Here is a 72,089-nt window from a genome sequence, read left to right as displayed (position 1 = left end):
ATCTCATGGTCTCCATTACTGGTTTGTAAGTGATGCAAACAAGCTTGCGCGTTGGCTCTGAGTGCCTTCCTCCATAACGGATGAGCTTGTTTGTGGATCACTAGAACAGACTTCCATTTTTGGATGACTATAGGAAGTTAATTAAGAGCGTGTGATCTTCCCCAACGGAAGGGGCATAATCTTATTAATGGACATAGTGTCAAGTAATGGTATACACTTAGACACATTTAATAATATCCTCCCCAACGGAGTCACTACTATCACTTGTGTGACCAAAGGGAAACCAACTATTGATTTGTCATAAAACTAGATTGGCAATATAATAAAATTAATAAACCCCTCTTACAAATGTTTGAATTTGTATACGTCCACACTAACGTGGCATACAAGATTCATGGTGTTTGAGATAATTTTATTTGTCAAAAAGTTATATTGACAAGATAGTCAATGGGTAAAACCCTCCTCTTACAAATGATGAATTTGTATGCGTCCACACTAACGTGGCATGCAAAATTCACGGTGTTTGAGGTGTTGGTGAATTTAAATAATATTGTTTGAGGAATCAATGTTATTTTAAATTCAAAGAGTTTTGACCAAATATTTGATCAAAGACAGATCAACTATTAATTTTATTTGTCATAAAGTAAAGTTGACGAGATAATAAAATTAATGAATAAAATCTCCTCTTCGATTTTGTATACGCAAAATTTATGGAGATTTTAAGGAGTTGATCTTGACCAAATATTTTTGTGATTCTTAGGATGTTTGTCAATCCCTAGTAGTCATACTATAGAAAAATACTTAGTAGTCTCAATTGTAATGATTGGAAATAGGACTTGGACATTAAGGTAGACTGTCTTCTTAGAACTAAGAATAATTTAGGTGTATTTAATTCATTAGTTGAAACATGTCTAGTGGTGTTATCTACCAGAACCTGGAGTGTAGATACAAGATGCCATTAATCATGTCTGCAATTCATTGCAGGGTTCCAGGAAACCCGACAACTAAATGAAAGGTAAATCACCGTCCACATGGGCACTACTGTAAAAGTGGTAGCTGTTGCAGTGGGAGATGTTTATCCTTTGATAAGAATAAAATATGGATTTTAAGTAATTGTCTTTACGTACCAAGTTTAGAAAGAACCTGATTTCAGTTTCTAAACTATTATAGATATTGTGTCTATTTTGATAACAAAGTTGTTATCAAGAAAAATAGGGAAGTTATCTATTCTGGTATGATGGTTGACAATTTATAATCCAATAACTCCCACGATGCAACAAATGGAAATTAGTAACACATCTTCTAATTTTAAGAAAAAGCAACCTTCGGAAATGAACCAATTATATCTTTGGCATCTAAAAGCTAGGTTATACTTGAGTAGGATTCATTGGTAGCTAATGAACTTTTGGGTTCATTGGTAGTGGAAATATTTCCAACCTGCGAGTCTTACTTGGAAGGAAAATAACCAAGAAGCTTTTAAGTCCAAGGGGTATGGAGTCAAAGATATGTTAAAATCAGTTCATTCTGATTTGTGTGATCCTATGACTATCCAGACAAGAGGTAGTATTGAATATTTTGTCTATTTTATAGGCAACTATTCAAGATACAAATAAATTTACTTAATGTACCGCAAGACTAAGTACTTTGATTAGTTCAAAGAGTACAAGGTTGATGCGGAGAAATGTTAAAGTAAAAAGTCACTATGGAAGATCGTAGTGGCAAGTACCTCTTGAGAGATTTTAGGAGTCACTTATCAGTAGTTGGATTTCAACCCCAACTAACGGCACCTGGTACACCCCAACAGAATGGTGTAGTAGAAAGAAGGTAAAGGACTCTTATGAAATAATTAGATAGATGATGAGTTATTCAGAAAATTACCAAATTTGTTTTAAGGATAAACTCTGATAACGAAAGTGAACATAGTACCTTCCAAGTTAGAACTCTCTACTCATATAGAATTGTTGAATAGGTGAAAACCTATTTTGAAGCATATTCGGATTCGGGTACAGCACATATGTTAAAGAGAGACAATGATAAGTTGGATAGGAGTTCACTTGTTTGTAAGTTATCCTAGATAAACAAAAGTAGGTTTATAGTCTTAAAAATCAGAAGGTCATTGTTAGCATCAATGACTGATTTTTAGAAAAGGACTATATAATGAACCACGTGCTCATAAGTAAATTTGTTCTTAAGGAAATAATAAACGACATGTCTAACCTAGTACCAACTGTACAAGATGAGATACCACAAGAAAACTGCAACACGTATCACAAATTGATACACAATTACAGAAATTGTCTTGTTGTAGTGGGAGGGTTGTTATGCAACCTAAATAGGTTCATGTTTTGGGAGAGTTTTTGGACTCGATCCCTGGAGGACATGAACCTGATCTCCGGTCATATGATGAAGCACTCCAAGATAAAGATGCAGCATCTTGGCAAAGAGTAATGAATAAAAGAATTAGAATATATGTATTCTAATAAAATCTGGAAGCTTGTAGAATCACCAAATGGTGTAAAAGCCGTTGGGTGTAAAAAGGTCTATAATAGGAAAAGAGCGATAGACAGGAAGGTAGTAACTTTCAAAGCAAGGCTTGATGAAAAAGGAAACTTTTTCACTGGTAGTCATGCTTAAGTCTATCTGGATTCTTTTATCTATTTGGCAAGAGGATGTCAAGACAGCATTCTTTAATGGAAGTCTTGAAGAAAGCATCCATATAAAGCAACCAGAAGGGTTCATTGCAAAGGGCTAAGAGCATCTTGTGTAAGCTCAATCATTCTATGGACTGAGGCAAAGCTTCAAGGTCTTGGAACATCCGGTTTATCAAAGTAATCCAGACCTATGGATTTATTTAGTAACTGGATAAGTCTTGTGTATACAAAAGATGTGATGGAAGCGTGGTGGTATTTCTTGTACTATACGTAGATAACATTTTTGGTAGTTGGAAACAATATCAAAATGTTGTCAGAAGTAAGGGTATGGTTGTCCAAATAATTCGATATAAAGGACTTGGGAGAATCTATATATTTTTGAGATCAAAATAATAAGGGATCGAAAGAAAAAATATATTTTACTTATCCCAAGCTTGATACATCGGAAAATCCTTGCTCGTTTTAAGCATGCAAAACTCCTCGAAAGGTTTCTTACTTTTTAAGCATGGAGTGTCTTTATCTAAAGAGATGTCTCCGTTGACATCAAAAGAGATTGAGGACATGTAGGCAGTTCTTTATGCTTCGGCAGTTAGACAACCTAATGTATGCTATACACGAGATCAGAAATCTGTTTTGCCAAGGGCATAGTTAGCAGATATCAAAGTAACCCTAGACAAGGACATTGGACTGCAGTAAAGCATATATTAAAGTACCTTAGAGGCGCTAGAGATTATATGCTAGCTTACATGGCAATTAATTTGGTCCCTGTGGGTTACACGGATTTTGACTTCCAATCGGATAGGGACAATAATAAGTCAACCTCGGGGGTTTTGTGTTTACTTTAGGAGGTAAAGTCATAACTATGGAAGATTGATAAGCATAGGTGTTTTCTGGACTCCACCATAGAAGCTTAGTATATGGCAAGCCTCTGAGGAAGCCATAAAAGTTGAATGACTTAATTACCTCAAGATAGACTTAGATATGATTTCTAGTTTGTCCAAAGATTATTACAATTTATTGTAATAATAATGGTGTAGTAACAAACTCGAAGAAACCATGAGTCTATAAGGCAAGTAAACACAATAGAGCGCAAGTACCACCCAATACGAGAAATCGTATAAACGAGGAGAAGTTGTTGCTGCCTAGATTGCATCAGATGATGACCTATAGATCTTTTCACTAAGGCCCTTAAGGCAAGAGCTTTTGATAGGCATGTTGAAGGGTTGGGAATCAGATGTATGGCAGCAGATATGACAGCTTAGTCTTTTAGTATCAGTGGGAGATTATTAGAGTGTATACTAAAAGCCTAGTTTTTGATATAAACATTTATCTAGAAATAAGAATCACATTGGTCAAATGTCTACATTTATGATAAATGTAGTTGTTCAATTAATTTATATTGTAGATAACATGGTGTGTGGTGTCACACACAGAGGATCATGTTATCAGTACCTTATAAATTATAAACAGTAACTCACGACCATAATGGAAAGGAACAAACCATTGGAATGTCGTAGTGTAATTAGGTATTAGTTTATCTTAACTATATAATTACACTAGTACACTTAGAGTGTATTGAGTAGGACCATTAGAGGTCGTTTCTTTTATACTGACTTTATAAAGAAACAAAGACCTCAGTTATTATGGAAGTGTGTGCTCTTAATCCTAATATAATAACAAGTACATATATTTGATATTTATTTCTTTAATTTATCAATGGGTGAGATTTAGTTCGATGAATCAATAAACCCGATAAGTTGGGAAATGATATCACTTATAGTGTGTATTGTTGATTATAGAAGGAAACAGTGTCCTAGTGATCTAGGTTGAGAATGTCCTCAAGAGGAGCTCATAAGGATTGTCATGTTAAACCATGCAGGTGGACTTAGTCCGACATGACGATAAGGTTGAGTGGTACTACTCTTGGACTAAGATATTAATTAAATGAGTTGTCAGTAACTCGCTTAATTAATGGACATTTGACATCTTAAACACAGGGAGACTAACACACTCATAATAAGAAGGAGCCCAAAATGTAATTTGGGATTGGTGCGGTAGTTCAATAATAGTTCTTTAGTGGAATGAATTATTATTGATGGAATTAAGTTGTGTGTTCGGGGCGAACACGGGAAGCTTAATTTCATCGGGAGACCAAAACCAATTCCTCCTCTCGGTCCCTATCGTAGCCTCTTGTATATAGAGATTTATACCCACCACATACCCACCTTCTTACCCAACCAATAGGGGCCAGCCAAGCTAAGCTTGAAGCTCAAGCTTAGGGCCGACCAAGCCTAAAGGTTGGCCTTAAGGTGGTCGACCAATAACTTGGAGCCCAAGCTTAGGTGGCCGGCCACATCATATTAAAAAGGATTTTTTTTTAAAATTATTTCTTATGTGGATATCATAGTTTTAAAAGAGAGTTTAAAAATTAAATCTTTCCTTTTAAAGCTTTCTACAAAAGATTAAGAAAAGATTTGAAATCTTTCCTTATTTGTAGATTGAAAGGATATTTTATTTTTAAGAAAAACTTTCCTTTTTAACCATGATAATAATTTAAAAGAGAAGTTTAAAAATTAAATATTCTCTTTTATTAGTTTCTACAAAAGATTAAGAAAAGATTTGATATCTTTCCTTATTTGTAGATTGAAAAGAGATTTTAATTTTTAGAGATAACTTTCCTTTTGGAAATTATCCACATGTTTAAAAGAAGAATTTTAATTTAAAAAATTTCCTTTTTATTAACCAATCATGAAGGGATAAAAATTATTGGAGAAATTTTTATAAATTTCTAGAAACAAATTAGGAAGTTTTAATTCTTGTGTGAATTAAATTTTCCTTGTTTTGGGGAATTAGAAGTGGTCGGCCATTATTATTAAAAGAAGAAAATTGTTTTTTAATTAAAATAATTTTTCTTTTTTATGACAAAAGAATTAAGGAATTTTTTATTAAAATTTCCTTATTTGTCAAGACCAAGGATTATAAAAGAGGGGGTAGAGGTGCCTTCACGGGTGATCAACTCTATTATTCTTCTCCTCTCTTTTCCTCCTTGGTGGCCGGCCCTAGCCTCTTCCTCTTCTCTTCTTCTTATGGCCGGCGGCAACCTCTCTTGGAGCTCTTGATGGTGGCCGGTTCTAGCTAGGAGAAGAAGGAGAGAAAGGTGGTTTTGTTTCTTGCATCCCTTGGAGCTTAGTGGTGGTGGTCGGACCTCTACTTCTCTTGGAGAATTGTGGTGGACGAAACTTGCAAGGAAGAAGAAGGTGCTTGGTGGTTCTCATCTCGGAAGATCGTTGCTCACACAACGTCCGAGGTTAGAAGAGGAATACGGTAGAAGATCAAGAGGTCTTTTTAGAAGGTATAACTAGTAATTTTTCCTTTCCGCATCATGCTAGTTATTTATGGAAATAATACCAAATACAAGAGGCTTACGATTCTAGTATTTCGAATATGTTTTTCGAAGTTGTGTTCTTTTATTTTTCTTTTCCTTGTGATTTGATTGTTCTTTTTCGTTGACCTAAAGTTATTTTAGAAAATTAAATATTAGCTTTCCATAAAAGGTTTTGTCTAGTCGGTGGTGGTTGTTCCCATATCCAAGAAGGCCATGTGCCTCGCCACGTCAGTACTGGGAACCAATTATGAAAATTAATATTTAATGGAATTAATAACTTAGGTGATTTGGATCAAACGTGTTAAGTTCCGCAGGAGATCCAAGTCTAAACCTTAAAGAACAAATAGATTAAGTTTTGGATCAAACGTGTTAAGTTCCGCAGGCGATCCAAAATTTAATTTAAAAGAACACATGGTAGCTAGGAAAAGGTTTAGACCTTTGTACAAAATTTTTGTACAGTGGAACCTCTAGGTTTTCCGAGTAGCAACCAACACCCCCAAGAGGCCGCCCTTGTTACGGGTGTTTACCCAGGACAAGACTCCTTCCCGGGCAAGCACTCCAGCCTCCTCGGACGTCGCAGCTTCTTCTCCTGTCCCTGCTCAAGTCATGGAACATACACCCTCCCGACCGGGAGGCCAACCCGCAACTTCCACACCTTCTCTGTCGCCAGCATCCTTGGCTTAGCCATCTTCTGCGGCTCCTGCGCCTTCCTCCTGCTCTAAGGACCGCTCCAAGGGGTGGTATGTATTCACTTCCTCCTTCTAACTACCATTCCTCCAAGTGTTGGGCCATGCCCCTTCTTCCAACACTTCCCCCAACTATGGCCAGATACAGCTACATGGCGGTCTAGCCAACTCATGGAAGAACACGACTAACCAGATTTTGGAATGCCCTCAGTTGGATTTGTCCAACACATTTTCCTAACAGATGGTATTGGTAAGTTCTAGCTGCTCCCTCTCCATATCCTCAAAACACTGTTGATCCGGTGCTCTTTGCATACCTATGTCATGGAGTTTATCATCTCTCAATTTGTAGTTGGTCTTCGCCGAGAAAATAAGTCCTTAAGGGCTCATATTCAAGAACTAGCGTCTCCTACGACCGCGAGTCAAATTTTTTATCTGACGACCTCGACGAGTTTACTACAATCCTACCTACAAACAGCGGAGGACCAAACTCGGATTGCCCGGGACCTGACCCGTGTTGAGTCTGACAAGGTGAAGTCACTAAAGTCCACCTTAAAAACCAATGCGGCTAAACTTAAGTCCAAGGGTATGAGGCGCGTCCAAATCCTGGCCTATTTGGAGGAGAAAGAAACAGAGGTTACCAACCTCTCCTCCCAACTACAGGACCTACAAGAGGCCCATGCCTCCCTACGGACAGACCTGACCACTAAAACGACTGAACTATTTGCAGTGCCGATTAGGAGACAACCCTTTAGAAACAAGTGGATGTAGCTCAGGCTACCATCAAGTCGATGCGGGCGGAGCTTTTAGCGGCCCAGACGAAAGCAACGCCCACACGCCAGGAGCTGACCGAGGCACAATCTAACCTGAACAAGGTCCAAGAAGAGCTGAAGGAGTATCGGGTGGGGGAGGACTCTCGTCTTGCAGCTCACAAAACCTCCTTCTTAGCTTCCAAGGACTTTGGGGCTAAGGTAAGTTACCTCATCGATCAGATGTTATGTTATAGCGGCGAAGGGGCTCTGGTGCAGCTACAAGAGAAGGGTCTGCTACGATCAACTTCTCCTAAAGATTTTTTAGATCAAACCGCATACTCAATGAGCTCCCCGAAGAATCTTTCCCCATTTTTGAATAGCCTAGTGTGTCCTGTAACTATCTTCCTTTGCTTAACAATGATGTGATGTCCTAAATTTTCTCTTGAATCTTAGCACTGTAGTTATTGTGTTGGGTAAGTGGATATGTTGTTAGCGAGTTGTGTTGCTTGAATATCCGCGCCAGGCCCACCTGGGACCCTTGGTCATTTCCCTTTTTCGTCTAAGTGATAGGTCTAGTGCTTAACCACTTGGTGGATGCCCGGTCAGCCCCTCCAGCTGGGTTGGTATCCTTGCAGGAGAGGATCACCTCACTTGGTTATGCCTTATTGTGAACACTAATTACTCTATTTTCCTGGGCGAGCCCTATGTCACTATCAGCCGCTTGCTTGGTCGTGAGCTACCGCGATTCTAAAGTCACCCACTTGCCTGAGAGAGAGTTACTGTAGTCTTGTCTATTCCCAATGTCATAAAGGCTTCCACTCCCTTTTCACCACGTGGTCCTTTGATTCACCCTTTTCAGACAAGACAAACTCTAACGCGATTTTCTATGACAATCCAACGGCTGGCGTAACCTCCTTACCCTTGACTGACACTATCCACTTCTACTATGATCCGTGCGATTGTGATGATACCAAGGTAATGTGCCTTGCACCCCCTCTGCTTACTATAAATAGTCTCCTTTAACTTCTATATGAACTTTCTCGTTGCTAATCAGAGGCGTCTCTCCTTCTCTTCCTTTTTCCTTCTGTAAATTCTCTATGGATCCTTCAGAGTCGGGGTACGCTCATGGAGTTACGACCTTTAGTGACGTAGATCTAGACGATCTTCATTTTATGTAAGAAATGTCCACCTCTATACACATTATCATACCCTCCGAGATACATCGCCTTCACCAGCCCCCTCCAAGTTATGTGACTTTCTTTAAGGAGCAGATTATAGCAGGTCTTCGTTTTCCCATCCACCCTTTTTTCTCCGACGTGAGTCGTTATTTCCACATTTCCCTTTGTCACCTTACCCTTAACTCCATCCATATTCTGTGTGGGTTCGTCCTCATTTGAAACTTGTGTGACATCTGCTGGACTCCCTCCTCTTTCACTGCTTTTCACCACTTGTCACCATAGTGAGGGTCTCTTTTGTTTTTAAGCTCTCACCCAGACCACCTTTTTTACTCCTCTACCCTCTTCAGAGCCAAAGTGAAAAGAGAAGTATTTCTTCCTCAGCTTTCCTTCTGTCGTAGCATGGCCTACCGGGCGCCAATCAGTTCTTCCTTCTGTGCTTTTTCTGGGAGACTATCACTCGGACCCAACATTTATGGAGGCGTTGGTGTAACTAGCGGGCTGGTGCTTTGATTTGCGCATGCTACTGATGAGGACATTCTGTATCTATTTGGGCTAAGTTTCGTTCTTTCAGAGCTACCACACTCTTTCGATAAGTACTACCTCTGCCCTAGCTTGCTTTTGTCTTCCTATTCTAACCCTTACTTCATTGTAGTGGACATTATTGCTCGGGCGTCTATGATTAGGCCTCTTCCACTGAGTGCTTTGGCAATAAATCATCAAGGACGAATAATTCTGAGTGATCGAGGCATCTTGCCCTCCATTCTAATTGCTCCCCGGATGGCCACGGGTGTTTTTACCTCTCATCCTTCCGCCCCTCAAGAGACGCGACCAGTCTCTTCTGTTCCTAATCCTACTCAGCAAACTCCACCTGCTCCCCGTGCTTGTCACCCCCAGACTTCAAAAGAGGAGTCAGATTCAGACGAGCAACCGCTTTTGAGTCAGCCAAGGCGTAGGCCTGTTGGAGCCTCCCCAACAACCCAGATACCCAGGTCGGCTCCAACCTCCGCTCCAAAGTCGAGACTTTCAAGCGACTCTAATATTCCTCTAAAAGATAGAACAAGGCATGACTGAGGGAAAGCCCCGATCAATCAGGAAGAGAGTGCCCCAGAGAGGCAATCTCCACCAGCTGCTCTTGCCGGACTTTCCTCTCCTCGACCTTCCACTTTCACCCGTCCTACTACCAGCAAGATTGCTCCTAGATCCTCCAGGTCGCGGTTGTTCCGCTTTCATGTCACTGCACCTTCCCAGCGGGGGTTGCATCATGAGCCACCTCTTCATGCTGGCAAAGTTTTGCTGTGGGAAAAAGTAGCAAATGCTTGGATGGATTATATGGAGCAGATAGATGTCATCATACTTCCAGCCTAAGTAGATGTATTTTCTGAAGATGCTGCTACGGTAAGCCTTCACCCTCCTTTATTGCTCTTCCCTTTATTTTCTGAAGATGTCGATTTTCTTGAGCCAGATGCCCCTGGACATGTATTAGCATAATAAAGTCTTGAAAGATCGCATTGAGGACTTGGAATCCCATCCTTCTGACTCCTCTCCGGCAGTGTGTCAACTTAAGGCGAAGGTGGAGTCTTTAAAGAAGCTAAATGCAACTCAGGAACAAACTCTCAGTGAGGCATTACTGGCGGCCAATCTTTTGCCGAACGATAAGAAAAAACTTGAAGCCCTCCATCAAACAGTCGATGCCAAGTATCACGAGGAGTTAGCCCTTAAGGAGAAGGCATTGTCGGAGTTGGCTCGGCAAACCGAGGCCTTGGATAACTTCAATCTTATGCACAAGCAGGAGATGAACCACTAGACTAATGAACTTAACTCTAAAGACTTGCTCCTTATGGACTATCGAAAAGATTTAGAATCTCAGACCATTGAACTGGGTTACTTACAGATGGAGCTATCTCAAGCCCGATCTGCCCTGTTTAACTCAACCATTGTCCTGGAAGCTTATAAGGCGGAGGAGAGCAATCACCTTCGGACCAATCGAGAAGAGTACCTGCGCTCTCCAGAATTTGGTTCTCAAGTGGGAGACCATTTTGTCCGGTCACTCGCCTATGGGGGAATAAGAGCAGTCCAGTAACTTAAGAAAGGAGGATATCTGTCGTTTGACCCTCCGGAGGATTTCCTGAACCATCATTGGATTATTAAAGAAATGTCCAATGATATTTTTTCAGAGTTTAAATAATTCCTTATCTATCACCTTTATTGTTCTATAAAATTTTGCTTCTATCTCTTTAATCCTTGATCTTCGTTCATTCCTCACGACTTTTCCCTAGGCTAGATCCCATATGGGGGTGTTTTCAGGTCCTTGCCTGCATGAGCAAGGCGGCAGTCGTTATGCTAAGAGCCGCAGGGGTTGATTGTGAATGAGATCTTTAAACCCTTACCTGACCCAGCTTGAGCAGTCAGTTGGGGTTTAGAAGAGCTCTATTTGGGGTTTGCACAAGGAGAGGGTACTAGGACCCAACCAGGTCCTGTGCATTGAAGACTTCAAGAGTACCTCAGTCTTTGTGACTCTCCAAAAGACTTAAGCATAATCCTGGTCGGGTTCTCCCAACCTAACACTTTGTGCATATGTCAGTAGTGCTTACTTCCCGACCTGGGATGTTTCTCTCAAACAAATGTTAGTACAAAGAATAACAAACTCAGGTACGGTAAGGTTAAAGGTAATTAGCACTCCATGGGCGGTCCAACTTTCTACCCTGAGCATCTTGCAGGTAATAGGCACCTGACGCTAACTTTTTAATGACTTTATACGGACCGTCCCACTGAGGTGCTACCTTAGTTACCTCTCCTACCGATTTGGTCCTTTTTCATACTAAGTTCCCCTTTCCGAAGAAATGGAGGATCACCTTCTTATCGTAGTTTTGTCGCATCCGTTGTCGGTACTGTTGGAGTGTATACTGAAAGCCTAAGCTTTGTAAACATTCATTATGAATAAAGAATCATATTTGGTCAAATTGTCTACATTTGTTTGTAGTTGTTCAAATAATTTATATTGTAGATAACATAGCATGTGGTGTCATATGCAGAAGATAATGTTATCAGTACCTTATAAATTATAAACAGTAGCTCACGACCAAAATGGAAAGGAACAAACCATTAGAAGGTCGTAGTGTAATTAGGTATCAGTTTATCTTGACTGTATAATTACACTAGTACACTTAGAGTGTATTGAGTAGGACCATTTGAGGTCGTTTCTTTTATACTGATTTTATAAAGAAACAAAGACCTCGGTTATTATGGAAGTGTGTGCTCTTAATCCTAATATAATAACAAGCACATATATTTGATATTTATTTCTTTAATTTATCAATGGGTGAGATTTAGTTCGATGAATCAATAAGCCCGATAAGTTGGGAAATGGTATCACTTATAGTGTGTGTTGTTGATTATAGAAGGAAACTGTGTCCTAGAGATACTAGATTGAGAATGTCCCCAAGAGGAGCTCATAAGGATTGTCATGTTAAACCCTGCAGGTGGACTTAGTCCGACATGACGATAAGGTTGAGTGGTACTACTCTTGGACTAAGATATTAATTAAATGAGTTGTCAGTGACTTACTTAATTAGTGGACATTCGATATCTTAAACACAGGGAGACTAACACACTCATAATAAGAAGGAGCCCAAAAATGTAATTTGGGATTGGTGCGGTAGTTCAATGATAGTTCTCTAGTGGAATGAATTATCATTGATAAAATTAAGTTGTGTGTTCGGGGCGAACACGGGATGCTTAATTTTATCGGGAGACCAAAACCAATTCCTCCTCTCGGTCCCTATCGTAGCCTCTTATTTGTAGAGTTCTATACCCAACTATACCCACTTTCTATTCCCACCCAATAGGGGCCGGCCAAGCTAGTTTGGAAACAAGCTAGGGCCGGCCTAGGTATGAATTTGGGTGGCCGGCCCTAGCTTGAACCCAAGCTAGTGGGGGCCGGCCAAATTAAATTAAAAAGGAATTTTAATTTTAATTTTTATTATGTGGAAGAAATAATTTATTAAAGAGAATTTAAATTAAAATATCTCTCTTATAAAAGATCTACAAAAGATTAAAGAAAGAGATTAGATCTCTTTCCTTATTTGTAGATTGGTGAGATATTTTATTTTCTCTTTAAAATTATTCACATGATAATAAAATTAAAATTATAGAAATTTCCTTTTATTAACCATGAAGAGATTTTTAAAGAGAAATTTTATTTTTTAAAATTTCCGGAAACAAATTAGGAAGTTTTAATTTGTTGATTGAAACTCTCCTAATTTGCTCTTTTGATTGTGGTCGGCCATCACAAGTTGATTGGGAAATTTTATTTTATTTTTCTCAATTAATTCATGTCAAGGAAAATTAAGGAAATTTTATTGTAATTAAATTTCCTAATTTGCCTAGGCCAAGGAATATAAAAGAAGGGGTGAGGGTGCCTTCATGAGTGAGAACATCTATTATTCCTCTCCCTCTTTTGTTCCTTGGTGTGGCCGGCCATCCTCTCCCTCTCTTCCTCTTGTGGTGGCCGAACCCTTCTCTTCCATTGGAGCTCTTGTGGTGGCCGGATACTACTCGGAGAAGAAGAAGAAGAAGGAGAGAAAGCTAGCATCTCTTGGAGCTTGGTTAGTATTTTGGTTTTCCTCCTTGGTGAAGTTTTTCCTTTGTGGCTGAACCTTGCTTGGAGGAGAAGAAGGTGGTTGGTGGTTTCTCATCTCGGTAGATCGTTGCCCACACAACGTTCGAGGTTAGAAGAGGAATACGGTAGAAGATCAAGAGGTTTTTCTACGAGGTATAACTAGTAATTTTTATTTCCGCATCATGCTAGTTATTTATGGAAATAATACCAAATACAAGAGGCTTACGTTCTAGAATTTCGAATATGTTTTTCGATATTGTGTTCTTTTGTTTTTTCTTTTCCTTGTGATTTGATTGTTTTCTTTGGTTAACCTAAAGTTATTTTAGGAAATTAAATATTAGCTTTCTATAAAAGGTTTTGTCTAGTCGGTGGTGGTTGCTCCCATATCCAAGAAGGCCATGTGCCTCGCCACGTCAGTACTGGGAACCAATTATGGAAATTAATATTTAATGGAATTAATAACTTAAGGAGACTTGGGTCGAACGTGTTAAGTTTCGCAGGAGATCCAAGTCAAAACCTAAAAGAACAAATAGATTAAGTTTTGGATCAAACGTGTTAAGTTCCGCAGGCGATCCAAAAATTTAATTTAAAAGAACACATGGTAGCTAGGAAAAGGTTCAGACCTTTGTACAAAATTTTTGTACAGTGGAACCTATAGGTTTTCCGAGTAGCAACCAACAGGTACGCAGTTAACCGAGCAGTAATTCTCTCTCGAGTTTCACTGATAAGATCCAGCTCTAAAAGCTATCGCTTGGTATTCTCCGTGTTGTACAATAATCGCCTGACGGATATAACCCCAACCTCGACCAACACGACTGCTTCTCTACCGTAGATGAGGTGAAACATAGTGAGCCCCGTGCTTTCTCTTGGAGTCGTTCGGTATGACCAAAGGATGTCGGGGAGCTCTTCAGCCTAATTGCCGCCTATGTGGTCCAACTTGATCTTGAGCCCTCGACTATCTCTCTATTGATGACCTCAGTCTATACATTGCTTTGAGGATACGCTACGGAAGTGAAGGCCTGGGTTATACCAAACCCTTGACACCATTCCTGAATCTTGCGCCCCTCAAACTGTCGCCCATTGTCTGAGACCAGTTTGTGTGGAATTCTGAATCGGCATAAGATATTTTTCTAAAGGAACTGGATAACGACTCCTTCCGTAATCCTGGTCAGGGCGTTTGCCTCCACCCACTTAGAGAAGTAATCTACCGCTACGAGCATGAATTGCCTTTGAGCCGGGGCCATTGGGAATGACCTCACGATGTCCATGCCCCATTGATCAAAGGGACAAGAGACTACTGAGGTCTTCAAAATCTCAGTCAACCGATGGGACAAGTTCTGATGCTTCTGGCAAGAGAGGCAAGTGGTCACCAACTGCTGGGCATCCCTCTGCAAGATGGGCTAAAAATACCAGGCCAGCAATATTTTGCGAGCTAGGGTCCTTCCTCCCACACGATTACCACAACATCTCTGGTGAAATTCTTGTAGGGTATACTCCGCCTCGTCCGGGCCCAAGCATTTGAGTAATGGTCGAGAGAATGTTCGCTTATACAATTGCTCCCCGATCAGTGTATAAGCATGAGCTCTCTTCTTAATCAGTCTTGCTGCTTCAGCATCAGCGAGTAAGACACCTTGCTGAAGATACAGGATCATTGGAGATTTTCAGTCGATTGGTTCTTCCAAATTATTCTACAAGTCGATCTGAGCTCTTAGGAAATTATGGACTATCGACTTATCTAGGACCCAAGTGGTCAAAGAGTTGGCCATCTTGGCTAATTCATCTGATCTTTAATTGTCTGCCCTGGGAATTTTGGTTAATGTGACTTCCTTAAAGTCTTCCTTCATTTTCTCATATACTCTTTATAAAGTTGTAGCTTCTCATTATTGATTTTAAAGGTGTCGGCCATCTGCTAAGCCACCAATTGGGAATCTAAGTAAATGATTACCCGCGTGGCTCAACCGTGCTGAGCTGCCTGCAGTCCAGCCAAAAATGCCTCATATTCTACCTCGTTGTTGGTAGCTCTGAAGTTTAATCAAACGGCTAGTTGCATGATATCTTCCTGAGGGGATATAAGAAATACCCCACTCTACTTCCTTGTTGAGTGGATGACCAATCCACGTATATCTTCCATGTTTCCTCAGAATCATGCTGATGGATCTCCGTTAAAAAGTTATCTAGGGCTTGTGTCTTGATTGTTGCTCGAGGCTGGTACTGTATAGCATACTGTCCCACCTCGATTGCCCATTTGATGAGACGACTGACTATTTCCATGTTGGTAAGGACCTTCCCCATGGTACTATTGGTCAGTACAGTAATTGGATGTGCTAGAAAGTAAGGCCTTAGGCGGTGAGTCATGAAGATCAACCCGTAAACCAACTTCTCGAGAGTCGTGTACCGGGACCTAGCTCCTTTTAATAGATGACTGAAGAAATACACTGCCGTTGTGTATCGTCTTGATCTTTCACCAGAACTGCTCCCACAGCCTCGGGGTAGCTGACAAATACACTTAGAGCAGCTCCCCCGCAATAGGTTTAAATAATGAGGGCTGGGCCCCCGGTGCTGCTTCAGTTCCTCGAAAGTTTTGCTGCATTCTTCGTCCCACTGAAACTTAGCAGCTCTCCGGAGCACTTTAAAGAAGGGGAGCGCTCGATCTGCAGCTCGGTAACGAGGTATCCCAGGAACTTTCCCCCTCAAGCTCCAAATAGGCATTTCAGTGGATTTGGCTTTAGCCCATACTGCCAGAGCATGTTGTAGGTCTCCTCTACATTATAAATCAAGTTTATTACCACGATAGACTTGATAAGGATGTCGTCCACATAGACTTCCATGTTCCGCCCTATCTGTACTCAGAAGATTTTGTCCATCATCTTTTGATAAGTAGCTCTTGCATTTCGTAGCCCAAACGACATGACTATATAACAAAAAGTACCGTTAGCCGTAATGAAGCTAACTTTCTCCTGATATTCCCGGGCGAGAGGAATCTGGTGGTATCCTTGGTAAGCATCGAGCATGCAGATCCTTTCGCAACCCGAGGTTGAATCCACCACCTGATTGATCCTCAATAAAGGGTAGCAATCTTTAGGGCTGTCCCGGTTGAGGTCTCGAAAGTTGATGCATACCCTCCACTTATTGTTAGGCTTAGACATTAGGACCACATTAGAGAGTCAGGGCAAGAATTGTACCTCTCTAACGTGTCCTGCTTTTAAGAGCTAATCAACTTCAGCCCAGATGATCTTATTTTGCTCGGCTGAGAAGTTTCTCTTCTTTTACTAGACCAGCCAAGAATCAGACAGAAGATGAAGCTTGTGCTCGGCTACCTCAGGCCTGACTCTCGGCAGCTCCTTGGGGGACCAAGCGAAGACATCCATGTTGCACACCAGACATTCGACCAGATCAAACTTGATTTCGGATGGCAGGTCACTTGATACGCGAGTGATGCTTTTAGGACGGTCAGGATAAAGCTGGACCTCCTCCTAGGGAATGGGTTCTTCCGCTATAGGTAAGGGCTCCTCTTGAATGACTTGGATTCCCTCATCCTGAGTCTTCTGAGCTTTGCGAGCCTCGACATTCACCATGTCCACATAACACCTGGAGGAGACCAGCTGTTCACCTCTTACTTCCCCGACCTGGTCTCCCACCTAGAATTTTATCTTTAGTTGAAAGGTGGAAACTGTCGCTCGGAATTCATGTAGGGTGTGTCTCCCTAAAATAGAGGCTTGCTTGATTGTCCTGTGAAGGTAGGCAGATTGTCCAGTAGCCTCTAGAGTTTGGGCGCGATTGTTGGTTGCTACTCGGAAAACCTAGAGGTTCCACTGTACAAAAATTTTGTACAAAGGTCTGAACCTTTTTCCTAGCTACCATGTGTTCTTTTAAATTAAATTTTGGATCGCCTGCGGAACTTAACACGTTTGATCCAAAACTTAATCTATTTGTTCTTTTAGGTTTTAACTTGGATCTCCTGCGAAACTTAACACGTTCGACCCAAGTCTCCTTAAGTTATTAATTCCATTAAATACTAATTTCCATAAAAGGTTCCCAGTACTGACGTGGCGAGGCACATGGCCTTCTTGGATATGGGAGCAACCACCACCGACTAGACAAAACCTTTAATAGAAAGCTAATATTTAATTTCCTAAAATAACTCTAGGTTAACCAAAGAGAACAATCAAATCACAAGGAAAAGAAAGAAAACAAAAGAACACAACATCGAAAAACATATTGAAATACTAGATCATAAGCCTCTTGTATTTGGTATTATTTCCATAAATAACTAGCATGATGCGGAAATAAAAATTACTAATTATACCTTGTAGAAAAACCTCTTGATCTTCTACCGTATTCCTCTTCTAACCTCGGACGTTGTGTGGGCAACGATCTACCAAGATGAGAAACCACCAACCACCTTCTTCTCCTCCAAGCAAGGTTCGGCCACAAAGGAAGAACTTTACCAAAGAAGAAAATCAAAATACTAACCAAGCTCCAAGAGATGCTAACTTTCTCTCCTTCTTCTTCTTCTTCTCCAAGTAGTATCCGGCCACCACAAGAACTCCAAGAGAGATGAAGTATTCAGCCACCACAAGAGGAAGAGAGGGAGAGGGTAATGGCCGGCCACAACACCAAGGAAAAAGGGAGAGAAAACAATAGAGGTTGTCACTCATGAAGGCACCCCTACCCCTTCTTTTATATTCCTTGGCCTAGGCAAATTAGGAAATTTAATTACAATAAATTTTCCTTAATTTCCTTGACTTGATTTAATTGAGAGAAATAAAATAAAATTTCCCAAATCAATTTCAAGTGGCCGGCCACATCATTGGAAAACAAAAGAGGACAAGTTTTAATCAACAATTAAAACTTCCTAATTTGTTTCCGGAAATTTTAAAAAATAAAATTTCTTTTTAAAATCTCTTCATAGTTAATAAAAGGAAATATCTATAATTTTAATTTTATTAACATGTGAATAATTTTAAAGAAAAAATAAAACATCTCTCCAATCTACAAATAAGGAAAGAGATCTAATTTCTTTCTTTAATCTTTTGTAAATCTTTTACAAGAGAGATATTTTAATTCTAATTCTCTTTAAATTATATCTTCCACATTATAATAAAAATTAAAATTAAATTTTTTTTTTAATTTATTTTGGCCGGCCCTACTAGCTTGGGTTCAAGCTAGGGCCGGCCACCCAATAATATACCTAGCTTGGCCGGCCCCTTATTGGTGGGTATAGAAGGTGGGTATAAGTGGGTATAGAACTCTATAAATAAGAGGCTACGATAGGGACCGAGAGGAGGAATTGGTTTTGGTCTCCCGATAAAATTAAGCATCCCGTGTTCGCCCCGAACACACAACTTAATTTTATCAATGATAATTCATTCCACTAGAGAACTATCATTGAACTACCGCACCAATCCCAAATTACATTTTTGGGCTCCTTCTTATTATGAGTGTGTTAGTCTCCCTGTGTTTAAGATATCGAATGTCCACTAATTAAGTGAGTTACTGACAACTCATTTAATTAATATCTAAGTCCAAGAGTAGTACCACTCAACCTTATTGTCATGTCGGACTAAGTCCACCTGCAGGGTTTAACATGACAATCTTTATGAGCTCCTCTTGAGGACATTATCAACCTAGTATCTCTAGGACACAGTTTCCTTCTATAATCAACAACACACTATAAGTAATACCATTTCCCAACTTATCGGGTTTATTGATTCAACGAACTAAATCTCACCCATTGATAAATTAAAGAAATAAATATCAAATATATGTGCTTGTTATTATATTAGGATTAAGAGCACACACTTCCATAATAACTGAGGTCTTTGTTCCTTTATAAAGTCAGTATAAAAGAAACGACCTCAAATGGTCCTACTCAATACACTCTGAGTGTACTAGTGTAATTATATAGTCAAGATAAACTAATACCTAATTACACTACGACCTTCTAATGGTTTGTTCCTTTTCCATTTTGGTCGTGAGCTACTGTTTATAATTTATAAGGTACTAATAACATCATCTTCTGTATGTGACACCACATACTATGTTATCTACAATATAAATTAAATGAACAACTACAAACAAATGTAGACAATTAGACCAAATGTGATTCTTTATTCATAATAAATGTTTACAAAGCTTAGGCTTTCAGTATACATTCCAACAGCGATCTCGGGTGGGGGCAGGCTAAGTTCGATTGCCCGCCGAGAATCTCGGGCAAACTGGATGCAATCTCCTGTGTAATGGGTGTGGGACCTATGGTAGGTATAATAACAGGGCCCCCACTGGTCGGGTTTAGGGATTTGGATAGCTTCGACTCGTTGCGCCACCCTAGACTCCTGACCGGGCAGAAAACCTGGTCGGGAATCCTTGGAGCGGGCCAGGGGTCCAGCGAGAGGTTGGGACGACCTTCTCTCTGACTTGTTGATAGGAGCAGGCACTTTGTCTGCTTTCCTCCAAGTTGTCTGGGCTTCCTCTACATTAATGTAGCTTGTTGCTTTCCTAAGCATCTCATCAAAATCCTTCATAGACTCTCAAATGAGGGCTCGAAAGAACTCCTCTTCCACCAGACCATGGGAGAAGGTGCTCATCAAGATATCCGAGGTAGCGGACGGGATATCCTGGGCTACATGGTTGAAGCATTTTATGTAGGCCCTTAAGGGCTTTACAGACCCCTGCCTGAGAGCGAATAGGCAATGGTTAGTTTTCTAATATTTCTTGCTACTGGCGAAGTAATGCAGGAAAGCGTTCTTGAAATCCTCAAAGCAGATGATGGATCCAACAAGTAATCCGTCGAACCACTTTTGTCCCAAGCCTGATAGAGTGTTTAAAAACACTCGGCACTTAATGGTGTCGTTGTACTAGTGTAACAGTGCAGCGTTCCGAAATTTACAGAGGTGATCTTCTAGATCCTTGCAACCGTCATACTTTCCGATAGCTGAGGGCTTATACCCCTTCGGTAGTTTATCCTCGAGCACCCTTAAAGAGAAAAGTACTTGCAATTCCTATGGCAACTCCTTCGGCTCCTCCCAGATAACTATGGCCTTCCCTGTTAGAGTGTATACTAAAAGTCTAACTTTTGTAAACATTTATTTTTGAAATAAAAGAATCACGTTGATCAATATCTACATTTATTTATTAAATATAATTGTTCAATTAATTTATATTGTAGACAACATGGTGTGTGATGTCATACACAGAAGATCATGTTGTCGGTTCTTTATAAATTATAAACAGTTGCTCACGATTAAAATGGAAAGGAACAAACCATCAGAATAGTTGTAGTGTAATTAAGTATTAGTTTATCTTGACTAATAAATTACACTGATACACTCTAAGTGTATTGAGTAGGACCATTTTAGGTAAGTTCTTTTTGTACTGACTTAATAAAAGAACTAGACCTTAGTTATTATGGAAGTGTGTGCTCTTAATCCTAATATAATAATAAGCACATATATTTAATATTTATTTCTTTGACTTATCAAAGGTGAGGTTTATCTCGATAAATCAATATATCCGATAAGTTGGGAAATGATATTACTTATAGTGTGTGTTGTTGATTATAGAAGGAATCTGTGTCCTAATTATCTAGGTTGAGAATGTCCCCAAGAGGAGCTCATAAGGATTGTCATGTTAAACCCTGCAGGTGGACTTAGTTCGACATGACAATGAAGTTGAGTGGTACTACTCTTGGAGCTAGATATTAATTAAGTGAGTTGTCAGTAACTTACTTAATTAGTGGACATTCGTTATCTTAAACACAGGGAGACTAACACACTCATGATAAGAAGAAGCCCATAATGTAATTTGGGATTGGTGTGGTAGTGCGATAATAACTCTCTAGTGGAATGAGTTTTTATCGATGAACTTGAGTTGTGTGTTCGGGGCGAACACGGGATACTCAAGCTCATCGGAAGGCCAAAACCAATTTCTCCTCTAGGTCTCTGTCGTAGCCTCATTAAAGCCTCAAGTTCATCCAAAGAAAGGCCAATCTTGGTGTCCAAGAAGGGGGTCGGTCCATTGCTTGGTGACCCAGCAATGGCCGGCCACATCTCCTCTTAAAGGGTCGGCCCTTTGCTTGGTGCCCAAGCATGTAGGGGTCGGCCACAATAATTCAAACAAGGAGGGTGTTTTGAATTTTTAAAATCTTCTCTTTGTAAAAAACTACAAGTTTTAAAAGAGAGATTTTAAATTTAAAAACTTTCCTTATTTGAATTAGGCCACATGTTTTAAAAGAAAGTTTAAAAGATTTTAAAACTTTCCTTTTTTAATTATCCTCTTGGTTTAGAAAAAAAAAGGAAGAGAAGTTTTAAAATTTAAATTTTCTATCACCATGTTAAAAAAGAAAATTTATAAGAGAAGTTTTAAATTTTAAAACATGATTTTAATTTTTGAAACTTTCCTTTTTTAACTCCTACTTTAGGAAATTGAAAGAGAGCTTGTAAAATTTTATAAGAGGATTTCTTCTTGTAAAATTTTATAAAAAAAAAATATATTTCCTTCCTCTTAAGGGGGTCGGCCACCCTTGCTGGGTGCCCAAGCAAGGTGGCCAGCCAAATAAAAATAAAATTAAAATCATCACCAATGATTTGGTGATTGATTCAATCAAGAGGAATGAAAAGGAAAATAAAAAAGGGAAAAAGAAAAACAAGAGGAAGATTTTAATTTTTGTAAAAATTCTTCCCTTATTTGTCTTGGGCAAGTAATATAAAAGAAGGGGTGAGGAGGCCTCATGAGATACAATTCTTATTCTCTTGGTGGTCGGCCCTCCCTCTCCCCTCTTCTTTTCCCTTTGCTCTCTTCTCCTTAGTGGTGGTGGTGGCAGGATTTTAGAGCAAGAGGAAGAAAGCTTTTGGGTGGTGTTCATCTTGGAGGATCATCGCCCACACGATGTCCAAGGCGAGGCAAGGAATACGGCAGAAGATATCGAAGTCATTAGCATACAAAGAGAAGGTATAACTAGTATTTTTCTTTCGCATCATACTAGTTATTTTTCTTTGTAAGAATTCCAAACACAAGAGGCATTAGATCTAGTTTTTCGAGTTTGTGTTTTCTTCATTTTTCGAATTTGTGATTCGATTGTTCTTTTTGTTTAACCTAGAGTTATTTAAGGAAATTAAATATTAGCTTTCCTTAAAAGACTTTGTCTAGGCGGTGGTGGTTGCTCCCATATCCAAGAAGGTCATGTGCCTCGCCATGCAGTCCTAGAAGCCAATTTTGGAAATTAATATTTAATGGAATTAATAACATAGGTGGATTTGAATTAATAGTGTTAAGTTCCGCTTGCGATTCAAATCTAAACCATTAAGAACAGATAAGTTAAATTTGGAATCAATGATGTTAAGTTCCGTCTGTGATTCCTAATTTAACTTCTAAATAACACAATAGGTTATTTAAAGAAATGTTTGACACTTGTACAAAAAATTTTGTACAGTGGAACTGGTACGATTTTCCTAGGACTAACCAACATTTCCCTTTTTTGAGTGTTTGGGTGGGGAACTTTCAGTCGTGGAGGCTTGATGTTGCTCTTTCTTGTTGTAGTAATCCAAGTCGGGGTCGCGATAAAAAGCTCGAGGGAAATCCTCGAGCTGCTTCCTCTTAGACCCCTTGTCTGAAGCGTCGGTCTGGTCCTTTGAAACCACAGGTGTCCTATGTGGTTGTAAAGTGGCGATATGCCTCTCGGAAGCCCTCGCCTCTTGGCTTCCTTGAACAGTTCGTACTCTCCGGCTGTCTTGGTGACATTGATCTTATCAGTATCCTCCATCGTCAAGTTCTAGAACAGGTGGAGAAGATTCCCACAGATGACGCCAAATTAATCCTGTCCAAAATCTAAGTCAAACGGAAGCTGGCGGAGATGGCGTTGGTGTTGACGGAGAGGCAACTTTGATGCACCCTGTGTATACACGTCGAAAAAGTGAACCCCCACGTGGAACTCCAGGTATGTAGTATGAGGACTGGTGGTACTTGGACTCTGCACACACTCAGACAAGCACACAGAGCGTTAGAGACCAGAAATCAGGAAAAAAGTCCCCGGCGTAGTCCCTCTAATGCTCAAATTAGGTCCTTTTGCCCTGGAAGAACAGTGTACGATGAAAAAAAACTGTTGAAGATAAGTGTGTATGTGTGCGTACCTGGCTAAGAAAGAGGACCTCCATTTTTATATGACGTTGCATACCTTTAGAGCCTGACCGTTGTGAAAGAATGTCGGGTGTCAGGGCCTATAGGGTGAGAGGTTGTACGACAACCTCCTATTAGTAGAAGGAAGGTTCCGCTCTCAGGGAGTGGCAAACTACTGGAATATTCCTTGGCGTATGACAGTTATTCTCTAACAAGAAGTTACAATTCTCTGACATTGTTGTCGCTTAATGCTTTCCGTAGCGCCCAAGTTCAACTATAGCCAGCTCGGGAGGACCATTCAAATGTGCTACCAGGACTGAGCCTTGATGATGAACTATGGTGAATTGACTGGACTTTATCTGAAACTGTGACGAGAGACCTATTTTTCAAGATTTGACCGCTGAAGAGCCGGTCGGGAGTTGTCTTAGTAAAAGGACCAGAACCATCTATGTAACACCCCACCCTCCTCACTACTGGACTGTGAGGGCGGAGCGCTACTGGACTACTAACTTTACTTAATTAGAGTTGTTCACATGTAAAGATCAATACATAAACTCTCTAAAAATGCAATTAACTAGCAGCGGAAAACTAAATGACTCATCTAATACATTCTTAATAAATGACAATCTTAATAAATCCTTATGCTAGGTCCCAAGGCTTCTATAGTCCAGGCATCACACATCCATCCGCACCTCCTTGTCACTTTCCTTTGCTATAACTTTTCCTTTCCTTTATCTGCAGTAAGAGGAAAATGCAACTATAAGCAAAATTGCTTAGTAAGCGCTATCTAACTCACAAAACTCGAATATGCATGTAACTGGAAGAAGTCTAAAACTGAATGCTCAGAAAGAAATACTATTCATACTCATCTACTAATAAAAGAACAAGACATGCTGAAATGCTAAACATGTAAAGCTACTCATTCTCAGAAAATAGCAAAGAACAGTAAGCTAATCTAAATAACATGCTAGCATAAAAGAAAACTCAGCTTGCTGATTTTAAAACAAAGTGAAACTTAATTCATCTGTTCTAAACTTATTCTTTAATTCACTTGTTTAAAACTTATTTTTTAATACTTTATACTTATGTAAAAATTGCTTTACTTGTTCAAAAACTTATAGTTATAATACTTCAAAATAATAATCAACTTCTCTTGGGCCCGGCAACTGTGCTTTTACTTTTGTAACGACCCGACCCATTTGGCGGCCCATTTGGCGACCCTATGGTCGTCGACTGTCGACCGCCGGTCGAGCCGTTACTACTAGGTTATCTAAACCTAGGGACGACTATGGGAGCTCAACCCAAGGACAACTGAGAGTCCAGCACAATGCCACTAATAAAAGTAAAATACTTGTTATCTTTTAATACTTCTATATAATGTCTCGGCATTTTCTTTAGCACCTTGTGTGCCAAAATCCCTAAAGTCTTGACTTTGGGATCTACTTAAGGCCTTGGCCTTCTTCTTTCTTTTCTTTATCTTTCTTATATTTTTCTTAAACTCTTAAAAGAATATAGGCATGCTACAACAGGATTAAATCAAAGGAAAGAAAATCTGACTTCTATAAGCATGCTATATCAGAGACAAATCAAAAGAAAGCATATCTAACTTCTTCAAACATGCTACAACAGGTTTAATACAAAGGAAAACAATTCTGAAATCCTGAAATAAACAACATATATATAACTGCTCAGGAATATGCTCAAAAGGGTTGTTCTAACTCATTACGGCAAGGAAAAATCAAACTAAGGTGCTATACAAAAACTAAATCTGTAGAACATTAAAATTGCATACTTTAAGAACTAGAACTAAACTATCTGTTTATAACACATGCACCCAAACTAAGGCATAAAACTCATGACATGCCAATCCTAATTTGCATACATAAAAACATAATGTACAGTAAATCTGAATGCATTTATACTAGCATAAACATGCACGAAACTAGATCTGAAACTTTATGCACCAAACTAAATTTGAAATTGAATGCCACGGCAGAAAGTCATAAAGAACCGAATGCTCAACGTGCTCAACCCCCTACATGCTCCTTCTTTGAAACTCACGACAACTAAACACAAGGACAGTGCAACAATTTGATCGAACACAAATGCTCAAATCTAAACATGTCTGAATCTGATGTACTTGATCATAGAGGCAAAGGAATCCAAACTACATGCTCAAACTTATACAAATCATCCCCTTTCTCTCCTTGGAACACACGACAGCAAGCACAAAACCTAACTCTCTTAAAAATCAAAACGAGAAGCCAACACGAATCCGAGGCTACTCTACTGCAGGTGAGGAAGCACTTACCTTGATTCTTGGACTCACAACCGAACAAAAAGGGCATCTAGGACCTTGGCCGGCCGCCGGAGATGATACCCTAACTCCCTTTCATTTTCTGCCCGAGCTCCGCCATCGTACGCAGAAGAGAAGGAGAGAATGGTTTAAGTCACGGGAAAACAGAGCATCAACTTATCCCCTTTTATAATCCAATATTCTGTTAATTATCTTAAATAAATTTGCTACTTTTTCTAAACAACAAATCCAATATCAACTTATCCCTTTTATAATCCAATATTCTGTTAATTATCTTAAATAAATTTACTACTTTTTCTAAACAAACAAATCCAACATCAACTTATCCCTTTTATAATATTCTGTTAACTATCTTAAATAAATTCGCTACCTTTTCTAAACAAACAAATCTAAGATCAACTTATCCCTTTTATAATCCAATATTCTGTTAACTATCTTAAATAAATTCGCTGCCTTTTCTAAATAGAAAAAACTATTTGCTCACTTGGTCAGCTGGCTTTTGACCGAACCAAAGGTCGTGGGTTCAATTCTCGGCTTGGACATTTTTTTGTCGAAACTTTCTTCGTTTAGTAAAAATATCAAACAACCTCCAAAAATTACATAAAAATACTCTAAAAATTTCTAAAAATCCCTAGAATATTTATATAATATTTTTAAATATTTTTAAATTACTTTTAGAACTCTAATTGAGGAAATTTAGGGCGTTACAATCTAGAAAGCCTAAGCTGGGGCAATCTGATCGGTCGGGAGAAGACCATGAACTAGTACAGGCTGCGTTTTACGTCTCGGATCCGGGGACCTGTCCTGCCTGTGACCGACCATGAATTATGCGGCTGATGACGCGAGGCGATCTGATTCTCGCCTTCCCTTGACGGTTGACTGTCACGTCCCCTTGACTTTTGACTGTCATATTCTCTTGACTTTGGACTCCCACGTCCCTTTGACTATTAACCTCCTGGCCTTATCAAGCCCCTCCTTTACACATCGTATCAACACTCATTCGTTGTACACTCCTGGGCGACTCACACATGTCTAGGCATTCGGCCACCCGGATATCCTGATTCTCAAAAATGAATCGAGACGTCCAAACAAGTATCTAAGTGTCTAGACATGTGAGAGTCACCCATATATACACACACCTCTGTTGGAATTTGTCCAAAGACCAAAGTCACCCTGCGAAAAATGCTCGATCTTAAACATTTAAATTAATGAAACAGTCCGATTCCACTTTGAGGCCGTGCAATTACTTGAATGAGAGATGTAGCAGAAATATCTAAAAGATGTACATAAATAATGGGAATTTTATGAATCTCCCCCAACCGAGTTACCTCATGCCACTCGCCTTGTGTTGTTGTTCTCCTAAGCAAACACACTAAATTGACCTTCGATGTGAAAGCCTGATTTACCTGAAAATTTTTTTGATTTGATCTCCATTTGAATCTGTTTGGAACGTCTATTGCTCCCCTGTGGACTTCACAAATCGACCCTTCACTCTCTTCCTTGTGTCGGCTCTTGCCTTTCTAGACTCGTATCGAATATGTTTATCATATCTATGCACAATCAAAGTCCACATATATTGATCTGTGAGAAACCGGAATAAAAATTAACGAAGTTGTGTATAGACGTGGAGATTTTAGATGCATGCCTGCGAGTTTTCTTCTTCTCCCTGTAGCGTATCATGGCGTTGCCTCTGTTTTGGGTCAATATCTCGCTGTCTAGCTTCTCTGTCTCTTTGATCATGTTGATTCTAAATGGCAGTTCTCCAAAGGAAGCTTGTTTGGCGCCGCCATGATCTTGCGATGAAGTGATCATTAAAGCCGACATGTTTACTGCAGATTCTGGTCCTTTAGCTGCAGGGTAGATGGAATTCTGATTCCATTTTGCTGCTATGTTCTGCAGAAACAAGAAAATAGAAATAAAGATTATGTTCAAATCGAGCCAGAGTCTCAATCTGGCTGGTTCATTTAGCCCGACTACCCAACCACTCGGTCCGACAGATTCATTCAACTTGCTCAACCCTACCATACCCACTCAATACCACGACTCAACTAATCAGTTGGCTAAGTCTGACCACTCTATCCCTGAGACACAATTAGTGCATCCAACTTGTTTGGCTTGCTCTTTTTGACAGACCAGACTAGACATTTCGACTGATTGGCTTGTCTAGTTTGATCAACTCATTTTTGGTTCATTTGACTCGATTAACTGGTGGATTCTGGACGAACATAAATGAAGATAATATGGGCTTATTGATTAAGAAAGTATTGGGAAAAAAAATAGACAGCAAGTTTACTCACGCTATGAGACTGTATGTGGTCGACATTAGATGATAAGAAGTCATCTTTTGAGGAAGGACAACTTGGGTCGCCTATGTCATCCAAGATTTTCATAGTAGTGAAAGCATTTTCCTCGAGAAGATCATCGAAACTCTTGATCATGAAACCCTCGTTGTTGGTTCCGTATGCCAATTCAAGTGCACTAGATTCCTTCCGGTCTCTTGACCTTCCGAGGTTAAAATCCCATATCTGAGATTAAGCAACACAGATCAGGCAACAAACAAATTGTCATAGAAGAAACTTCGAAGATTCATATTATTTAAACAATTGGAACATCATGGATGCTACTTGGAGTGACACATTTAATTTCAGAGGATCACAAAATTAAAGAACTATCGAGCTATTCATAAAAGATTATATTGCGCATATATGAAAGAACAAAGTGATTATATTTCTTCATAGCCCCCATGCAGTTCAGCCTTGTAATGTACTTTCCCATATGAAAATGATAAAACTTCCACAGTGTGGATTAACCAGCTCAAGTAACAAGTTTCATTGAAAAAAACTACAGAATCTTCGACAGCATGTTACTAGCTGTAGACGATGCAACTTAGAAGAGTCCTAAATTCTAGTTGTCTCTTGTAATGGTCCCAAGAATCAGCAATTGGATTGTATGGGCAATGAATAGACAACTGCGTCATATTCAGTCCAGTTCTAAAGTAACAGGACGAGAAGGTCAAGAACTGGTCCAGTGACCGTGCATGACCCGAGACACCTGATGGAGCTAAAAAACCATTTTGGTGTAAAAACCAGTGAAAACTGAAGCACCAGACCAAAGAACCACAAAGCTAGCCGACTGGATCGTACATTCACGATTTTGCTTATCTTTGATTTTATTGGGTACTATTTGTGATTTCATAGTGCTAGTACTGCATCGAACCAGTGATGTTTCGATGCTTATGCCAACACAAGTAAACTTTTGAGAATCATTTACAATTTACAACGAGAGAAAAATTTGACATTCAGTATCTAAAGACAAGCTCAATTAAATGTTACAAAAGTAAAATTGCTTCAAAATCCTTATCAATCACGTAGAATCTAGGATCGAAACAAGCTCAAACTACTTTATTTTCAGGCGAAGAGAAAAGCATATCGCAAATTTCGGTTGTTAGGTAAACTACTTTATTTTTATACTTTTGAGATATAAGGTTTTAAACAGTTCAAATTCTAGAAGAAGGTTAGTTTGTCCCAACTATTCAGATCTGAGTGTAAACATCTGATAAATTTAGGGGTTTTGACCTGTCAAAGTCATCGTCATTGTCATCAATAAGTTTTGTTTGTCCCAACTAATAGGAATCGACTACTAGAATTTTATCCGCAGAAACCATCTCATTCATACTGTTCAAACTAATTGATTTTGTTTATGTTGACTAATATCTTGCACTGTAAAATCTACAAAACAATCTTTGACCCACAATGCTCAAAGGTGCATCGATGCAGCACTTCCATCTCTGGAAATTCCTCTCAGAATTCAGAAATTATTGTTTGAGGAAGTGTTATTTCATATGATCGAGATTAATAATACTTGTTTTGGAGGGGAAAAAAAGCAAATTTAATTCAACTAAAATAAGGAAAAAAAATTTGAAGAAAATAACCTGAACGGGATGGTCCGGTGGTCCGCTGTCCCACAGCAGATCTTTCCCCTTAAGCTCTGACGGTGCAAGCATGAGCAGGGAGGTGAATGGCATTGGCTGCGACTCGCGGTGATCCTCGAAGCTGCTTGCAGCAGTCCGACACGGCGTGCTCGGGCTGAGACCACCCACCGCCACCGCAGCCAGGTCGGTCCTCGCAATCTCCATCAGCTGCTGGCACAGCTGATGCATATTGTGGGAGTTCCTCTGCCGCTTAACCCCAACGCCCTGGAATTTGGGGGCACGCGGCACGTAGAGGTCCTTGAACTCCAGATCGGTTGCTGGAACTGGATCCAAAGACGACCAATCGAAGAGAAACTGATCCGGATTCTGGTTTAGAGGTCGGGGAGGGGAATAAACCGGATGCTTGGCGGCGAGATCGAACCCCCACAAGGCGGCGAGCTCGAGGGCGGAGGGGCATCCGGAAAACCCCTCGATCTGGACCACCGGGTGACGATGGTTCGCTACGCCCCCTCCATCCCCTCCTCCTTCGCGGGACTCCCAATCGCAGTCCGCGCAGAGGGCGATTCCCTCAGCGGCGCACCACGCGCCGGCGGGCATCGCCCCGCAGTTGTCGCAGATCGGAGAGCGCAAGTGCTTCTGCGACAGGGCGTTCGCGACGTGCACCAAGCGATCGCACGACACGCAGAGCCTCGCTGAGTCCGCTCGGCAGAAAAGCACGGCCACCGCCTCGCCGCAATACTCGCACGCCGCCCGCCGCCCCGACGCATCGTTCGCCTCCGCCATGGCAGTACCAAGTACCAAACCTCCAGCTCCAACAATCTCCTCCGGGATGAAGAACCCTCGAGCAGATCGCCGGCCGTAAAGAGCCCTCGAGCACGGAGGAGGAGCAGCTCAAGTTGGCATTTTAAACACGAAGCCCATCGACCGCGCCGGGGAGAACAACGCGACGTCACGTGCGGCTCACGCCTCAAGCGGTCAGTCGGGGTGAGGTGTGAATATGTGATGAGAAAAGAGCTTCGCGACGAAGCAGTTGGCTCGAACAGGAAACAGATAGACGAGACCAATGAAGTCTTCGAAAAGGCACGTGTTGTTTAACTGGATTATAAATATAAAATATCTTTGAAAAAAAAGATATTTTGGGTGATCTTTAACATTAATTAATAATAAAAAAATGTATATTTAAATAATAATAATGATATATGTCATTTTTAAATATTAGCTATTTGTCAATGTGTTTGAAAATAAGTTTGTATGATGTGATTGAACCTTGGATTGAACCTTTTACAAGTTATATAATAAAATATTTAAAATTATATATAATTTACTTGTCAAATAAATCACTTAATCTATTGAAATTAAGATCAGGGCTGTGTTGCGTGAATGCGTGCAAAGGCATTTTGTGTTTTTATTTTTAGTATTGTTAAATGAATTTTTCATTTTGGAAAATATTTAAAAATTTATTTCATCCTATTTTCCTTATCAAAATACACTTTAGAGATTATTATAATAGTTTTAATTAAAATTCATCAAAATGATTTAAAATATTTTTAATTAAATTAAAATAATTTTCATCGAAATAAAATAAAAATACTATAATAAGGATAGATTAATTTTGATCTAAAATAATATTTTTTTTACCCAGTTAAAGTAGTTTTAGTTAAGAGTAAATTTATGTTGGAACTTTAGTTTAATTAATTAAAGTAATTTTGACTAAACCTGTTTTAGGGTGTTATAGTTGGTTCATAAATATTAAAAATATTTTTAAAATAAATTTAAATAAAATATCATTTTAATACTTTTAAAATAAAATACTTTGAATGCTGATAGAGATGAATAATTTGAAGATTAACATTGTACTTCAAATTTATCCAATAAATAAATCAGCAAGATTGAACATATGAATTATCACAAAAAAATCAACTATACACATCCTTCCTTTAATGTACTACATATAAATTTTTTGATTTCAAATTAGAAAAATAAATATTTTAAAAAATATATATTTACTATACATAGTTTTTTTTATTAAACAACAGTAACAAATATTATATAATTAAAAAATATTGAAATCAAATTTCTTGGAAATGAATGCGACCAACTAACAAGGTGAATTTTTTACATGATAATATCTATTAAAAGAGGTGAACCCATGATACGAGATTTATTATAGCAAAACAGGAATCAATTTTAGATGTATAAAAGAAAAAAAGTTCCTTCCACTCTTTAATAATTTGATAGTCAACTATAAATGAATCCGTAATTTATATTCCTTTATAAAAGTTAAGGCCGGACCGTTTACATCTAACATCTTTTACAAGGAAAAATATATACACATTCATAGCATTTATTAATGAGTAATGACCCGCATGAAATATAAATATAAAAACTAAAAACTTGAAAAAGACGTTTTTATATAAAAATTAAAAGAGTGTAGGGTTAAAAATTTATTATCAAAAAATGTGTTTTCTACCTCTGTCTATTTTATTTTTAAAATTATTTTTATTTTTGATATTGTTATAGTTAGGACTCGTAATTGTTATATAATTATAACATTTATAATTTTATAATTTGTATATAATTTATAGAATTAGGATTGTATGATCTAACGATTGAGAAGTATTAAATCGATCCTGAATCATTTAGAATCATCATTTACAATCGAATAGTAACATAATCAATTGTCCAAGGTAATGGTTATCTATTATTTACCCTTTTCATGGTATCGTCTTTTACCACTTATTAACTGTGAGAATTTTTTTTATTTGATGAAATGGGCGATTAATTAAATTGAACTGTGACGTCTGCATGACGTAAGTCTAAAAGTGCACCATCGGGAGTCAACGGATGCCACGTGAGCGGATGATCTTTTAGATCTTTTAGATAAACATAAATTAGGGGTTGGTGGGCCCTCAGCATCCACCCCCATACCTCGTCAACATCAAAGTAGACACCGCGCGGGGGGCCCGTTCAATGATTGAGACGGATTCGGATCACGTTGGGTGGAGGAAGATTTGGTGGTCCTTTTGATTTCGAATAGGGTAAAAATTAAAAATTTAAAAATTGGAAGAGTGAAAAAAAACTTATTGTCGATTTAAATATTTTAGCAGCTTTAATAAAAAAAAAGTCTTTTGATTAAAATTTAAATATAATATTTTCCTAAAAACTTAAATGCTGTACTTTTAAAATAAAATATTAAAAGGATATTTCATGAGAAATTTAAGACTACAAGTAATCTCAAATTATATATTATATTTTTGTTTATCCTAATTTAAAAACATGATATCCAATTAAATGGTTAATTAGGTAGACTCGATTTCGATGGAAATTATTATATGAGTTATACGTTTTAAAAAAAATAAAAAATATTAAATATATATAGTGCTTAAAAAATCTAATTGCCAAAAAAAAAAAATTCACAGTAAAATTTTTTCCCATATTTACTTAATAAAAAGGAATATTTTTTTTTGTAAAAAAATAATAAAATAAGAAATGTAATGGATATTGTTATATATAGTTTGTTAAAAAATGAATTAGAAGTAATTAGAAAAGATGATAAAATTATAACTCTTAAGATAATAGTAACTAAAGAAATTATGAATATAATTAGTATATATGCACCACAAGTAGGATTAGATGAAACTACTAAATTAAGATTTTGGGACAAATTAGATAAAATATTACAAAACCTTGAAATGATTTTAATAAGAGATAATCTAAATGAGCATGTCAGAATGAAAAATGAGAAATATGAGATAATACATAACATAAAGGTTATGAGTTTGGAACTAGAAATGAGGAAAAAGGAAATCTATATTAGAATTTGTGATAGCATATGACCTTATATTATCTAATATCTTTTTTAAGAAAAAAGAACACTTAGTCAGATTCAAAAGTAGAAATAATAAATTGTACATTAACTTTCTTATGGCTAGGAAGAAGGATAAAAAGATTTATAAAAATTATAAGGTCATCCCTGGAGAAAATTTAACTATCCAATATAAGTTAGTAGTGTTAGATATACACCTCAAACATAGTATAAATAAAAATAAAATATATAAGACTCCTAAAATTAAGTAGTGAAAGTTAAAGGATTATAAGTAAAATATATATAAGAAGAAGGTAGGAGTACAAACATTAGGTGAAATATACGATGACTCTAATACGATATGGGATAAGATTGTATCAAAGTTGAAAATAGTAGCTAGAAGTCTACTTGGTGAGTCAAAAGAACATGCACCACTAAAGAATCTTAGTGGTAGAATGAGAAAGTACAAAAAAAAAAAAGTGAAGTAAAAATGAATAACTTATAAGGAATTATATATTTATAAAAATGAGGAAAATTTAAACAAATATATAATAGCCAAGAAAGTTATGAATGAAGTAAAACATGAAACTTTTGAATGATTATATTAAAAATTAGATACAGAATAATGGGAAAGAGACATTTATAGAATAGTTAAAGTTAGAAAAAGAAAAACAAAAGATCTTATCCAAATAAAATGTATTAAAGATGAATGTAATAGGGTACTAGAAAATGATGGAGAAATAAAGAGCGGTGGAAAAGGTATTTTCATCAACTTTTTAATGAAGATTTAGGTAACCAATTTAACTTAGGTAATTTAAGTAGGTAAAATGAGCATATAAATTTAAATTTTTATCATAGAATTCAAACTTTATAAATAAAACAAGTTTAAATAGGATACACAATCAAAAAGTCGTTGGACCAGATGATATTTCAATAGAGGTATGGAAGTGTCTAGGGAAACAAAGTATTAAATGACTTACAAAATTAATTAACATGATATTGAAAATAAAAAAAATCTAATCAATGAAAGATAAGTACTCTAGTTTCCTTATATAAGAACAAGGTGTAGGATTGTTAAGTGCTAGAAGGGGTGAATAGCGTTCGTCGAAAATTATGATTTAAAACACGTCATGCAGTGAAAAAGAAAGAGAAAAAAAAATAAATGCTAACACAAGTAGTTTTTTACTTGATTCAGAGCCTTTAACGACTCTTATTCCAAGGCTCACACTCGTTAAATACTTTTGTTTGACAATCACTATCAGTTCAAAAATGAGTTACAAAAATGTTTGAGTACAAGAACTGGAATTAATTGTTATTGACAAACAAAAAGAAAATTTGAAGTCTTTCGTTCTTCGAACTTCATAGCAGCCTTTCGGTATTGTCAGAGCCCTTTCAGAATAGCGTGCAAGAATGAACTTATAGCAAGTGATGTTATGAAGCTGCTAGTCGAAGGCCTTTATATAGGCCCATTCCGGGCGCCTGGACTGTTACCGACGTGACGATCTCTTATTGAAACTTAATCCGTCAAGTTTATCCACCTCTGGGTGTCTGGACCATTGACGTGGGTTTAGCCAGTTATCATGCTCCAACCAACTTATGGATAACTTTTTTGGTCTAGGCGCCTAGACCAAATTCGGGCGCCTGGACCGCCTGAGTGTCCGCCTAGGCCGCCCGGGCAAAGTTGGTCTGAGCACCTAGACACTCTTTTTCAGCAACTCCTTTCCTGTAAAAAAGAATTAGTCCAAATAACAAAAAATGTTTATCATGCAAAACAAAGTTAGCATAATATAATAAAATATGAGTGGTAATTAGATCTTGTCTCCCCGAGACCAGTGTCTAGTCAAGGTCTTAACTTAAGTTTCCTAAATGGACCTAAGCTAGACCGACCTCTACTATTCCCTCAACCGGGAACGCATTCTCACTAGATCTCTCCTCTAATTGCTTACCTCCATTTACCAATTGCAATCGCTTGACTTATCTTTAACCCATCAGGTATTTCCGCCAATTGTCATATCCTGTGGACCCAATTGGACTTCATACGATTGTCAGGTCCCACGGACCTAACCAGACTTCTCGCTAAATATCGGGTTTGGCGAACCTATCTAGACTTCGTACCAGCTATCGTATCCCGCGGACCTAGTTGAATTTCAGCTTGGTGTTAGGTCTTTCAAATCGTCAACTTCTGCACACTTGATAAAGTAATTAGACCACAAACACTCTAACTTTAATTCACTTGTTATTCATCAAAACATGAGTTAGATCATTAGTGCAAATTGTACCAACACAAGGGAGATGTACAAAATTATGTAAATTATAGGGGTATTAAACTAATGAGTTATACCATGAAACTTTGAAAAAAAATAATACAAAAAAGATTAAGGAAGGAGACCTCGGTGATCAAAAATTAATTTGGATTCGTGCCTAAAAAGTCGACAATAGAAGTTATACATTTTCTTAGACAATTAATTAAAAAAATAGTATAAGTAAAAATAAGATATACACATGATTTCATTAACTTAAAAAAAACTTATGATAAAGTTTCAAGAGAAATTATATAGTGAATTCTAGAATAGAGAAGTGTTAGCGTAATATATGTTGAATTAATTAAGGATATGTACGAGGATATAACAACTAGAGTAAATACTTCAGACAGAGTAATTAAAGTCTTCCCAATAAAGATAGGGTTATATTAAAGATCAGCTCTAAGTCTCTATCTTTTTACACTAATTATGAGTGAACTCACTGTACACATTTAAGACACAGTAATGTGGTGCATTTTGTTTACATATGATATTATTTTAATAGATGAGACTCGTGAAGGAGTAAATGCTAAACTAAAATATTGGCAGAAAACACTAAAAGAAAAAGGTTTTAGGTTTAGTAGGATATAGACAAAATATATGGAATTTAAGTTTAGCAATATTAGAAGTAATGAGACAATTGTTAAGATAGGAGATGACAAGTTGCTCGATATCGAGAATTTTAAATATTTAAGATCAAGTTTGTAAAATGATGGAGGGATTGAGAGAGATATTTTACATAGAATACATGCGGATGATTGAAATGGAAAAGAGCGTCGGATGTTTTATATGACCGTAAAGTACCTCTAAAAATTAAAAAAAAAGTTCTACAAAATCGCAGTTAGACATGTTATGTTATATGGAGCTGAATGTTGAGCTATAACTCGAGCACTCGAGCAGAAGATGAGAGTTATAGAGATGAGGATGTTAAGATGAATGTGTGGATATACGAGGATGGACAGAATAAGAAATGAAAACATTAGATAGTAAGTTGGAGTTATATCTATTGAGAGAAAATTCTGAGAAACACATTTAAGATGATACGGGCATGTAGTTAGATAATCAATAAATGCTCCAGTTAGGTGATGTGAAACTATGACAAACACACATATCAAATGAGGAAGAGGAAGATCAAAAAAGACTTAGTTATCATAATAAAATAAGATAAAATTTATTTAAGTATAGATAATGATATAATAAAAGATAGAACTCAATAAAAGATCTATATAATTAATCCTATTTAATAGAATAAGATTTCATCTTTAACATCATCATCATCGCGTTCGGATCCTCTGTCCCGAAGCTTCTCTGTCCCTGTGTCCCACTACCGATCGGACGGACCAAATTACATCTCAATGTATCATGGCATCTTTAAGATGTGTGTTGTATCCTCATGATGTGCAAGACATCTTTAAGATATAATCTGATCCATCCGATCGACAGTAAAACATGAGGACAGAAAAATTTCGAAATAGAGGATCCAAATTTATCATCATCTCTTATAGCTAATAGATGGATGAATTTATAAATCCATCTGTGAATATTTTTTTTATTCGTTTTTTTTGTCATCATCTGCGAATATTTTTTGATATTTTTTCCCTGCTCAATTCAGACAAAAATCAATTTTACCCTTTCAAAGTACAAGTCAAATTTTTTCCATTCACGACGGGTCTCACGCAACTGGTGACAACGTTCCTACACAACTAAAATCAGCAGCCCTACGCGGCAATCTCCCGGGGCCCCACGGTGACAGGTATGGTCTTCTTCCTTTAGTTTTTTTTCTCTTCCTTTTATTTTCATTTTATTTTTGCATAAGTTGTGCTCTATATTTATAATCAGAAACAATTAATTTTGATCAAATTATAAGAATTTTATTTTACCAAAAATACTATTATAATAATAATGAAAAAAATATTCATATGTATATATATCCATATAAACTACCTATATAAAATTCAAACAAATCCATATAATTGATATTTTTTAATTGGTGGGCACATATATATTTATCCAACGAGATAAAATATTAAAATAGTTAATAGTTATTTTTGACAATTCTTACGTAAATATAAATCCAAAAAAAATTAGGTGAAGGAAACAAAATAAAACTCATTATTTGATTTATTTTTTTTACTTATTATTGTTTAAATAAACAATTGGGGCAAGAACTTGAATTGTACAAGTTGAGCACTCGATGATTTTAATTCAAAAGTATGGACCATTTTTGGCATTTGCCAAACCGAGCATTTATATGGGATAGTGACTCATTGTTCTTATTAGACACTCTTCGTGAATAAAAAACAATGACAATGAGTCTATTATACACCATTTAGGCCATCTTTAATGATAAACCTAAAAATAGATTTATTTTTACCACATCGTTCTCACATTAAAAGTTATAAATCCATTAAGAACATCAGGGTAAACCTAAAAAAAAGATTTATTAACCCACTAAAATAAAATATATAGAGTCAATCATCGTGGCTAGATATTAATGGGCCCATAAAAATTAGGTAAAAATCTAATTTTAATTTTGGAATCAAGTTTTTTATTTAAACTAAAAACTCAAGTTGTCCCATGGTAATAGGTTGAAAAAATAGAGATTTATTTTTTTAAACCTAACCATCTAATCCTGGTGCCCTTATTCTATATTACAAGAGATTTTTTTTCCGCTATTATACACCATCTTGTATTTTTTTTTTTTTACAAAAAAGTTACAACACATTATTTTTCACCACTCAAACTCATAAATTTCATAACTATTTTAATAAAATAAAATTATATTCATTTAATGAGAATCAATATGTTGTGCACTCCTCTGTCCACGGTAGCATCTGCGACTGTGTACAGGTAAGGGTATTCAGATTACCTCGTATAAAAAAATATTAATAACTTAATTTTAGACTTTATTAAATTAACTGAGCGTTGATTATTAAACGTCAAAATTCGTAATTAATTAAATAGTAAAATTATAATATATATACACGTGAGATTTTATTCCACTCATCTTAATATTGGTCAACAGATCATGTCGCAATTATAAATAGTAAATACTACACCATACAACAAGTATGCTACGTCTACTGTTACAATATGTATACAAATGAGATCTTATACAACAATAGTCAATAGCATATTTTGCATCTTTTATCAGTTACGATTCATATATGTTACAACATGTGCTACAACATATGCACAGATGTTAATTAATAGTAAATTATAATAACTATAAATCATAGCTGGTATAACATGTCATCAATTTTCCAAGAATTCAAATTGATTGGATGAGAAAGAGTAATTCAAGTATTAAAAATAGGGTGAGAGACCCGATGATTAATAAAAAAAAAAAATAAACGTCTTTTAACAATTTCAATAAAACAAAAGACGCTCTTTTAATTTTTATTCGGAGACCCTACAAGTTGCAAGTTAAGAATTAATAATACAAAATATATATGAGTTACAAAGAATTATAACAAATATTCTTTTTTTCCATTTTTTTCTTTTTTTTTTTTAAATAAATATTATGTATTTTATATGTAAACAAAAAAAGGTCATCTTTTCAAAGCCTCATATCTCACTCATTTAGTTGCCAATTCATTTGGCAACACAGAAGAGAATCTCTCGCTAGGCGGGAAGAAAAAAATATGAATCCATTAGGAACATCAACAATCTTCAGGTGGCGATGAACTAGGCCCTGTCGTAAGGAAGCTTAGCGTCATCACTACATCGGTCATCAATGGTCGAACGGTTGATTCTTCTTGAAGGCACATTGCAGCAACCGCAACGAGTTGATTCAGTTCCTTTAGATTAAAATCTCCGTCGAGAAGCGGATCAATCAGCTCGGGGTATCGTTTTTGGTCCCGGAACATGGGCATCGCCTGCAACACAACAAGTGAAACCTTAGCGTTCATAGGCCAACTACATAAGCTCAATGAATACATACCCAAGAGACTAGATTCTGTTCATTTGTCGGTTTAGTGGTGTCCATGACTCTCCTCCCTGTGATTAGTTCCAGAATAAGTACTCCGAAGCTGTACACATCCGACTTGACAGTTAGTTGACCCGAACTCGAATATTCGGGTGCACTGTAACCGTATGAACCCATCAGCTCGCCCATTTGCCCCAATCTCGAAAGCCCGAAATCAGAAAGTCTTGGGGTGAAATCTTCATCAAGCAGAATGTTGGACGCCTTGAGATCTCGATAGATAACTGGGGGTTTCGCTTTCTCGTGCAAGTATTCCAGACCCTGTCCGGTACCATAAGCTATTTTTATCCTAGCTTGCCAGCTGAGCGGTTTTCGATCAGACGAAAGATCTGCTCGCCAAAAGAAGAGGACATTTACCAACTACTTATTGCTGAGTGTATCGTACATTAAAAGAACAAACATATATAAGAAGTTTCAAAGCTTACCTAGCAAATGGTTTTCTAGAGAGCCCAAAGGGATAAACTCGTAGACTAAAAGTCGTTGATCACCATCGGCACAATATCCAATCAAGTTGGCGAGATTATGATGATTAAGAAGACACAACTTTTGGACTTCGACCAGGAAGTCTTTGTTTAAAGCATTCCTGTCGAGTTGCTTAATAGCCACGGTCTAACGAAAAAAGTAGAAGTTAAAAATTGATATCAACAATACTAATGATTTAAAGGTTTTACCTGCCCGGAGCTCTCTAAGGAACCTTTGTAGACTCGACCAAAACCTCCTTCACCCAAGAGACAATCAGGACGGAAATTCTTTGTCGCAGTGGCTAGCTCGCGAAACGTGAATGTCTTTGCAGCATTACTACTATTGCCAGCATCATTTGCTTCATTGGAGTTGTCGGCTGCACAATTAGAGTTAGTGTGATTTTCTGCGGTGTCAATTTGGTTAAGTTGGTTGTTGGAAGATAAGATACGCTATTGGGGTAACCCCTATTCATATGACATTTTAAGCAACTAGAGAATTGTTATCTCCTTGAGTTAGCTATAGCAATTGAATCTTTAAGCACCAAGTCTAAAATAGCATTCTTAAAATCTAAACATAGAAACAAGAAAGTTGAAATAGCTAAGTGAGGGTTTGTTGGAGAAATAAAGTAAAAGTTTTATAGCTCACAATCAAATAAAAGGGCAACTGCACAAAGCTTCTACCAATGCGGGGACCTAGGATAGAATCAGACCGTATTGGTCTATTGTACGCAGTCTTATCTGCATTGCAAGAGGTTGTTTCCATGACTCGAACCCGTGACCTCTAGATCACACGGCAACAACTTTACCGTTGTGCCCAAGGCTCCCCTTCAATATGTTTGAATCCAAATAAACAAAAAAAAATGAGAGAAAACAAGGTAACAAGACTAACAATCCTAATTCAATCAAATGTAATGAACTTATCCAAAAAAGGCATAGATACTACTAATACAACATAGTAAGCTTACGTACAATTCAATCATGCCATAAGGAGCCGATCCAAACATGATTTGTTATAGAATTCAATGGTGCAATAAGATTAAGGAAGCCATAGTAAGAACACATGTCCATCTTCGAGCCTTCGATTAAAGCATTTTGAAAACTATAGCACCAGCATAGCAAAGCAGAGCCTAATGTTCCTACACTCCCCATCATATGAAATGGGTTGAGCTGCTAATTATGAATCCCTTGGAAAAAGAGGATGAATCTCTGGGGATAAAAATGTGATTGCATTATAAGATAAAAATTGATCATCAATCAATTTTTCAAAATAGAGCCCCTGATTATCATTTTCATCAAAAGGGCACCCTCTTGCCTTTAAAACGTCAAAAACAATGCCTCAACATATTTCTCACCTAAACATATCTTATTCTAGCACTCTTGTAGCTACTATAAGGTGCTAAAATAAATCTCAAAAATATTATATAGAGAGCACTTTTATATCAAAATTGTTTAAACTTGATCAAAATTACTTCAACATGGTCAAAATCACCATAAAATTGCTGTAGGAGCTATCTAATGGTTGCTACAACATTCTAACAACAATTAAATAGCTGCTATAACAGTTTTAAAGTGATTTCAATTATGTTGAAGCAATTTTGAATATATATATAACATTTTTGATAAAGTTAAACTAAAATGAAAAACAATTTTAAACTTGATCAAAATTGCTTTAACATTTCAAAATCACCGTAAAATCGTTGTAGGAGCTATCTAATGGCTGCTACAATATTGTAACAACAATTAAATAGTTGCTACAACAATGTTAAGTGATTTAGATCATGTCAAAGCAATTTTGATCAAATTTGAACAATTTGAACAGGTTGAAAAAGAGTTTTTTTTATATATACACAAGTATTCGATATATATAGTTATATTTATTATTTTTTTTTTTTTGACAAAGTTGAACTAAAAGAAAAACACAGTAGGGATATTTGGAGGGATTATTTCTCCAAATAACCCCTAATCTCAAATATCCTCCATTGGAACGAAATATTGGAAAGGGGATTTGAAATCACCGGGCATAGAGTTATACCCGATGATTTCTCTCTCTCTTTGTTTTTTTAACAAAAAATAAAGAAAAATATATATTTAATGGTAGAATTTGGGATATTTGAGAGTGAGATATTTAATACATGGATTTGTGGGATATTTGATTGTGTGATTTGGAATATTTGAGAAGTGAGATATTTGATTGATGATATGAATGTGGTGACTACAAATATTTGGAAAAAATATTTGATAAAATTGTGGATGCTCTAACTGCTACAGCAATGTTCGAAAGGTGCCCTTTTGCAGATAACAATAATTAGGGGCGTCCTTTTGATTTTTGCCAATTTTTTAATCTAAATTCCGTGCATGAAGGAAACCCTAATGGCAGACACTAAACAGAAGAAAAACAAAAAGAAGCTCACCAGGCGCACCACCTCCAGCTGCTGCTTCAGGTGGGTCGTTGTTGGAGTCAGATTGGAAACAAGGCAAGCAGCTCATGATTCAGAAAACCGCGATCGGATTTCCCTTCGATCGTACCTCAAATCACATAACAAGCACCCACACCGGCATTCCGTCAAACAGGTGGCATGCCCCAGGCGAGCATCCAGATTCGCATCAAAAGCTCCAAAGCTCCAGTCTTTCCGACCACCGGAGCAAATTGCAGGATCGAAGAGGATCGAAAGAGGAGAATGAGAAACAAAAAAAATAAGGTTTTTATGGAAGGAACGAGGAGGCGGAGAACTGTGGCGGAGGTCTTAAACAAACTTTCCGATCAACCCCAAAGGCTTCCAAGTTTCAATCTTTCCGAACGAGGGATCGAAACAAGATCTAGGCGAAAAAGATTGCAGCCCTCGTTTGTAGGGGATGGAAGCGACGAGAAGAGGGGGGAGGAACCGGCGGAGGGGCCAGAGTCCCTGGTTTGGGAAGGGAGCGGCGGTTCCGTCCGGAGCCTCGAAGGAGGAGGGGACGTGGGCGGAGGAGAGGGACATATTTGAAGGGCCTCGCGAGAGCCAGACGAGGGTGCGAACTCGCGGAGAAGAAGGAGAGCCGGCGACGAGGCAAATGCGGTTTCGATCGCGTTTGGATTTCCAACTTTCAAAAATTGGAAAAAAAAAAAACAAAAAGAAATTGGGCAATAAGCATAAAGGCCCTCCAGAGTTTCCAATTATTCATAAAGACGTCTATTTTTTAATTTTATCAAAAAACACCCCTCTTTAATGTACTCAAAATAGACTTACTATTTTTGCAATAAGATCTAAATTTGTGTTGGATTTGTTAAAATTATCCTTTCTAATAATTGAACGATCCACCCGATTTAGTAATTCTATTTTCTTTGGATAGTTTTTAGTTTTATTTTATTATATATATATATATATATATATATATATATATATATATATATATATATATTGTATTTTTCTTAATATTAAAATATTTCTAAAATTTTAATTTCCGTTGTTATATTATCTAAATAATTACAAGGAAATTTGTTAAAAGAAATAGAAAAGTTGTCAGTATGTTAATATTAATGAAACATTGAGGGTATTTAAAAAAAAAGATAATAAGTATAAATATCAAGTTAAAATAATTTTGATTAAATTAATAAAAAAATATTTTAATATAATAATATTCTATATATAATAATTTTGACCAAGTTAAAATAATTTTACTCCACATCATAGTCGTATTTTCAAGATGAAAAAAATATTGAAATGTTATTTGGATATTTTTTAAACAAGTGAAAATGATAATAATGGCATGCTTTGATAGAAAAATAAAAAAAATGTCTTTAATTATCTATATCCAAAAATATTGGAGTAGCTAAGAATGAGACCGTTTCAATACCCAAGAAGAAAAGGAGAAATGATTTGGAATAAGAAAAGTAAAGAAGTGAAGTGACATACAATTTTGTTTGTCTATAATTTTAGGTGGTGTTTGGTTTTCTTCTAGGAATTAGAATGAGAATGAATATCATAATATTGTGGAATAGGAATGAGAATAAGCTTGAGTATCATTCTTAAAAATAATATTTGGTTAGTTGAATATTTTCAATCGAAATGAATCTAAATTTCCTTTTTTACCTTTAGAGGAAAATAAGAAAAAAAATTAGATGGAAGAGAAAGTTGAATGTGAGAGAAACATATGATGAGAGAGAAAGTATGATGGGAAAAAAATGAAGAAAGGGGAAATGTGATGAGAGAAATGAGGAGAGAGAGTGTGATAGGAGAGATTGAGAAGAGAAAAAATATGATGAGAAAGAAAATATGTTGAGAGAGAAAGAGTGATGGAAAAAAATGAAGAGAGAGAAAGTGTTATGAAAAAAAATGAAAGATTGAGGAGAGAATGTATGATGAGAAAATGTGATGAGAGAAAAAGTGTGATGGGAAAAAATGTAGAGAGGGAAAGTATGATGAGAGAAATTGAGAAGAGAGAGAGTGATGGAAGAGAATAAAGAGAGAGAAAGTGTGATGAGAGAAAATATAGAGAGAGAGTATGGTAAGAGAGATTGAGGAGAGAGAAAGTATGATGAAAAAATGAGAAGAGAATGAAGAAGAGAGAAAATAATGAGAAAGAGAGTATGATGAGAGAGAATACAAAGATAAAATGGTAGAAAATGTGTATTGAGAGAAAATGAGGAGAGAGAGTGTGATGGAAGAGAATGAAGAGAGAAAGTATGATGAGATAAAATATAGAGAAAGAGTATGGTAAGAGAGATTAAGGAGAGAGAAAGTATGATAAAAAAATGAGGAGATAATGAAGAGAGAGAATGTGTGTGATGAGAGAGAATACAAAGAGAAAATGGTAGAGAATGTATGATGAGAGAGAAAATGTGATATAGAATGAGGAGAGAGAAAGTATGATGAGAGAGAGTGAAATAAAGAAAATTTGAACAACTATACTAAGGGTATTTTCATCCAAAATTAAGAGGGCGTTTGGTTCTTTCCTAGGAATAGGAATCGGAATGGGAATCATTATATTGTGAAATGGGAATGAGTATGAGCATGAATATCACTCTTAAAAGCAATGTTTGATTAGTTGTATATCTTCTATCGGAATAAATCAAAGTTTCCTTTTTTACCCTTAAAGGAAAATAAGAGAAAAAATTAGATGTGAGAGAAAGATGAATGTGAGAGAAAAATATGATGAAAGAGAATGATGAGAGAGAAAGAATGAAGAGAGAGAAAGTGTGATAAGAAAGAATGAAGAGAGAGAAAGTGTGATGAGAGAAAATGAAAAAAGAGAGTATGATTGGAGAGAGCATGATGAGAGAAAATATGATGTGAGAGAAAGTATGATAGGAGAGGATGAAGAGAGAGAAAATATAGTGAGAAAAAACGAGGAGAGAGAGTGTGATGAGAGAGATTTAGGAGAGAGAAAGTATGGTGAGAGAAAAAGAGAACAGTGAATATAATGGGAGAGATTAAGGAGAGAGAAAGTGTGTTGAGGAAAAAAGGAGTAAGTGTGATAAGAGAGATTGAGGAGAGAGTGTGTTGAGGAAAAAAGGAGGAAGTGTGATAAGAGAGATTGAGGAGAGAGAAAGTATGATGAGAGAGAAAGTGTGATGAGAAAAAAGAGAAAAGAGAGTGTGATGGGAGAGATTGAGGAGAGAGAAAATGTGATGAGAGAGAAAGTGTGATAAGGAAAAAAAGAAGGAAAAGAGTGCGATGGAAGAGATTGAGGAGAGAGAAAGTATGATGAGAGAGAAAGTGTAATGAGAAAAAAGAGGAAAGAGAGTGTGATAGGAGAGATTAAGGAGAGAGAAAGTGTGTGATAAAATGATGAGAGAGAAACTATGATGAGAGAGAAAATATAATGAGAGAGAATAAGGAGAGATAAGTGATATGAAAGAAAAAATAAATAAATATATTTTTATATTTGATATTAATGGAGAAAATTTTAGTTTTAAGTCAAAGATATTTTTGGAATAAGGGAATATTTTGATTGATGAAAATAGGGTAATGACTCATTGAAGGGGAGGTACATGGGAATGACTTATTACCCAATTTCAAGGATTCATTCCCTTATTTGTATTCCTATTCCTATAATCCAAACATTAACAATGAGAATCAATGATTACCATTCCCATTCCCCACGCCTATTACCCTAAACCACTCCTTAATTCTTATTCTCATTCCATCAAAACCCAAGGGAGAGGGTGAGTTTCATTCATACCCAAATTTTTGGGTTTCATTCCAAAATCTTGATTTCATTCCCATCAACCAAACATAAGATTTAGGAATGAATCCATTCCTTTATTCCTAAACTTTTAAACCAAACGTCACCTTATACTAATCAATCTAACATTGCTTACCAATAGAAGACTACTTGAAATTGATTTTTCTATTTAGAAAGAAAGGAAATATATTCTTGTTCGGATTATTTGTATCTATATATCTCAATTTATGAATTTCGAAATTAATTTTTTTGCTTTTTATCTTAGATTTCATTATAGCTATAAGATTTAGAGTATTATTTTCTATTTGATCCTTATGAATTGCCTATTTAAAGTTATAATCTAATCTATTCGAATATTTAATATCTATTATATCTTTTGGGAACTAAGTCTCCCAAACCGTTATGATTTGATTACCAAATACGATAGAATATTTACTTATGATAAAATAAAATACTCACATGTTGAGCTGATTATTTTTCATTAGTACTTCTAGATTTATCTCACTGGTAGATAAAAAATTTCTATAAAGATAGACCAATGAAATTTTTTTATAAGATCATGATAAATCATTTTCAGAATTAATTAATTCGAAGAATTAAATATCAAAATTAAGATGCTGGGTTATCTGTCAATCACCCTTCCTGCTGCACTTGAAGCAACTTTAATCGTTTGATTAAAATTATTTTAAGTATTATAGATATTAAATTATAGATAAGTTGTTGTTTTAATAAAATTTTAAGAGTATCTCTAAATAGATAATTTATTTTAAATTTTATATTTTACATTAAAAAAACATATTATTCTATTTATTTCTTAAATTTAAAATTTATAAATAGTATTTTTTTAAATTTAGGAATGAAATTCGTCATTTAAATATTAAAATAGTATTTAAAAAAGGAAAAAAAATAAAAGATTGGATAATAAAAAGTACATATTCATTATCCAAATTTAATAAAAAGATTTATTTAAATTTTCGATATATTATAGAGGCATTGTCATGCTTTTCTTCGATTTTCTGCCAAATAATTAACCGCCATCTAAATTCCATTTAAGTCCGCCATTTCAAATGTGGATCGGATTTCAGTCACGTGGGACGCACATGCTTGGCAAGGGCGATCGCCGGACTACGATCAATCGACCGCGTTTCCGCTGTTTGTAGTAGCCACCAGTCCACCGTCGCCGGCGAGTAATAGGTGGCCCTTGTGCTGTTTCTCTACCTCCGGCCAGGTTAATTCCGATTCGGAACCCTAAGTCCCTTTATCTTCGATTCGATCTGTGGATTTTTCTCCTTGATTCAATGTTCCCTTTCTCTCGTTCGCAGCATATCGATTCCGAGAGGAACGAGGCCGTAGGTCCCCTTCTGGAGCGCGTCAGGGCCTTCAAGATCGTAGGACTACTCCTCCATCCCCTTTTCGTGTTCTTATTTATTTGGAATACTTAATTTGATTCATATTATCGATGTCGATTGTTGCAGGCGCCACCGCTTCTGAACTCGCTGCCTTCAATGGAATCCGGCTTATCAGATATTCTTGTTAGAAAACTCTCCTCATCGTCCTCGGTATGGTGACCATGCTTCTTTCCTCCATTAATGTTGTATATAGTTTTCCATCGCAATTGTTCATTCACAATCCGAGAAAGATTACTGTTTTGATTGGTTGCACTTCCAGGGTTGCTGAACGGCCCCTAACAAATTTTCGAACAAGAGATCTTGTTTATCATTTAATTTACGTTTTCTAAAATTGTTCAAACATTGTAAAATGTGTACCTGTATGGTATTTAGGTACGAGTAATTTTAATCTTTCTCAGTTAATTTTTGCCATTGTTATTGCTGGATGCTTAGCTGGTATCTTCATATTAGGCACTTTGAATCCGAAGGTTCTGTCAGAGCTCTTCTCCGTGTACTGCAAGTCGCAGGAAGAGAAGGCTAGTAAAATCAGTAAGAAGCAGTTAGTATCCTGTTTATTCAAACTTCTTTAATTATTAAATTGTGTTCGCACTGCGTATTCGACAATTTATCTAGTCCTTCATTGTACTATACTACCATTTCATCCAGACTCATGGAAATTACTATTGGTTCAATCTGATAAAATGGATAGTAAATGCATTGTTGAGCTAACATAGCTTTCTGTATGAACAAGATATTACATTTTTCGCTTGAATTAACTTCAATGGATTATGGAGAAGTACTGAAGTATAGAGGCCGTTTCATCTGTAAATTGTGATAGAGCAATTTGTTATGTGAGAAAACAATGTATGGTAGTTGATATGACATCTGTGGATCTCATTACCGGACAACCATGTAGCTTTGAATGGGCACTTACTCTAAGGCCTGTGAAAGGGGGTCAGGCGCAATGTTATTAGGGGAGCGACAGGTGAATTGCTACAGTACCTTTAGAGATGCAGGGTGAGCCTATGTAGCTGAGACTTCTCCGAAGATGACTCACTCAGAATTCCATTCATTTTAACATATCCAGGCTCGCATTGGCCAAGCTCCTTGTATCTCAACTGAGTTGACTCAAACATGATTTCGGTTCAATTGAAATTCTTTCAGTTCAGTCTATTCCAGCCAACTTTACTTGATCAAGGTCTGAGCTAAATGAAACATGTTGGCAAGAATTTTTTGGTCTGTTGTAATTTGGCTATGATAGAACAAATCACAAAAAAATGCTAATTCTAGGTTCCCTTTTGTTATATATTTTGGTATTTTCAATTTGAAAATAATTGACAACAATAATTAGGTACCATTTAGTGCATTTAGTAGCTGACTCCTACATTTTTCTTCGATTACCATAATATCTCGTATTACCAACCCTATATGTTTCCTTGATTACCATGAATTTTCTTATTGTTCTATTTTTTGGCACTATGTAATGACTAAAAGTAGAGCTACTGCATGGTTTAAATGCTACAAGTATAATGACATAAACATACCCTTGTGAATGATAATGATTAAAGTCAGTACACAATGGAGTATGTTAATGTTTTGAGTTTGACTATCAAATGTTGCAGGAAGAGATCGAGAACAAGATTGATACTGCCAAAACTTTGGCAATTAAGCTTCTTCAGCAATTCAATTATTCAGTTTCCAACATGAGATCAACTGCTAATATTCTGGCTGAAGGTTACTTTCTCCACCTTCTAGTATCTTATTGCACTTTTTTTTGATGGAATTAGATTCTCAAGGATTTAGTATTTTTCCATTTTCACAGCTATGGAGAAGATGGTTATTGTTGCCATCTGACTACATACTTTTTGCCCTTTGAAGAACTAAATGATCAATATTGCAATGAATCAATTACAGGTAGATGTTGGTGAACTCAAAGGCAGGCTTACAGAGGTGATAAGCAATTGCGATGCACTATGCAAGAGAATTGCAGCAGAAGATCTTCTAAATTCATTCTCCACCAACTCAGAAACACAAACGGATTATTCCTTAAGCAAGAATTATCAAATAAGTGAGCTGCAGTTTGCATCGGATTATATGAAACCTTCTTAATCTTTTAACATATTCGTTGATTGCACAACTAGTTTGTCAGTATTGTAGGCATAATGGATTTCGCCATTTATATCATAGACATTGCCATTATAACACATGTTGAATTCATGCAGACATGTATATTTATAACTTTAGATTGCCTATCGCAAAGACAAATATATAAATTTGACTTGCTCAATTTTGCATTTGAAGAATGCATCGTCAGTTGTGATATAATTTTACTCAACTCTATCATATTGTTGAGTTATCGATCATCAAAATTAGGCCAAGTGTATTGTTCTTTGCTAATTAGTTAAGTTTATTGTCAAGATACACAAATTTCATCAAAGTGCAAAGAGGTACCTGCTGCTCCTGCATATCAGTATGCTAAGTGTGTTTCGAAAACATCAATGCTATATATCTTCATTTGTCATTCGGTATATATTTCATTTCCCAGTATTTCCACATGGTTGCAGGATGTGGTTGAGACGTGAAAGATCCTGTACGATAACTAAGTCGTCGATGATAATTTTGTTGATTTTGCATGGAAAAATGGATTTCCTAGTGCCCTAAACAAACAATCTGAGTTCCAACAAAAAGATTCTTTTTCAATTTCAGCAGCCATAACATAAAATTCAATTGGTTCTTGTTTCTTATCTTTTCATGGACATGATATCCTTTATATATTTTTATGTCAGGACTCCGGAGATATATAGCTTGGCCAGTTGGCCGATAAAATCAGTTTGCGAGCTCCAGTCAGATACTGTCGTGGATAATTTGAATTGCGTAGGATATCAGTTTAAAAGAGGAATGAAGATTTACCGGGTAAAGTATTGATTCTCATGTCGCTTGGATATTTGTCTTTCTGATGAAACGCCAAAAGCGGTATTCTTGTCTTAAGAGGATGAAGAATACGGTATACCATTTAATGACTTTAGATTTCAAATTGTTGGTTTATGTAGAGCAGATCATATAGCATTGGGGGAAGTGATGTTATTTCCACGAGTGAGAATGTCTCCTTTTTGACCCCAGGTTACAGGTGCAGTGGTTAGACTCTCCAAATGATTAATGAAATATCTAAGGTTCGAATTTTAATCACAGTGCATTCTAGAGATTTTCCTTCAATGTGATGACAAATCTAAGATCGTTAGCTGCTTGGATGAGTCTCCATGCGTGCTTCTCGATTTACTTTGATGATCGATGGAAAATTGGATCGGACTAGTCACTTTTAAAATTAGTTGGTTCAGATATTGATGCATGGATTATAAAAAAAAAAAGAATCTTTTATCTCTTATTTAGTTTATCAATCTACCTCATATCAAGTGTATATATCTGAAACTGAAAAACGTTGAGCTGTTAATAGGTCGTATTGGGTGATTCCTGATGAGTCTGAGATTGGTGTTATTGTGCATTATACTTGCTTTCTACTACTCAAATCATAGTTCACGCAAGATTTATGACCATTCGCACCTATAGCATTACCTTCACATCAAGTACTATCATGTCAACACAAATATCAGATTTTCTTGAGAAACTTAGATGGCAAATGCAGTTTTAGGTGTTAAAGGTCTCTAGGCTCTATAAAGCCCAAGAAATTAATCCTTGTTTTAGGGTTCTTGCATTCCTCACATCAGCAAAGTTGCTGAAGATAACAGAATGAATAATCATGTGCTAGTGCAATTTACACATGAACAAAGACTCATGAATCAACAGAGATTATGGCTCATTACCTTTTTATTTCTAATGCCATTTCAGCTTATAAACACAACATACAGCAAGATTCATACTCGAATACGTTTTGCCAGGTGACTTCCTTTGATGAACTTTTCGATGAATTCAGCTATAGCGATGTATATGTATATGAATGTACTGAATCAGCATCTATCGTATGGATAATTGGTTCCCTATCTAGTCATTTTTCCCTTTCATATGTTTGTTCAACAGCTAAACCTTTCAAGTGAGTAATCTGATGTTTTGATACTAAGCTTTCTGCAGTGAAACCACATTGGAGCAGAGCAACTAGATGTCTCCGTATTCATCCTCCACGATAGATGGCTCAAGCCTCCACTCACTGCCATAGTAGGAGTTGGGAAGTCCAAGCCAGAACTTGAAAGCCTCAGCCGCCCTCTTCCTCCCTTTTCTCCGGTCCTGCCTCGCCTGCGATGCGTGCTTACTAGTAAACATCCTTGAATGCATCTCCACATAGATCCTCTTGTACTTGGTCTTGTTTGGGGATATGCCATTCTCCTCCATGCAAGCTACAATCTCCAGTGCCTTCTTGAAGAAGGCTGCCCTGACACAAACATCAGCCAAGGCATCGAGCAATCCTTCGTCGGGCCGAAGTGGCGGCAATGAGGCGCACCTCTCCTTCACCTCATTCCACAACAGAAGGGCCTCCCCTGGCTTTCTTGCCAGTGCTATCCCATTGGCAAGGCATCCATAGGTTGCTACATCAGGTTCGAAACCATTCTGCCTCATCTTCTCAACAATTTTCTTACCTTCTTCTAACAGCCCCAGTCTGCAATATCCTTCAGTTAACATGTTATAGGCCACCCTGTCCAGCTTCACCCTCGGGTCCTTCTCCATCTCGTCGAACACCTTGTGAGCAAGCTTCGGCTGGCCGGACAAAGCAAAAGCTTTCATCAGAGTGGTGTAGCTGACCTTGGACGGGGCGATCCCCTGCGCGCGCATCTCATTGAAGTAGGCCAAAGCTCCAGCACTGTCGTCGATGAGTATGCACCCGTCGATCAAGATGTTGTAGGAGACGACGTTGGGTCCGATGCCCGCCTGCTTTGGGATCTCGCGAATGAGATCCTTTGCCTTGTCGAGCTGCAGCTGCTGGCAGTAGCCTTTGAGGAGCACATTGTAGGTGACTAGGTTAGCAGGCACTCCTGCGCGCGCCATCTCCGCGAGAACACTCCGCGCTCGGTCCATTTCGCCGGCTTTGATGAGGGTGGTGATGACGGTGGTGTAGGTGACATGGTCGGGATGGCTCGCAGGGTCTTCTTCCTGCTGCATTGCTCGGATCATGCGCACTACGTCCTCCACTCGGCCTTCTTTCATGTATCCCTTCATCAATGTCGTGTACATTCTGGTGTCGGGCTTGTAGGTCTTCGGCAGCAGCGGCTGGGCGCCTTCTTCCTCAGTCGAATGGTGATACATCACTAGCTTTTCGAGCAGGGCGTCAGCTTCCTCGTCGCGTCGGCCGATGGAGGAGTCGTGTGCTGGTGGGTGCATGAGGATGGAGCAGAGGTCTCGCCGGCCGTCCCTCATTGCTTGTACTAACTTCTCAGCGGTTTCCAGGTCGTCGAAGCCCACGTAGGCGGCGACGAGGGAGTGCAGGGTGGTGATGCAGGGGACGAGGTCGGCGGCGATGATGCGCCGGAGAGCGAAGACGAGGAGGTCCTTGCGGCCCGCCCTAGCGCACATCTTGATGAGGACGTTGTGGGTGAGCACGTCGGGGGCGACTTGGTACTGCGGCATTTCGTTGAACAGGTGAGCGAACCTGCGGACGTCGCCCAGGTTGGCGCAGGCGTTGAGGGCGGCGTTGAAGGCGGCAGCGTCGGGGCGGGCGTCGGCGGCGGTGATGGCAGGGACGCGGCGCAGGCGGCGGAGGACGGAATCGAAGAGGCGGAGGGCCTCGGCGGGGCCATCCTCGGAGGCGGAGAGGCGGCTGACGACGGCGCTCCAGGCTTTGACGTGGGGGAGGTATCCGGAGCGGAGCATGGTGCGGAGGAGGGCAAGGGCGTAGGCGGTAGAGCCGGACCTGGCGGCGGAGACGGCGAGGAGACCGAGGGAGTTGGCGTCGAGGCAGTGGAGCTTGCCCTCGTCGCGTAGGCGGCGGACGAGCGCGCGGGCGCGGGTGAGGGCGGTGGGGGTGTTCTGGTACGAGAGCTGGGCGAGGAGGCGGCTGAGGCAGGTGGGGCCGGGGAGGACGGGGCTGCTGGCGTACACCTGGTATGCCTCTTCGGTCTTACGCTGGCGGAGGAGGAAGAGCAGTGCTGCGTCTTGGAAGGAGCTGCTGGCGACGGGCAGGGAAGAGGAGGAGGAGGAGGAGCCGGCGGCAGCGAGGTGGGTTCGTATCTTTGGAGCCGGAATCTGAACCGGGTCTAATTGTTTTGTCGACGATCTGAGCATGAAAGGCGGAGGAACTGGAGCAGCGGCGTGCTGCAACATTCTCCAAAAGCTACAGGTTTTGAGACGGCGGGCGAGTTGAGTGGGCAGGAAGAAGCGAGAGCGAGGGATAAGGATTTTCAATTTACCTCCTAAACTTTAACAAATGGCAATTCGCCTCCCATACAAGGGATTTCTAATTTTATTTTATTTTATTTTATTTTTTATTATGTCAGAGTTTCATCCGGTCGGGTAAATTCGGATCATAATTTATATACATAAGCTGATTTTTAAAATATTTATTTTATTTAAAATTTGATTTTTTTTTTATATTTTATCATGCCCCACACATGAGACCTAAATCTATTTCAATTCGCTCCATAACTCCATATAAGGATGATTTTAAGCCGAAGAGGTCTACATCTATAGATATCCACGTAGAAGTTATCTTACTTACCCATTCATAAGTAATTTATGAGCATTGATATGGCGTGTTATGAGTAGTTTTGGAGATAATAGAGGTCGAAGTTAAGAAGATCGGTTGATGAGATGGTTAAAGTCAAAGAGAGGTAATACTAGGGGCTAGCACGGTGGCACAGTTCAACTGGGCTCAACATCTGAGCAAATCTTTAGTCGGCCGAACTACTTGACCAGCAATATATCCAATCTTCAAAAGGCCAAGTCAAAATGTCCAAAGGTTCTTTAGCCAATCGGACTTAATGGCCAAGCGACCTTAGAGCCGTCAGACTTATGGGGCATAACTTCTCACTTCTCATAAGCAAGGCTCCGAGCATTCAATTGGTCGGTCCTAGATCCAATCAGATTTACAAGGTGTAGCTCCTCATTTCTCATAAGCAAGGCTCCAAGCATATAACCGGTTGGCCTCAGAGCAGGTTTGACGTACGGAGCCCAACTCCTCACTTCATATAAGTAAGGCTCCCAGCATACAATTAGTCGGTCTTAGAATTGGTCAAACTTACAGGGCTCAACTCCTCACTTCTTCTGAACAAGACTCTTAGCATAAAAATCAAGTTGGCGATAAAGCTGGTCGGACTCCATTCAGGAGACAATATTATCAGAGAATTACAATCACATGTTAGATAATAACGACTACTCATAAGAGAATATTTCATTATTCTGACATATACATGTACTGGAACCTTCCTCTGCCTGAAGGAGGATTGTTGTACATCCTCCATTACTGGACATATTCTGACACTAGATATTCTCTGTTGTCTCATTATTACGGAGGTTATGAGAGGCGGTATAAAAATAAGCCCTCTCCGTTAGCCAAGTATGTTTTACACACTCAGCTACGCATACTCACACAGATGCATCCACACTAGGGTTCTGTTATTCAAATCTTTATCTATTTTTGGGTCTATCCTGACTTGAATGTTTGAGTGCCTGTGCTAGAAACTCCTTCCATGGTTCTCGCTCTAACATTCTTGTTGACTTTGTCTATGGTGTACATAGGTCTGCAGCTCCTAACTCTAAGTTTGCGGCTCCTAACTCAAGGTTTTTCCTCCGTTAACTCTTGGTCCTTCTAGCTTATAGTCTCTTCACGGTCAGCGGAGTGACTCCGCCAGTGCATCATCTTCTTTGCTTTCAGTAGGATCAGACATCTATTAAATTTTGTTTTTAGGATTTTTAGATTTAGAGATGAGATTTAAGCTTCCAATTCTCATGTGAAAGAAGTTAGAATTTTTTTTTTAAAAAAATTAATAGCAAGCGTCCATGGGTTGCTGGCAAATGGAGGTAATATATGGGTTGCTGGCAAATGGAGGTATAGGCTAATATGATCCTCTCTATATAGTTTATTCGATGGACAACATATGAGTATTTAGCGTTAAAATTTGTAAGATTTAGGATTTATGATTTAGTGTTTCGGTTAAGAAGTAATTTTTTTTTTAAAAAAAAGTAATACCAAGTGTTCATGGATTATATATGCTAGTGATCGTGTACATGCGTCGCATGTGTAATATAATATATTGAAATCATATTGATCTTTTATAATAAAATTATATTAATTAAAGTATTTCATTAGTAGAGTCATTAGGGTAAAGTACCTGATTTTTGAAAATATGAATTATTTGGATATTTGAAAATCCAAATTGTTTGGATTTTCGAATATCATCTTTACAGCTTCCCTATGAAAAAAATTAATTTAATTTAATATTATACTTATCTTAGTACAAAAAAATTAAGAAAAGTATATTTTTTAATATTGTCGGTCTAAAATATTTATAGAAGTTTTTTTAATCATAGCGTTGTCAATTCTAAGACGTGGGACTAAAGAGAACTATATTTTTTTATATAAAATAATCAGAGAAAATTAATAATAAGAAAAATTCATAATTATATACCGCAGCTGACTCATTGATTGTTTCGCTTGTGGAATTATTAATAAACCTTGAAATTATTTTTAGTGTGAATAGAAAAAAGGATATTAACATAAATTCATTTTAGGCTTTACCAAAGTTAGTTAGTAAAGGGGGGAGATTTTTAATAAAATAGTAAGATATATCGTAGCTGAGTCTCGAACTTTAGATCATTGATTGTTTCGCTTGTGGAATTATTAATAAAGCTTGAAATTATTTTTAGTGTGAATAGAAAAAAGGATATTAACGTAAATTCATTTTAGGCTTCACCAAAGTTAGTTAGTAAAGGGGGGAGATTTTTAATAAAATAGTAAGATATATATATATATATGAAAATGTTATATTGTAGGTTTATTCGTAAGTATGCCATCAACATTTAGTGTTAATTTTTTTAAAGTTTACTATTTAAAGTATAAATGTTAATTTTTTTAAAGTTTACGATTTAAAGTATAGACGTATAGTATTTAGACTGAATATATATGGAAATATTATCTTAGTATTTATTTTTATTTTTTTAAGATTCAGAATTTAGGATATACTATTTAGATTAAAGGAAGTTAAAATTAAAAAATAATATTAGATATTTATGGGGTGCTCACGAACACAATATCATCCCTTATATATATAATTTGGGTAAGAGGGGAAAAGTTCAATTTATCTAAATGTGATAAGCATATTTGGTTGGAGGGTGTGAAGTTGGGGTGCATGGTAACAGGGTTAACTACGTTGAGGGAATGGGGCCTTTCCTTTCTATATTTGGTGGTGATGGCTTATACCTTGGTTTGAAAATTTAAGTTAGAGTTCTCCTTCAGATATTCTTTCTACCGTTCCTTTCCGATGACTTTCGATCGTCGGATCGGGTTGAATCTGAATTAGGGTCGTTGGTTGAAGCTATGAGTCGTGTGGTTATTGAGTTTTTTATTTAGAATTTTCGTTAGAGAACCTTTCGTGATATTCACAACTATGAGTAGTGTGCATTTTTTTTTTTTTTATGGAAATAGATTTTTTGTGGTGCAAGTGGACATATAGTTTAGTTGGTTAGCAATATTGTTTATCTTTTGACGATAATTGATGATAAAAAAGTGAATACGATCGTTCTCAGTATCTCCATCGATCTGTCGGTCAATACGGAGGAGATAAATTATGGACGATTGTTAGTTTTTGGAATAGTGATTAACATATAAGAGAGGTATTTATCTCGACTTTGCTGAGATTCGAATCTCAGATCTCATGATGATAACATCTCATGCACTAGCTACTAAATTTATCCGAGGAGACATCCTTTGATGATAATTGATCAGTCATTTGATCGACAATCGATATCATTCAATTCCCCCCCCTAATGATTGTCATTATGTCAATCTACCAATGCTCGCCAGATTTGCTATCTGTTGCATATTCAACTATTCCATTTCTAGAATATGGAGGGTCTTTATGTCAACTCGTGTTTGCCTTAGAGAAGGTGGGCACTCCGAGTCATCTTGTTTGGGGCTTTGTACACCTGGAATTATAAACAAACATCCAATTACTCACAATTTCTTCAACAATCGTCAATCGTCGACAAACGAAATCAGATATGCATGATTTAACATTATTAGATTGGTGCTGGAACCCAAGCAACATAGATATTGTTGAAAAATAGCGGGCTCCTTTGTCAACTTATTTGGTTCGAGAGATTCACAGGTAGAAAGCTCGATCGACTAGTTTGATAACATAAGAATCATAAGAAGGAAAAAAAAAGTGTGTGCCCCTATGGTATGGTGCAATAATAAAATTCTCATAAATTGACGTATTTATATGAGTATTTATTCTAATATATTTTGAAATTAATTTTTAATTATTTAAAATATTTTATTGGATGTCTAATTTTTTTCATGTAAAAAGTCATTACGCTAGGACAAAATGTTCCTATAATTTATTTCTCTATATCTTGCTCTAACACCCATTTTTAGCTCCAATAGTAAAATACTTAAGAGAATAAATAAAATTATCAAAGATCAAATTCCATTATGGATGAATAATTTAAAGGTATACCTCTAAATATGTATATAAATTGTGCTCTATATTTATCAAAGTGTGCCTAAGGACATCTATATTGATTTCAATGTTAATATATATCACATCTTATAAAAAAAAAAAATCATATACTCATTATATTAATACATTCTGGAGTGACCTGTTTGGTCCCTCGGAAGTTTCTATCGGTCATCAAGGTAAATCGGGAAGCGCACGGGGCGACCAACCTAGAAGTACATCATCCTTTGATTATATCCCCCTATTTGAAGAAAAACTTTGCAAATACGCTGTAGCTAGGGTTCGAACCGCGGGTGCTTGGGGGATAACCTGAATGTCCTACCGCAACACAATAACCGCGGGGACACATCCATTTTAATATTAATACTTGCTATTCGTGAATCTCACCATCCACTTATTCATCTTTATTCTTTATATTCATTTTTTTTTGTTTGATTTTTCTTTTTACAAAATCTACTCATTAACGATATTCAAAGAATTGAATGTGTAGGTGTTATAACACTCAAATGTAGATGAATATTATAACACTCACATATTAAAGTGAATGTGGATGCTCTAAGCTATAAAAAACAAAATGCCTAGGGTTGTAAATGAGTCAAGCTGAGCCAAGCTTTGTTCAAGATTATTTGATAAGGTAACTGAGCCAAGCTAAGTCAAACCCAAAAATGATCCAAGTTGTTGAAATGATTGTTCAAGCTTAGCTTGGTTCATTTTTTATAAGTTTGAGCTTGGTTCTGTTGGTGCAATCAGTTTCCAGGGTTTCAATGTTTGACAATATACCTAAGTCTGGTTAGATTGATCAAGGGTTAATCTAAATAGGAAATAATGTTTGGAAGAGAGAAGTCTAGTTAGAACCAGATGACTGCAAGGTAAGTCCTAACTGGAAGTCAGATAAGGGAAAGTCTTAAATAAATGTTAGATAGGTGAGAAGTCTACCTAGTGACTAATCCTAACTAGAGATTAGGTAAGGAAGTCCTGGTTAGAAGGATTGGTAAAAAAGTCTTGGTCGAAGGGATTAAGCAGGAAGTCTTAGTAGATTGAGAACATCGAGCAGGAAGTCCTAAGGATCAAGGATGTTGGTGTAGCTTGCACTAATGATCTAACTCAAATTTTGATGTATGTCATTGGGTTAAAGTTAGACTTGTGATTTAACCTCTCGAGCTAAGTGTGCAAGCTAACAGACTTAATGGATCTAGAGGACTAGATACTAGGCTAAAGTCCAGTCGGGTCAAGGAGGACCAGACTACTGACAGGAAGTCCAGTAAGGTTAGAGAGAATAAGACAATTAGCAGGAAGTCCAGTCAGGTCAAGGAGGACTAGATGACTAGCTGAAATTCAAACGGTGCATCTGGCAAGAAGACTTGGTGGGTCAAGAGATCAGAGTCAAGTAAGTCTGTAAATAGTAAGTGAAGGTATGCACTAAAGGAGAGAGATCCAATGAAGACGAGTCTCAGTGGGAATATAGGTGCTAGTCTAACTTAGATCTATTTTAAAAATCTTGGTTGAGACCAAGACTAGATTCTGTTCTTGTTAAGATAAAATTTAACTCAAAAATATATATAAACGGTTCATGCATATATTTTTCTAACTATGTGTTGTAAAGACATACATAGATATTCGAATTATGCATGTGTGACCACTAGCAAAGCCTGATTCTATGTCCGGAGTTAAAAGTTATGGCCTCTGAAAGATTGTTGCGTCGAACTTGTGGATTAGATGTACTTTGGATAGATTGGACATGCCTCAGATGGATTGAAGACACCTCTAATGGATTGGAGGCACCTTGGATCAGAAATTTTATCTCTTTTGCATCAGATAATGCCTATTGGAGGCCTCTCAGTCATTGGAGGTGCTTCCAATGACCTATATATGGAGGATTCAACCAGCTCTTCAAGTACAACTCATATATAAGCTTCCTTGATTATTCTGCTGCGTTGTCCTTCTGCTATTGCTTTGCTACGTTCAACTACTACAGTCAGAGCGACACCAACCTCGTGCTATGAATTGTAATATACTAAAGCGTTGGTAATAATTTAAAGTTAATATTTTTAGTGCATCAGAAACTGTAGTTTGTTACACTTGTTATATCTCTGTATCTATTTTATGATTGTTAGTGGATTGCCCAATCGATACAATCCAAGAAATCGTTGTCCTTAGAGTAAGAGTTGTCGAAGGCTTCTAGCCAAATAAAACCAAAAATGTATTATTCTCTATTTTCTTTTTTCTTACTTATTCTATTTTCTTCCACTACGTACTCAAACTTTGATGAGGATTTTCAAAAACGAAAAGAAAAATTTTAAAACATGATTCACCCTCCCCCCTCACATTTTATATGAATCCTACATAGGACACCAGGTAGAAAGTCTAAGTAGGTCAAGAACCAAAGGTTTGGTTGAAAGTCCTGAGGGTAAAGATCAAGCTGAGTAAAAGTCCAAGCAAGTCTAGAGAACTGGAAGCTTGGCAAGGTGAAATCCTAAAGAGTAGATCTTAGGTAGTAAAGTCTTAGAGGAGTTAATCACAAGTAAATGGTAAGCCTAGTAAGTCAGATAGACTTATAGGATTAGATTAGGTTGCTTGTTTGTATTTGTATGTATGTCTTGTAGGAACTTGAAGTTGGAAGCAAGACTAAAGAAGCAAACAAACGCAAACTAGACCCAGCTAGACCAAGTTTGGAGTCAATTGAAGTTGAATCGGGTCGAACCGAACCCAAATTAGTTTAATAGACCTAATGGATTCAGTAGACCGATCCCAAGGATCAGTAGACCAATCGGGTTTGATTGACCAAGTTCAAGTTTCAAGTCAGATCAATGACTTGGCTTAACTTAGAATGGTTACTTAATGATATTATATTTTAAGGGATGTCCTAAGGCAATGCCTTATGATTTATTATTTATTTAATAAATATAGATTTACTATTTGAGTGCATATTATATGTTTGAATAGTCTTAAACTCATTTACTAAATATCTACAATATAATTCATAATATGGGAGAATTTCTGTTTGGATCATAACTTGTGATTATCTCTAGATGTGCAATTATAAACGTATTAGAATTTTTCTAATCGTCAAATTGGTACATTTGGACATCATCAATTTATAAGATTAGCACGGATTATACTTCTTGGTTTGACCAAGCAACTGTTGCTCACTAGTTGGACACATTGGGATATCGATAGTTAAATGTGAATGCTAGTTATGGTAACTAGTTCATTGGAGTGACTTGTTGTAACACTTCAAATAATTTTCTACATATATAGATATGTTTGTGAAATTCTTACTGTAGCTCAAGTGCAAGTTTCATTCGATTTGAGGTATATAAGTCATCTTGGTCATAGAGATTTATACTTAAGCAAACATTTTTTGGAGGTATGGACCCGAGATGATTGGGTATAAGTTGAAGTACCCAAAGGTATTTGGATAACCTATATATGATTCACCGCTTCTAGCGAGGAGACGTACATCGTATGACCACTCGTTAGCATTATTACTTAAAATATTTGGCCAAAACATCACATGTTAAGAATATTAGATTGTTGTACATATGTATGAGTAATTTGAATCTGTAGAACGAGAAAGTATTACTTGCGCTAGGTATAACGTAATTAGCTTAGTGGGGGCAGACACATAGACCATGTTCTGAACCAAGTGGATATAAGACGAGTGAAAGGAACGAGACACAACTCACTTAGTTACTAAAGAGTTCAAAATTAGTTCTGAGATTAACTGTGATTTTTCAGTTAATTAGGGATCATGATGTACTATTAGGTGTCACTCATGATCGTTCCATAATTAAGTAGTTAATTGTAGACGACTAACATAAATTAGAAACCTATTGGGTCACACGCACTACGAGTCTCTAAAAGACGTAAAACAAGTTAGAGAATAGGATTCTCATATCAAGAGATAAATGTTTGGTTGGACTATGTATAAGACAAATATGGAAATATTTATCTGAATAGAAGCATGAATGAGCCACATCTCTTATGAAAGAGTTGAACCCTATTTGATTTAGTCATGAACCAATTTAGTTTAACAATGAACCAACTTGATTTAGTTATGAACCAAACCAAGAGCTTAATGTGTTAATTTTGTGTTAAGGCATAATGGATTAGATTTGGATTTTCTAATTCAACTCATTAAAGAGAACTATATATTGATATAGTTAAGGAAGAATAATTAACAGACAATTGATTATTGGCTTGATTAGGTTTTGGAAATCTAAAGTCAATACCTCTCTCTCCCTCTCCCTCTTTCTTGTCACCGACCATAACAAGAGGGTCTCCTCTTGTTGTTGTGAGCCACCCAAAGGAAAAAAAAATCTTCCTTTTACTTCTTCTTCCTCTTCTTGATCCTTCTCCTTCGCTCGTGGGTAGTACCTTCCAAAGGAGAAGCTTGTTCTCTTGGAGTTGCCTTAAAGAGCTCGGCGTGGATACGAATAGAGGCGATGTTCGATAATGTCGTAAAAGGTTAATGCTCTTCTCGTTATAAGTCATCCGTAAGGTATACCTACAATAATTATTATTCAATTTCATTTTATTTTATGATTTTGTTTGCACAATTATATCTTGCATGTGTGCGGTATGTGTGATGTAATAAATTAGTTTATTTATCGTTAAGTCTTTCGTTATACATGTTTATAAAACATGTTTTTAGCATACACCGCATCGAGCATTTTCCAATAAAGAACTTAACCTTGCTTGACACTTGCTTAACCTAGTACCAAGGTGAGGTAAGATGATAGTACATTAGGAAAGCTTGGTCCAGGGAGTCAAGTGGGGTAAGATGCACCCTACTTAATTTACTTAGATAAGTGGAACTAATCGAAACTACTTTGTCACATCCTAAACTAGTTAGATCAGGATTATCAAGAAGAAGGTTAAGTGTATAATTTCTTTAAAAGATTTTATCTAGAAGTGATAGTTACTTCGATACCCAAGAAAGCTTGTGTGCCTCGTTATAACCTAGAAGTTAATTTTTAAAATGTGCACTTAACTGACTAATTGTTAAATCTGAATTTAACTCAAATATTAATTAATCCTAAATTAAATTTATAAAGATAAAATTAACAAGTATCTCATAAAATTTATAAAGATACCATGTTTGGTTATATTGAGACACTTAGAATTGGTGAGATGATAATGACATTTAAATTGAAAATACTTTGAAAAAGTTTCCAAAATGTATAGATTATTTTCTAAAAATTATTTTTAAAATAGTGATTCAACATATTTATGTTTTAATGTAATTATAGATAGATTTTTTCAAAAATTTATATTTCTTTGAAAATTGATTGACCAACATTTAAACACAATAATCCCTAGGTTAACATTAGAACTAAGTCCCCTATACACTTAAGTAGAGATATTATGGCTAATCAGGATAATCAATATATGTCAAGTTAAGGGGAGATAACTTTGAAAATTATTCAAATGTTTTTAAAAATTATTTGAAAAGGGAAGTTCCTTAAAGCATTGAAAAATCTAGACTTTTTGAAAATTTGTGTAAATGTTTGTCCTAAAAAAAAGTCTTGATGAATAATTTTGAAAAGTCTTTATAAAATATTTTTTTTAAAAAAAATTGTTTTTAAATATTTTAAAAATTCTTGAAAATATTTTTTGAAAAATTATTTTAGTACTTTTGATTTGGATCAACTCCTAAAATACATATGGAGTTTTTTTTTTTTTAGAGTTAACAAGGATTCTAAAAGTATAGTATAGTTGATTGAGGGAGAATTTTAATTGAAAGATTAAATATAATTTTTAAAATTAATTTTGTAAATCTTTGAAATCTAATGTTTGAAAACCTTTTGCTTTTTTTTTTGCAAACTTTTTAAAAAATACTTTGAAATAGTTTTTCAAAAATCCTTTAAATGATTTTTTGGAAATATTTTGAAAGGAAATTTCAAAAAGGATATTTTAAAAAATAATCTATATTCAAAAATAATTTTTGAAAACAAATGTTTTAGCTAAAATTATTCTAACTATTTTCAAAAATAAAACACACTATTGGTGCAAAACTTAAGGGAATCTTAGGTAATAGTTTTAATATGTCAAAGGGGGAAAGTAACCTTAAGTTAGAAATATTTCAAATATCCTTTCTTTGGTATAAAATCCTAAAGACAAATATCTAACTTAAGAAAATTATTAGGTATCAAAAAGGGAAAAATTGTTGGTGCAATCAGTCTCCAGGGTTTCGATGTTTGACAATATACCTAAGTTTGGTCAAATTTACCAAAGGTTAATCCAAACAAGATTTGATGTTTAGAAGAGAGAAGTCTAGTCAAGACCAGATGACTAGTAAGGGAAGTCCTTACTGAAGTTAAGCAAAGGAAAGTCCTAACTAGAGGCTAGGTAGGTGAGAAGTTTATCGAGTGACTAGTCCTAACTGGATGTTAGGTAAGAAAGTCTTAGTCGAAAGAACTAGGCAAGGAAGTCCTGGTCAGAAGGATTGGGCAAGAAAATCCTGGTTGGAGGGATTGGGCAGCAAGTCTTAGTAGATCGAGAACATCGAGTAGGAAGTCTTGGGGGTCGAAGACACCAGGTAGGAAGTCGAGATAGGTAAAGGACCGGAGGTTTAACGGAAATTCTCGAGGGCAAAGATCAAGCTGAGCAAAAGTCCAAATAAGTTTGGAGAATTGGAGGCTTGACAAGGTGAAATCCTAAGGAGTAAACCTTAGGTGGTAAAGTCTTGAAAGAGTTGACCCCAAGCGAAAGGTAAAACTAGTAAGTCATGTAGACTTATAGGATTATGTCAGGTTGCTTGTTTGTATTTGTATCTATATCTTACAGGAACTTGGAGCTGAAAGCAAGATTGAAAAAGCATACAAAAACAAACTAGACGCATCCAAACCAAGTCCGGAGTAAACCAGATTTGACTTAGGTCGAACCAGACCCAAATCGGTTCAGTAAACCGAATTAATTCAATAGACTGATCCCAAGGATCAGTAGATCGATCTAGTTCAATTGACTGAGTTTGAGTTCGGGCTTAGATCGATGACTTGGCTTGGTTTAGTTGACTGGAAATTCAGTCAAGTTGAATGACTGGATTAGGTTGACCAAATTGCTGAGTTATAAGAGATGTTGTCATGGCAAGTTGACATGGAAGCTAATGTTGAAAAAGATCAAGTTTAACTCTATGATGTGAATAAGGATAAGGATAAATCAGATGATATGGATAAAGATAAGGCTTGATCCAGATAAGAGTTGATCCATATAAAGATTTGATCCAACTTTATAAAAGGAGACAAAGGCTCTACTTTCAAGAACAACACTTCTTTCATTATACTCTCTATCTCTACATTCAGACTAACATCCTATGAAACTCTATGACCGAGGAAGCTCCAAAAGGGGTGCACTGCGCTCAAGACTTCTATATCGTCGCAATATTTGTTTGTATTTACTTTTTAAATTGTATTATATTTTAATTTTCTTTGTGCTTGTGCTAAAACTATAATATGGTTTTCTCCGCCTATATAAAGCTTCCGGAAAGGAGGTATGTGTTGGATCGAAAGCGCTAGAGGGAGGGGGGTGAATATCGCTTGTGACTTTCACGCGTTTCGGATTCGTAAAACTTGACGAGTAAAGCAGCGGAATTAAGTAAAGCAAATACGAACACAAGTTATTTACTTGGTTCGGAGCCTTGGGCGACTCCTACTCCAAGGCTCGCGATCGTTGATCGCTTTCGATGGGCAACAACTATAATATTTTTAAAATGTTTACAAGTGAAGTATATGTTGGTGCAGCGGAGACCAGCAAGAAGGGGGTGAATTATTGGGACCGAAAAGTAGCTAGAAGGGGTGTGGGTGAATAGCTCGTCGCGTGCTCGTGTGCTTCGTTGCTTGTTTCTTCAAGGATGTGCAGCGGAAATACAAAGAAACAAAAGCATACAACGCTAACAAATGGATTTTATTTGGTATATCCACCTCACAAGAGGTGACTAGTCCAAGGATCCACGCACACACACACCCTCCACTATGAATAACACTCCTTTGTGGTAACTACCAAAGGCGGAGAAGCCCTACAAGTTCACACTACAAGAAGAAAAAGAAAGGGAAACAAAATACAGCACAAGCTTACAATAAAACCCTAACCCTAGCTTTCTTCTTCAGCTGTAGATCCGCCTCTTGACTTGGAAAACCTCCAAGAACCTTCAAGAACTGGCGATCTGAACTTTGTGGAGAAGTTGTGGGAGCACTGTGATGATCGGAGATGAATCAGTGAAGTTGTACTGAAGGAAACGCTCGCCTGCAGCTAAATACGACGCCAATGGTCGGATCCCGATCGATTGGATTGCTCCCAATCGATCGGGGAGGCTTTGGATCGATCCACGGATCGATCCAGAGCGCCTCTGTGCTTTGGAAATTCGCCTAGATCGATCGACTGATCGATCTAGGGCTTATCACGACATACAACACCTTCCCAATCGATTCACTGATCGATTGGGACCTCTGGATCGATCGGCCGATCGATCCAGAGGCATTCTGTGCGCTCGCGACTTCCTCTCAATTGATCCAGCGATCGATTGGGACGAAGGCTTCTCGCAGGAACACCCCAATCGATCGACCGATCGATTGGGCTCCAGCCAATCGATCGGATGATCGATTCGGCTTCTGGTTTTTGCCCAAAACCAAGTCTCAAGCCTCCCAAACAAACATCCGGTCAACCTTGACATGTTGGTTCATCATGCCTAGCATCCGGTCACCCTTGACCTGCTAGGACTCTCTCACCAAGTGTCCAGTCACTCCCTTTGACCCACTTGGACTTTTCTTCATCTTGCCAAGTATCCGGTCACTCCCTTGATCTACTTGGACTTTCACCAGATGTTTGGTCAATCTTGACCCATCTGGATTTCCTCGTGCCTGGCTTCACTCACCAGGACTTCCAATCTGCCTAGCTTCACTCACTAGGACTTTTCTTCTGCCTGGCTTCACTCACCAGGTCTTTCACCTAGCTTCACTCACCAGGATTTTCTTCTGCCTGGCTTCACTCACCAGGACTTTCACCTAGCTTCACTTAATAGGATTTTCCTCACTGCCTAGCTTCACTCACTAGGTATTTCCTTCTGCCTAACATCCCAGTTAGGACTTCCCAGTCAAGTATCCGGTCATCCTTGACCTACTTGACTCTTCTTCAATCAACCTTGTATTGTCAAACATCGAAACCCAAACCAAGACTCAAGCTTGGTCAGCCAGGTCAACCTTGACCTGAGGGATATTGCACCAACATGAATTGCCTGCGATAAAAATTATACCCTCCTCAAAGCTTTTCAACTCTTAAAATAAAGCAACAATATGAAATTGACAACAGAAATAAAAGGAGACAGAAATTAACCTGGTTACAACCAAGAGGGTTGTTAATCCAGGGCAGTAAGAAAAGCGCAGTAAGAAAACTCCTTTTTTGAAGGCGGAGAAGTTTTTTACACTTTGACAGCATAGTAGTTGCTAAGAGAATGAGAGTACATGAGTTGCTATTTCGTTCAAGTTCGTTGTATTGAATAGCTACCTGAGACCTCCTTTATATAGGGGTTCTAGAGCTTATCACATAACCTGAACCTTCGGGATCAGGTTTGACTCGAGAGGGATCGGTCGACCGATCCCCAGGTTCGGTCGACCGAACCTGCTGTACCTGCCAGGTCTTCCGTTCAAGTGCAGTCTCTGAGGATCGAGCTTTGGTTCGGTCGACCGATCCTTATGTTCGGTCGACCAATCGACCAACGGTCTCCAGCTGAGTTGGCCCGATCAATTTGCTCGACTACATCTTCGGTTCGGTCGACCGATCAAGAGGTTCGGTCGACCGATCAGCTTTACCAACGGTTAGCTTCTGACATGGCATTGGCGGTTGGCTGCTGATGGAGAGGGGTTCGGTCGATCGATCAGGAGGTTCGGTCGATCGAACCATTGACAAGTCAACTTCCAGTTGACTTGCTATGGTTCGGCTTCTTTGGGTGATTTCGGCCATCCGGAATAGGGCTCACCCAAACCCAGTTCCCAGCCTTCTCGTCGAGCAGTCTTCCGTCCCGGCTTTACGTCCCTCGAACACCGCGCATGTTCTTCACGCCCACCGGGTGTACTCTTCCGCAGCTCTCTCGTCCTTCGGACGCACCGAGCCCGTCGGCTCCCTTCCCATGCCATCCTTCTCGCTAGATGCGTCTTCCACTCGACTTCCTGCGCTCCTAAGCTCCTGCACACTCAGACACAGGGATCAAACACAAACCAGGACCTAACCTAAACTTGGTTGATCACATCAAAACTACCATGGAGTTCAACAGTATAGTCAACAATAGTAAAATATACCAACGATAGTAGAAAACAGAAATTTGGAAGCTCTGGGTCGTCAGCGTCAAGTAGCAGCTTCGTCGGAATGTCTCGTTAGCAGCTTGTTGTAGAATGGTTGCTTGTGAATTGATGAAAAGCACTACTGCTCGAAGCCTCCTTAAATAGTCAGCTTGAGGCGCCTCAAAGCCCTTCTAAGGCGCCTCAAAGCAGCCGAGTCAGCCGCGTGGATCAGCGCTGAAATCTTCTCCTCTGATCCACTTAAAGGCGCCTCCAAGCTACGGTCCAAGGCACCTCCAGCTCCGTCTGAGGTGCCTCCAGCTCCTCTTTGTAGCCAGCTCATCTTTGCACCCGAGGCGCCTCCAACCTCCATGGAGGTGCCTCAGACACTGTTCATCCGAGGCTTAAGGTTGCTCTTTTGTACCTGCAAGATCCGTTAGTCCAAAAGATACCCTGCAACATAAAGTTAGCACATAATATTATATTATAAATATAAAGTCTGACAGTCATCGGACTGTCCGGGTCTGACTTCGGATTTCTGACCGGAAACCCTAGGTCGACCCGACGCCTATTGTTCCCTCTTCTGGGGAACGCGTCCTCACCTACTCTCTGTTGGTGCAGTGAGCACCAGATGATCGAACCTGTGTTTTAATTATGGCAAATGGTTCAAAGTTAAGCTGCGGTGTTATCTAATAAGGTTCATGGAGCTTGCAGAAAAGTCCTAAGTGGTACTTAGGCAAAAGTCCTAGCTGTGGTTAGGCAGGTGGAAAACCCTAGGGGGTGGTAACCCTAGGTCATAGGGGGTGGTAACCCTATGCGGAAAGTCTTGGCGGGTCGAGAGCTTCAGGCAAAAGTCCTAAGGGGGTAACCCTAGGTGGAAAGTCCTGGTGTCGTGAACCAGGTGGAAGACTGGATGGGCCGGGAAGCGGAAGTCCAGCAGAAAGTCCGGAAGCTTCGAACGTTGAGCAAAAGTCCAGTCGATCTGAAGGATCGCATTGGCAACAGGTAAATCTCCTGAGTGGAGTAGGTGAGGACGCGTTCCCCGTAGAGGGAACAGTAGGCGTCGGGTCAACCTAGAGTTTTCGATTGGAAATCCGAAGTCAACCCGGACAGTCCGATGACTGTCGATTATATAACTTATAAAATGTTTGTACTAACTTTGTTTTGTAGGGTTTTGTGTTTGGGACTAACACATTTTACAGGAACAAAGAAGCACATTTGACCTCGGATGAACAGTGTCCGAAGCGCCTCCATGAGGCTTGGAGGCGCCTCGGGTGCAAGCCGAAGCCAGCTGTCCAGAGGAGCTGGAGGCGTCTCGGAGGAAGCTGAAGGCACCTTGGACCAGGCGTTGGAGGCGCCTTGGAGCAGCTTGGAGGTGCCTTCAATGGGATAAGGCGCGACCAAATCAGAGCTGATCCATGCGTGCGACTCGGCGGCCTGGAGGCGCCTCGGACAGGCTTGGAGGCGCCTCCAGCATTGTATAAAAGGGGTCTTCGAGCAGCAGCTTAAGACAACAACTTCCAAGCAATCTTTCTACTAAAAACTGCTACCGAGACTATCCCGAAGTGCTGCAACGAGATCCCAACGACCTGAAGCTTTGAAATTACACATTCTTGTTGTCGGTATACTTTTTCATTGCAAGTAGATTGTAATAACTCTGTAACCATTATTCGAGCTTATAGTTGTTGCCTACCGGAAGCGATCAACGATCGCGGGCCTTGGAGTAGGAGTCGCCACAGGCTCTGAACCAAGTAACTCCTCGTGTCTCTCTGTGTTGCTTTATTTTCTTTTCGTTATTCCGCTGCATTTAATTACTCGTATTTTACGATTCCGAATCGAACGCGAAATAGCCACGAGCGCTATTCAACCCACTCTAGCACTTCTCGATCCAACACTCCCCTCAAGAAAGATTACCTGATGTCAGTCCGGTCCTCCAGACTGACTGGACTTTTCACCTAGGGTTACCACCCCCTACGACCTAGGGTTACCGCCCCTAGGGGTTTTCTCCACCTAGGGTTACCACCCCCTAGGACCTAAGGTTACCCCCCCTTAGGATTTTCACCACCTAAGGTTACCACCCCCTAGTACATAAGGTTTCCGCCCCTTAGGGTTTTCCTCCACCTAGGGTTACCACATCCTAGGACCTAAGGTTACCATCCCTTAGGATTTTTACCAGTCTAACCGCAGTTAGGGCTTTCCTGAAACACTTATCCAAGTATGTTAGACAACAATTAAACTTAACTTTAAACCCTTTGCCATTATCAAAACTCGGGTTCGATGATCGGATGTTTCCTGTACCAACAGTATGCTTAAGTGTGTAGGCCTTGGATGTATTGACCATGGGAGTTGGGAACCTAAGTAAATTCTGTGAATTTTTCATTATTTTATTTTGTATTTTCCGCTACTACTCATCTAATAGATCGAATAAACACAACAAAAAGACAAAACGAACAGATCGAAATATATGTTGGATCATGAAAGTCGAGAGAAAGGGGGGTGAATATCGATAAAAAATAGTTATCGTAGAGTAAGCAGTGGAAAAGTAGAATCACAATGCTAACAAGAACCGTTTTACTTGGTTCGGAGCCTTGGTCGACTCCTACTCCAAGGCTCACACTCATCGAGTATTTTCGTTGGGCAATCCACTAGCAGCTCGAAAAGATGATTACAAAATTTGAACTACAGAAATGCTAAAATAAATGAAATACCGACAACAAGTAAGGAAATAGAAATCAGCGCATTGTTGGAGAAGTTTCGTCGCAAGAGCACAGCGCAGGATCGCAAGCGTCAGAAGACGTAGTCGTGAGTTGTGTCTTTGCTCCAGAGTGCATCCTCCTTATATAGGAGGCTCCGGGCGCCCGGATCCCTTCCGGGCGCTTGGAGTGTGACGTAGTTCGTCGAACTAGATTGCTCCATGTGGCGACGTGTGACGGGGATAAAGTTTGCACTCCGGGTGCCCGGACCTCTGTTTTACAGCAACCTGCAAGAAAACGTTAGTTCGATGCAAAATGCAAACCTATCCTCTGGGTGTCCGGACCTCTGTTTTACAGCAACCTGCAAAAAAACGTTAGTTCGATGCAAAATGCAAACCTATCCTGCAAAATAAAGTGTCATCATAGTTAAAAGAGAATAATAATTAGATTTCGTCTCGCTGAGACAGGAATCTAGTTAGGATCTCAACTTAGAGTTCCGAAATGATTTTAAGTTGGATCAGCGCCTAAGTTCCCTTCCCGGGAACGCGTCCTCACAATCACTTCCCTCCAGTGACTTACCTCAACTTACCTGCTAGACGTCCAATCAACCCGTCTGGACTTTGTGTCAGACATCTGGTCAGTCCGTCGACCTGTCTGGACTTCGTGCCAGCTATCCGATCGGCCTGTCGACCTAGCTGGGCTTCATGCCAGACATCCGGTCAACCCGTTGACCTATCTGGACTTTGTGCCAGCAATCCGATCAGCCCGTCGACCTAG

At 37.9% G+C, this 72,089-nt stretch overlaps 4 protein-coding genes across 6 annotated transcripts; 1 reads left to right on the top strand and 3 right to left on the bottom strand.

Annotated features, from left to right (window-relative positions):
* Positions 1-24,061: 24,061 nt before the first annotated feature.
* On the bottom strand, positions 24,062-30,591 carry LOC121971397 (zinc finger protein CONSTANS-LIKE 14-like). Of its 3 annotated transcripts, none has more exons than XM_042522650.1 (5): positions 29,629-30,591; positions 27,995-28,222; positions 27,343-27,590; positions 27,104-27,247; positions 24,062-24,115 (listed from the first exon to the last, which is right to left on the bottom strand). In XM_042522650.1, the coding sequence occupies exons 1-4, from the start codon at positions 30,409-30,411 to the stop codon at positions 27,151-27,153; spliced, it is 1,356 nt and encodes a 451-aa protein (XP_042378584.1). In that variant the 5' UTR covers positions 30,412-30,591; the 3' UTR covers positions 24,062-24,115; positions 27,104-27,150. The 3 variants fall into 3 exon arrangements, with proteins under 3 accessions (XP_042378584.1, XP_042378583.1, XP_042378582.1); XM_042522649.1 differs by lacking the exon at positions 24,062-24,115 and adding an exon at positions 26,384-26,870; XM_042522648.1 differs by lacking the exon at positions 24,062-24,115 and having other exon boundaries at positions 26,903-27,247.
* An 8,735-nt stretch (positions 30,592-39,326) lies between these two features.
* On the bottom strand, positions 39,327-43,252 carry LOC121971396 (probable serine/threonine-protein kinase PBL26). The gene is made up of 5 exons (XM_042522647.1): positions 42,591-43,252; positions 40,390-40,556; positions 40,144-40,327; positions 39,677-40,047; positions 39,327-39,611 (listed from the first exon to the last, which is right to left on the bottom strand). Exons 1-5 carry the CDS (start codon positions 42,664-42,666, stop codon positions 39,396-39,398), a joined length of 1,014 nt encoding a protein of 337 aa, XP_042378581.1. The 5' UTR covers positions 42,667-43,252; the 3' UTR covers positions 39,327-39,395.
* On the top strand, positions 43,033-49,383 carry LOC121972824. The gene is made up of 6 exons (XM_042524450.1): positions 43,033-43,188; positions 47,399-47,572; positions 47,667-47,732; positions 47,820-47,903; positions 48,204-48,291; positions 49,355-49,383. Exons 1-5 carry the CDS (start codon positions 43,033-43,035, stop codon positions 48,210-48,212), a joined length of 489 nt encoding a protein of 162 aa, XP_042380384.1. The 3' UTR covers positions 48,213-48,291; positions 49,355-49,383.
* A 2,139-nt stretch (positions 49,384-51,522) lies between these two features.
* On the bottom strand, positions 51,523-54,099 carry LOC121971395 (pentatricopeptide repeat-containing protein At3g09650, chloroplastic-like). The gene has a single exon (XM_042522646.1). It carries the CDS (start codon positions 53,994-53,996, stop codon positions 51,840-51,842), a length of 2,157 nt encoding a protein of 718 aa, XP_042378580.1. The 5' UTR covers positions 53,997-54,099; the 3' UTR covers positions 51,523-51,839.
* Positions 54,100-72,089: the final 17,990 nt, after the last annotated feature.

The sequence above is a fragment of the Zingiber officinale genome, chromosome 4A (genome assembly GCF_018446385.1).
Source record: "Zingiber officinale cultivar Zhangliang chromosome 4A, Zo_v1.1, whole genome shotgun sequence".
Lineage (NCBI taxonomy): Eukaryota > Viridiplantae > Streptophyta > Magnoliopsida > Zingiberales > Zingiberaceae > Zingiber > Zingiber officinale.
Note: the sequence above shows the minus strand (reverse complement) of the source record. Positions and strands in the feature narration are given on the sequence as shown.

Excerpts from the sequence above, each read along its gene's own strand:
- LOC121971397 (XM_042522650.1), bottom strand. The coding sequence starts at position 30,411 with ATGGCGGAGGCGAACGATGCGTCGGGGCGGCGGGCGGCGTGCGAGTAT. Across the intron at positions 27,591-27,994 it reads ACCACATACAGTCTCATAGC|AACATAGCAGCAAAATGGAA; the intron begins GTGAGTAAACTT and ends TTGTTTCTGCAG. Across the intron at positions 27,248-27,342 it reads GAGAAGAAGAAAACTCGCAG|ATATGATAAACATATTCGAT; the intron begins GCATGCATCTAA and ends GATTGTGCATAG.
- LOC121972824 (XM_042524450.1), top strand. The coding sequence starts at position 43,033 with ATGGAAGCGACGAGAAGAGGGGGGAGGAACCGGCGGAGGGGCCAGAGT. Across the intron at positions 43,189-47,398 it reads CTCGCGAGAGCCAGACGAGG|TCCGCCATTTCAAATGTGGA; the intron begins GTGCGAACTCGC and ends ATTCCATTTAAG. Across the intron at positions 47,733-47,819 it reads GCGTCAGGGCCTTCAAGATC|GCGCCACCGCTTCTGAACTC; the intron begins GTAGGACTACTC and ends CGATTGTTGCAG.
- LOC121971395 (XM_042522646.1), bottom strand. The coding sequence starts at position 53,996 with ATGTTGCAGCACGCCGCTGCTCCAGTTCCTCCGCCTTTCATGCTCAGA.
- LOC121971396 (XM_042522647.1), bottom strand. The coding sequence starts at position 42,666 with ATGAGCTGCTTGCCTTGTTTCCAATCTGACTCCAACAACGACCCACCT. Across the intron at positions 40,328-40,389 it reads CCTTAGAGAGCTCCGGGCAG|ACCGTGGCTATTAAGCAACT; the intron begins GTAAAACCTTTA and ends TTTTTTCGTTAG. Across the intron at positions 39,612-39,676 it reads AACAGAATCTAGTCTCTTGG|GCGATGCCCATGTTCCGGGA; the intron begins GTATGTATTCAT and ends GTTGTGTTGCAG.